This window comes from Triticum urartu, chromosome 6A, assembly GCF_056163025.1.
Source record: "Triticum urartu cultivar PI428250 chromosome 6A, HENAU_Tu73, whole genome shotgun sequence".
Taxonomy (NCBI): Eukaryota; Viridiplantae; Streptophyta; class Magnoliopsida; order Poales; family Poaceae; genus Triticum; species Triticum urartu.
In genome coordinates, this window is record NC_141878.1 from 428,326,264 (window position 1) to 428,398,352 (window position 72,089).

At 44.7% G+C, this 72,089-nt stretch overlaps 2 protein-coding genes across 3 annotated transcripts; one reads left to right on the forward strand and one right to left on the reverse strand.

Moving 5' to 3' along the window:
- Positions 1–13,247: 13,247 nt before the first annotated feature.
- ACR3 (ACT domain repeat 3) lies at positions 13,248–16,236 on the reverse strand. Of its 2 annotated transcripts, none has more exons than XM_048678951.2 (8): positions 15,819–16,236; positions 15,602–15,693; positions 15,351–15,444; positions 15,207–15,252; positions 14,955–15,069; positions 14,771–14,838; positions 13,872–14,612; positions 13,248–13,784 (listed from the first exon to the last, which is right to left on the reverse strand). In XM_048678951.2, exons 3-8 carry the CDS (start codon positions 15,407–15,409, stop codon positions 13,458–13,460), a joined length of 1,356 nt encoding a protein of 451 aa, XP_048534908.1. In that variant the 5' UTR covers positions 15,410–15,444; positions 15,602–15,693; positions 15,819–16,236; the 3' UTR covers positions 13,248–13,457. The 2 variants fall into 2 exon arrangements, with proteins under 2 accessions (XP_048534908.1, XP_048534907.1); XM_048678950.2 differs by having other exon boundaries at positions 15,351–15,450.
- Positions 16,237–34,922: 18,686 nt separating this feature from the next.
- LOC125513760 (C5orf35) lies at positions 34,923–38,737 on the forward strand. Its single transcript, XM_048678949.2, has 4 exons — positions 34,923–35,151; positions 35,561–35,655; positions 36,580–36,845; positions 37,513–38,737. Exons 1-4 carry the CDS (start codon positions 35,122–35,124, stop codon positions 38,325–38,327), a joined length of 1,206 nt encoding a protein of 401 aa, XP_048534906.2. The 5' UTR covers positions 34,923–35,121; the 3' UTR covers positions 38,328–38,737.
- Positions 38,738–72,089: the final 33,352 nt, after the last annotated feature.

Consider the following 72,089-nt stretch of genomic DNA (forward strand, 5'->3'; position numbering starts at 1 on the left):
GTGTGAAGAATCGGGCTTCGCTGTGGCCACCGCTCGCACCGGGTCGCCTTCGCTTCCGACTCTGGCATGTGCATCCGCACGCGAGCCGCGGGCACGAGCACCGACCGTTGCCCGGGTGATGCGCCCCACCGGGTCGCCTTCGCTTCCGACTCTGGCATGTGCATCCGCACGCGAGCCGCGGGCACGAGCACCGACCGTTGCCCGGGTGATGCTGGCGCGGGAGTGGAAGGGAAGATGCACGCGCTTCGGATCTGGAGCGGGACGGTCGGTCGCGCCCTGCATTTCGTCGGCGTGAGGTGGAGGGGCTTGCGGCGGATGCGATGGAGCTCGAGCTCCTGCCGGTGTCCACGCGCGAACGTTGGATGGCTATGCGGAGCGCGAGCTCGTCCTAGTCTGGCGCGCTGCTAGACCCGTCGTCCTTCTCCTTCATGAGTCCGTCCTAGTCCATGGGGATCGGGGGCGCTGTTGGAGTCTTGACCAAAATTGACAATGGAGGAGGGAAGAGGAAGGATTTGGGAGGAAGCAGAGAGGACAAGTGCGGACTGAGAAAGTGAGGGTTTGACTAGGGTTTGTCCAAGGTGGTGAGGTATTTGTGGGGCATTGGTGAGGGCGGCGCGGGCCCTAGCGGATCCGATGTGGCACCTGCATCCGGGCGTCCCCATATGTGCCCTAGATATGGGCACGATATGGGGACTATCGGCCAGTCCAGTCGTTTGTGTCGGATATGGGGGCCCGGTTGGGTGGTGTTGTTTCATTTGATCATTGAACGGGCAGCGCACCTGGACGTTTGGTGTGTGCATGGGTCCGGTTGTAGATGTTGTGAGAAACTTGTTTGCGGGCTTTGGTTAAGCCTTTGCATCTTAACTTCTACTTATAGCTAGACCATTCTAGAAAACATTACGTAAGATTTAACATTCTATTCATAGCTAGAAGACTATGGAAAACAATATCTAAAACTAAGAAGACAAACAATTTTTTTTTAGAACCGGAGAAGACAAACAAATACTGACTAGAATGGAAGTATGTTTAATTTCATTGAGTCTGGCCACTTAAAGAATATTTCTGCCACATGATGAGCATTTGTTGTCTTGCGGTATGAAATCAAATGAGGCATTTGAGAAAATCTGTCTGCGATAATGTAGGATCGAAAGTATGTCTAGAGGGGGGGGGGTGATTAGACTATTTGACCAAATAAAAATCTAGCCTTTTCCCAATTTTAGTTCTTGGCAGATTTTAGCTATCTTAGCACAAGTCAAGCAATCTCCACACAATTCAAGCAAGCATGCAAAAGAGTATATGAGCAGCGGAAAGTAAAGCATGCAACTTGCAAGAATGTAAAGGGAAGGGTTTGAAGGATTCAAACGCAATTGGAGACACGGATGTTTTTGTCGTGGTTCCGATAGGTGGTGCTATCGTACATCCACGTTGATGGAGACTTCAACCCACGGAGGGTAACGGTTGCACGAGTCCACGGAGGGCTCCACCCACGAAGGGTCCACGAAGAAGCAACCTTGTCTATTCCATCACAGTCGTCGCCCACGAAGGACTTGCCTCACTAGCGGTAGATCTTCACGAAGTAGGCGATCTCCTTGCCCTTACAAACTCCTTGGTTCAACTCCACAATCTTGTCGGAGGCTCCCAAGTGACACCTAGCCAATCTAGGAGACACCACTCTCCAAGAAGTAACAAATGGTGTGTTGATGATGAACTCCTTGCTCTTGTGCTTCAAATGATAGTCTCCCCAACACTCAACTCTCTCTCACAGGATTTGGATTTGGTGGAAAGAAGATTTGAGTGGAAAGCAACTTGGGGAAGGCTAGAGATCAAGATTCATATGGCTGGAATGGAATATCTTGACCTCAACACAAGTGTAGGTGGTTCTCTCTCAGAAAATGTGTATTGAAAGTGTAGGTATGTTCTGATGGCTCTCTCCACGAATGAAGAGTGGGTGGAGGGGTATATATAGCCTTCACACAAAATCTAACCGTTACACACAATTTGCCAAACTCGGTGGGACCTAATGGTTAAACTCGGTCGGACCGATTCAGCAAACCTAGTGACCGTTAGGATTTTCGGTGGGACTGAGATGCAACTCGGCAGGACCGCTATGGTTAGGCTTAGGGCATAACGTAATCTCGGTGTGACCGATTACACAAACTTGGTAGGACCGATTTTGGTAATAAGCTAACCAGAGAGTTGGTCAGGTAAACTCGGTGGGACCGATTCGCTCATCTCGGTGAGACCGATATGTTACAAAAGGAAAACAAAGAGTTTACATTGCAATCTCGGTGGGACCGATCGCTCATCTCGGTAAGACCGAAACGTTACGAAGGGAAACAGAGAGATTACAATCCCATCTCGGTGAGACCGAGATCCCTATTGGTGAGACCGATTTGCTAGGGTTTGTGGCAGTGGCTATGACATTTGAAACTTGGTGGCGCCGGATAGAAAGAATCGGTGGGGCCGAGTTTGACTTTTGGTTTAGGTCATATATAGATGTGGGAAGGTAGTTGAGGGTTCTTGGAGCATATCACTAAGCACTTTGAGTAAGCAAGCCATTAAGCAACACCTCATCCCTCCTTAATAGTATTGGCTTTTCCTATAGACTCAATGTGATCTTGGATCACTAAAATATAAAATATAGAGTCTTGAGCTTCAAGCTTGAGCCAAACTTTTTGTCCTTAGAATTTTGAGGGATCCACTTTCCTCATCCATGCCATACCATTCATTGAGCTTTTCCTGAAATATTAATATTGGAATAATGTTAGCTCAATGAGCTATATGTTGTTAGGATTACCAAAACCATCCAGGGATAGTTGCACTTTCAATCTCCCCTTTTTTGGTAATTGATGACAACATATAGATCAAAATTTCGACAAATGATAATAAGAGTGAAAGATATTGTCGCTTTGAGAAGTATGTGAAAAGCAAGAGCTTTTTCTAAATTTGTGCATATCTTAAGATTTGCTTTGGACTGCAAATGCACAATGAGTTAGGATCATGGGTTACTCTTTCATGTCACATACATCTTGGTGGAGCGCTCAAAATGATAAGAATTAAATACATGCACTCATCACCAAGCAAAGTGAATGATCATATAAGGATAAGTAAGATAATATTATCTAACAAGCATAAGTGTAGCTTATGATCAACCACATGATCATCAATGTCTCACAGATAATAGCATAATATCTCAAGCAATCAAAAGACAAACAAAGTTCAACCAAGAAGACAAGAGAGAATAAAAGCAAACTCTCTCTCTCTCGAAGCCTATGATCTATACATTTTTCTCCCCCTTTAGCAACAAGTTACGAAAAAGTTCATAGAAAATGCATAGCACTAAAACGTCTCTCAGGCTTGGTCTTCAGGTGGTGGTGTCCGGAGAACGCCAAGGATGAAGGCTTCAGTTGATGTGGATGGAGTTGATGGAGTTGGTGCTGGAGCTGATTGCGCTGAAGCTGTAGCTGGTGCAGATGAAGTGGCTCTAGTGTCTGGAACAGGCACTGCAGTTGATCTCTGAGCTCGAGGCACTCTGGCAAATGCATCAGTGATTGTTCTGCCCTTCCTCTCCTGCATATCATCTTGTAGCTGCTCCACAACTGACTGAATCTCAATTACTTTGACATCTAAATCATAGAATTTTTGCTCCACGATTCTTTCCAAGCTCTCCTGATTTTGAGTCAGGGTGGCCAACCCCTTCTCAATCCTCAGAGTTGATGCTATCAAATAACCAAGCTGGTCCTGCTTACTTTTCAAAAAGTACTCAGATGCCTCCTCTTGAGTTGGCATCTTGGCAGCCTTCTCTTTCTTTGCTTTCTCCTTCTTCTCTTGAGCTTGTACTGATGATGGTTCATTCTCATTCATCACAACTTGATTGTCCTCAAAGTCAGGATAGATAGGCAAGTGTTCCTTATCCAACAAGTATGTGCCTATGCCCATCTTTGAGTTTATCAACTCCTGGATCTGTGGGGCATATCCACAACTTCTTTTCTGGTCAGCTGCAGTCCTCTTGATAGTCTCAACTATAAGGCTCATGACCTTGAATTTCTGTGGCACATCAAATATATGTAGCAAGTTAATTGCATGGCCTCTGATCATTCTGTGATCACCAGACTTGGCCAAGAGAGTGTGCCTAAGAATCCAATTGATTGTAGGCAGCCCTGACAGGAAGTGTTTTACTGACCCAAACTGGTGAGTCTCAAGATCATCTTCAGGAATCTCCTTGTACATGTTTGCCATAGAGTTGTGATCCATCTTCTTCTTGGCATAGACATCCAAGTCATCTTCTTCTTCCTTAGGAGCATTGATCAGATTTGCCCATTCCTCAATAGTTGAGTGGTACCTTGTACCTTCAGACATCCATACTATCCTGCCATCTGGATAGAAGTGTGCTGTGGAGTAGAATTGCATTATGAGCTCCTCATTCCACTTTGTGAGCTTCTGCTCAACAAAGTCTGCGACTCCACAAGCACTGAAGTTGTCAAACACATCAGGATAGTGTTCCTCATTTTCCTTGATATACTTCCAGTCGACCCACCTCATTTCACACACTATAAGCTTCTTGTCCAACAACACTGTCTCATAGAAGTCCTGTTGTTCCTTTGTGTGGAACCTGTAATCAACAACAGTTCTTCTTCTTGTAGCATATGGATCTGTCTCTCTCCATAGCCTCAACCCTGAGTCTCTCCTGATCTTCATGTTCTTAACCACAGGATGAGCATCATTGTGGTCTGGAATCTTGGGTTTGAGCTTCCTCAGGACTTGTCCTTCATCATCTTCATCAGCAACAATTTCAGGCACTGGAGCCTTGTTCTTCTCAGCAGCTGGTATACTCCTGGTATTCCTCTTAGGTGCACTCTTGGGCTTGGAGGCTGCTTTGGGTGCTTCTTTGGGCTTTGATGAAGCAGTCCCTGTCCTGATAGCATCACCCATAAGCTTCTGGGCCTTAGGTGCTGGTGCAGCAACCTCTTCTTCCTCTTCCTCTTCAGAATCTCTCATGATTGAGGATCTCCCAAGCACTCTAGCAATGGTCTTTTTGATCCTCTCCTTCCTCTTCTTCCCTTCTGCAGCAGCCTCTTTGGGTTCAGATCCTAAAGGGACTTGAGTAAATGCTCTGGCCTTAGACCTTGGAATTCTCTTTGCAGGAACTTTTTGCTTCATGCCTGGCTTGGTGGCAGCAGCAGTGCTATATTCCTTCTTAACCACTTTCTTCTTGGAAGTGGCCTCATCCTCAACTGCCACATAGTCTTCATCCTCAGACTCTGAAGTTTTCTTCTTCCTTGTTCTGGTGGCAGCTTTGGGCAAGTTGCTGGGAGTGCTCCTGCTACCATCATTTGAACTGCTAGAGGGACTAGTGCCCTCACTCAGGTGAATCTGCTCCTCTGACCTGTTCTGGCTATCACTCTGATCAGACATATTGCAAACACTGACAGCAGACCCTGTGAATAGATATAGATGAGATAGAGTGGATGAACATCACAAAATGCCGAGGTTTTTGCAAAAGAATGAGTCAAAACTTAGTTTTAGTTTTCCACAGAAAGCATTTCGGATCAACCGATTTGTAAACTTGGTGATACCGAAGCAGCTGTTGGAACCTAAACTACTGAACTCGATCAGACCGAGACACAGTTCGGTGGCACCGAAACTGCTAGGGTTTCACAAAGTCCTGAACTCGGTCACACCGATTTGCAATTCTCGGTCAGACCGAAAATTACATGTGCAATGGCCTGAGCCGAATTGGTGGTACCTAGTTCCACAACTCGGATGGTCCGAGATGGTTTCGGCGGAAACCAAACCCTAAATTTTCAATTCAACTCTAATCTACGGAGTGTTTTGACTGGATAGAAGCGTTTCAATCGTGGTAAGAATCATAATGAACACAATGTGCTAGGAATCGGACGGGGATAGCACTGTGATCGAGTCCATACCCTAGTTCGGCGATGAACTCGCTATGGCGGCAACGGCGGGGAAGAATTCCGTTGACGGCGGCGGAGACCAGCGACAGGAGGCGGCTGGCGACGAGGAAGACGATCCGGAGACCCTGGAGGCAGAGCGAGCTATGCGTGGGCGAAGGGGTTTTGGAGAAATTTCTAAAATTTTGCCCGTGAGTATATATAGCCCGACCCTGTCGGTGTGACCGAGTGGAACAACTCGGTGGCACCGAGATTCATAACTGCAAGCAGTTACTGAAACTCGGTGTGACCAAAAGGTTCAAATCGGTTGCACCGAGATTGAAAATCTAGATCGACTTAGTGATCTCGGTATGACCGAAATGAAGGAATCGGTCAGACCGAAATGCACAAAGAAGTTTTGGAAGTTTAAGTCTATGACGAATCGGGGACTCCGAGTGCTCCTCACATAGAGTGGTTCGAATCTGACTTGATCAAATTTTGTGATGTAGCATGAATAGAGTTTGAGACGAGAAAAGTATAGATAGCTAGAGAGGGTTCTTAGCATTCTTGTCCATCCACTTGGCAAAAGAAAAGAAAACCAATCAATCAAAACAACAAGTGGATGTCCTCGAATGAGTAAAATATGCAATCAACATGCTCACACAATAAAATGGAAATTGAAATATGTGGCAAAGCATGCACAACCAATTCTAGTATCTATCAAACAACTGGCGATGACTAGGTCATCTATATATGAGTATATTGACTTAGGAGTCAACTGAGAACATTTGATCATAGGTCATACTCATTGTTTAAGCACAAGTGGGGTTACCACTTTTATATAAAGCATTTGTTGTGTTCACACCATTAGAGTTGCTTTAGCTCAATTCTTAGAGTAAAGCTCCCCCTAGATGTGAGATCCTCCCTAAGAGGGATGAACTAATCTTGGGTTTTGTCGATGATGACTTCATGTAGATATTGAAGATGTGGATGCTCAATGTTGATGTAGATCATTTGAAGCTATCCATTGGATTGAGTTGCACTTTCAATACCTACACGGGTTAGTCCCACAAGGAACAAACAAGGATATCCATAGACATAAAGTGATGCACACACAAGATGATGTCTATGAAAGCTTTTAGGTTATCTTGTCCCTTGTCTTACCAACAAGAGGGTTTGTGACTCCTTGAACTAGTGCAATATGTGGAAGTTGATTGCACTTGTTTTTGCCAAGATGATAAGAGTGAAGTATGTTGGCAGAGTCACCCTCAAGAACTCTCTAGTTCTTCTTCTTCGTGATCCACACCATCTTGATGGGAATCCTCGGTGTTGTAGTTGTACTTGATGAAGTGGAACTTGAAGTAGTCTTGGGAACCCACTTGACCAAGGCCTTAGGAGCTTTTTCAAATGCATCAATTTCCTCTTGAAGCTTGTCCTTGCCTTTTTGCTTGTGGTCTTGTGGTGGAAGATCATCTTGAGCTTGTGTCCCTTTGAGAGAAGTATGATCATACTTCTCTTGTTGAGGAACAAACTTCGTCTTGGGGTATTGATGTTTTTCCCACTCAACTCCATTGGCATTAAACTTTCGTTCAAAACCAACACCTTGATTTTTCCGGTGCCTTCCTTGCTTGCGTACAATTTCCTCGAATTGCTTACTTCCGGCAAGGCTCTTGTAACACCTTTCTCTATAATTCCCTTCAATAAGCTATTTTCTTGCTCAAGTGTAACTTGGCTAAGAGAATCATTAGTGGAATCAAGAGAACTACTAGAAGCAACAATATTGGATTTAGCATGATTATTGTTACTACTAGAGGAAGAATCTTTCTTGTTCTTGTTACTAGACTTGACTTGAGGCATGTAAGTGGATAAGAGTAAACGCTTGGCAATGTAAGAAGAACTTTTCTTACGAAGATCATCATTGATTGCTTTTAAGAACTCATGCTCTTGCTCAAGGTTGAGCTTTTCAAAGCGCAATTTCTCATGAGTCCTTGAAAGTTCTCGATGATCTCCTAAGATAGTTTCATGAGCTAACTTAAGAGTGTTTAGTTCTTTAGTTAGAGACTCAATCTTCTCCTTATCATTGTCATTCGTTTTATCTTGATTAGCATGATTAATTGATGTTTCATCATAGTATTCATCACTAGAGTTGTCAACAAGTAAATCATCATCACCTAACAAGTCATCTTCATCACTATTAAAATCAACATACTCGGGGTGTGATACCTTTGGGCCTTTAGCCATGAAGCATGTTCCAACTCCTTCATTTGGTGAGTCAAATATGTCGTAGGAGTTGGTTGTCACAAGTACTTGACCGGCAACACCTTCATCTTGAGTATATTCGGAGTCGGAGTGATAGCTTCTCTCGGAGTGGTTGTCGAAGTCGGAGCCGGATACCCATTCACCAACATGAGCTTGATGTCTTCGTTTTGTGTAGCTCCTTGATGACTTGTCCTTTCTTTCCGAATCCTTGCTTCTCCGTGAGGGTCTTCGTTCATAACGATCATCTCTACTCCTTTTTTCTCTAGATGGTGATTCTTCTCTTCTACTTCTTCTCTTGGGAGAATCTTCTCTTCTCTTGTAGGGGGCCGTACACTCATTGGAATAGTGTTCGGGCCTTCCACAATTGTAGCAATTTCGCTCTCGACTAGAAGATCTTTTGTCATTGTAGGACCTTGACTTGGAGCTTCTCTCTTTGCTTCTACTCTTGTAGAACTTGTTGAAGTTCTTCACCATTAAGCTCAATTCTTCATTGAAGGTTTGTTTCTCACTCGATGATGTGGGGGCTTCACATGAGGCTTTGTAAGCACCACTTGATTTGTTGTGTAGTTCCTCTTTATCCTTGAGTGACATCTCATGAGCAACAATTCTCCCGATGACTTCCGTTGGCTTGAGATCTTTGTAATTGGGCATCATTTGGATCAATGTGCACACGGTATCATATTTTCCATCTAAGGCTCTTAGGATCTTCTTGATGATGAATCTATCGGTCATCTCTTCACTCCCTAAGCCGGCAATCTCATTTGTGATAAGAGCAAGTCTAGAGTACATTTCAGCGACACCTTCACCATCCTTCATTTTGAACTTGTCAAGTTGACTTTGAAGCACATCCAATTTGGATTCCTTGACGGAGTCGGTACCTTCGTGCATATCAATCAAAGTATCCCAAATTTCCTTTGCATTCTCAAGACGGCTGATTTTGTTGAATTCTTCGGGGCACAATCCGTTGAAGAGGATATCACAAGCTTGAGCGTTGTATTCCAGCATTTTCAACTCTTCCGCGGTGGCTTCACGGTTAGGTTCTTTCCCATCAAAGAATTCACCTTGCAGGCCAATACACACAATAGCCCAAACGGCGGGGTTATGTCCAAGAATATGCATTTTCATCTTATGCTTCCAACTAGCAAAATTAGTGCCATCAAAGTAAGGACCTCTACGGTGATAATTTCCCTCGCTGGACGCCATACTCTCCTAGGTTGTGAAACCAAGGCTATGATCACCAAAAGCTATGGAAATCAAAGCAAATGGAGACCAAAACTCTGATACCACTTGTAGGATCGAAAGTATGTCTAGAGGGGGGGTGATTAGACTACTTGACCAAATAAAAATCTAGCCTTTTCCCAATTTTAGTTCTTGGCAGATTTTAGCTATCTTAGCACAAGTCAAGCAATCTCCACACAATTCAAGCAAGCATGCAAAAGAGTATATGAGCAGCGGAAAGTAAAACATGCAACTTGCAAGAATGTAAAGGGAAGGGTTTGGAGGATTCAAACGCAATTGGAGACACGGATGTTTTTGTCATGGTTCCGATAGGTGGTGCTATCGTACATCCACATTGATGGAGACTTCAACCCACGGAGGATAACGGTTGCGCGAGTCCACGGACCCACGAAGGGTCCACGAAGAAGCAACCTTGTCTATTCCATCACGGCTGTCGCCCACGAAGGACTTGCCTCACTAGCGGTAGATCTTCATGAAGTAGGCGATCTCCTTGCCCTTACAAACTCCTTGGTTCAACTCCACAATCTTGTCGGAGGCTCCCAAGTGACACCTAGCCAATCTAGGAGACACCACTCTCCAAGAAGTAACAAATGGTGTGTTGATGATGAACTCCTTGCTCTTGTGCTTCAAATGATAGTCTCCCCAACACTCAACTCTCTCTCACAGGATTTGGATTTGGTGGAAAGAAGATTTGAGTGGAAAGCAACTTGGGGAAGGCTAGAGATCAAGATTCATATGGTTGGAATGAAATATCTTGACCTCAACACAAGTGTAGGTGGTTCTCTCTCAGAAAATGTGTATTGAAAGTGTAGGTATGTTCTGATGGCTCTCTCCATGAATGAAGAGTGGGTGGAGGGGTATATATAGCCTCCACACAAAATCTAACCGTTACACACAATTTGCCAAACTCGGTGGGACCGAATGGTTAAACTCGGTCGGACCGATTCAGCAAACCTAGTGACCGTTAGGATTTTCGGTGGGACTGAGATGCAACTCGGTAGGACCGATATGGTTAGGGTTAGGGCATAACGTAATCTCGGTGTGACCGATTACACAAACTCGGTAGGACCGATTTTGGTAATAAGCTAACCAGAGAGTTGGTCAGGTAAACTCCGTGGGACCGATTCGCTCATCTCGGTGAGACCGAAATGTTACAAAAGGGAAACAGAGAGTTTACATTACAATCTCGCTGGGACCGATCGCTCATCTCGGTAAGACCGAAACGTTATGAAGGGAAATAGAGAGATTACAATCCCATCTCGATGAGACCGATTTGCCTAGGGTTTGTGGCAGTGGCTATGACATTTGAAACTCGGTGGCGCCGGATAGAAAGAATCGGTGGGGCCGAGTTTGACTTTTGGTTTAGGTCATATGTGGATATGGGAAGGTAGTTGAGGGTTTTTGGAGCATATCACTAAGCACTTTGAGCAAGCAAGCCATTAAGCAACACCTCATCCCTCCATGATAGTATTGGTTTTTCCTATAGACTCAATGTGATCTTGGATCACTAAAATATAAAATGTAGAGTCTTGAGCTTCAAGCTTGAGCCAAACGTTTTGTCCTTAGAATTTTGAGGGATCCACTTTCCTCATCCATGCCATGCCATTCATTGAGCTTTTCCTGAAATATTAATCTTGGAATAATGTTAGCTCAATGAGCTATATGTCGTTAGGAATTACCAAAACCACCCAGGAATAGTTGCACTTTCAGACAATAAACACAACATCACTCCCTTGTCGTGTTCTTTGCAAATCCAACACGAAATTCATAGAGATATCCTTCCATTGGGCAATAGGAATAAGTAAAGGCGTGTATAACCCCTTTGTTATGGACCTGCCTTTTGCAAATTTGACATATCGTTGAACAAATATTCTATCATTTCTATTTAGTTGTGGCCAATAATAATGCGCCTCCAAGTAGCAATAGTCTTGTTTCGTTTAACATGACCACTAAGATCATTTGAATGGAGCTAACTAATTAGCTTGTCACTTAGAGAACTTCTTGAGGTGCACAAACAATCACTTTTGAAGAAGCCAAGAGACATGCATGACGACTAAAAGCGTCTGCTACTCGATTGGTTGCTCAAGATTTACGCACAATGAGATAGTTAAACCTCTTTATGTTGCCCATCCTGCTAGCATGCGATCAACATGATTTCTAAAATGCTTCAAGAATTGATGGTCAGTATAAATGATGAGCTCTTTAGGTAGCAAATAGATTTCCAAAGGTTTAAAGCCAGAAAAACTGTATACATTTCTTGCTGGTAGATACTCCACTTCTGCTAGCTTCACTTAACTTCTCATTTAGGAAAACAATGTTTTTTTAATATAGAACAACTTCAATGCCTACTCCATTTGGACCACACACCGACTCAATAGTCTTGTTGAAATCGGGTAGCACCAAGACAGGTGCTTGTGATAATTTTGGCTTGATCCCATTGAAACTGGTTTCAACCACTTATGTCCATTGGGACCTTTCTTTCTTCAAACACTTGGGGATTGGTGTCATGATAGTGTTGAAATTCTTCACAAATCTCATACAGAAAGTTGCATGGCCATGAAAACTTCTTGCCCCAGAAATGGTCTTCGGAGTTGACCATTCTCTGATTGTTTCAACCTTAGAATCATCAACATGAATACCTTTGTGTGTTAGTCCTAGAAAAATAAGTTGCGTCTGCAGGAAAATACATTTCTTCAAGTTGATGTAGAGATCATTTTTTGTAGAACTCACAACACCTTCAAATGTGATCAAAGGGTTCGTCCTCATCTTTGCCGCGGATCAAGATGTCATCAAAATAAACCATAATAAAGTGGGCTAAGAAGGGTCAAAGAACTTGATTCATCAGGTGCATAAATGTACTTGATGCGTTCGAGAGTCCAAATGGCTTGATCATCCATTCAAACAACCCTTCCTTTGTCTTGAGGGTGGTTTTTCGTTCATCTCCAGGTTTGATGCAAATTTGGTGATATTTGCTTCTTAAATCTACCTTGGTGAACACTCTTGCCCCACTAAGTTGATTCAACACATCATCCAGGCGGGGAATAGGCAATCTATACATTATGGTGATCTTGTTGATGGCTCTACTTTGCACACACAAGTGCCAAAATCCATCTTTCTTTGGCGTGAGCATGGCTGGTATAACACATGGGCTAATATTTCCTCAAATGTGCATTTTTGCAACAAAATCCTTCAGTTTTTCTTTCAATACATCATGCTCTTTTGTACTCATTCAGTAGTGAGGAAGATTAGAAAGCGCTTGCTCATGAAGTTAAGTCAATTCTACGTTGAATTTCTTTCATCGGTGGCATCTTGCGGCTCTCGAAGTATGTTCTAAAATTCTTCTAATAAGACATGTGCATTTACTAGAATTTCGACATGTGGGTCTGCTTCTCCTTCCACGATAAGCCAATACACAAATTTACCTCCTCAAGTCTTCCATAAACTCAAAAGAGATGTGGGAAATAGTTAACATACTTTTCCCTGCCCCCTAGAGGGACGATCGGTTTTGTTTGGTTGAATAATGATTTTTCTCTTGCACTTCTCTTGTTCCAAATGGAAGAGTAGATATTTTTCTTGGCCTTGTGTTGCATCCCCATCAAATTGCCAATGTCTTCCAAGAAAAATATGGCCAACATCCATGTCAACTACATCACACAATACATTTGAGCGATAATACTTACTCAAAAAAAATGGCAGGTTGTCAAAATAACCGTGAGAAGGTCCACAGTGACCGTGAAAACTTACTAAATGTCCCCTAAATATAAAAAAAATGCTCAGATGCCCTTATATTCCATAGAAAATCATGAGGAAATAAGAAAAGGTAGAAAGTGCCAAAAAATAGAAGAAAAATACGCGGGGTTGAGAAAAATATAGGCATCATCATCGCACCTCCTCCCTCTTGGGAAAGGATCCTTTATCTCTCTCTTCGAAAGATTATCGGATGCTCGAAAAAATCGAGGAAATGGGGAAACTTGTTAGAGAAAAGTACACCAAGAGCTGCCATACGGACTACTCTAGCTGTGGCCATTTTACAACAATTTTCACGACGGTAAGGATCAGCGACGGAAATTATGCTCCGAGTTTGGCGAAGAGGCCGCCGAAGGAGAAGAAGCTGGTCTTGGCCATGCTGCCAGCAGCCCGCTCCGGCGCCTTGTCACCGGGCACCTTCTTGACGTTGAGCATGACGGTCTGGCCGACCTGTCCCCGGAGGCCCTCGATGGTCTTCATGTCCACCGGCTGCCCCGACGCGTCACGCACGTAGAAGACGTTCACGGCCTGCTCCCCCACCGTCGTCACGTCGGCCCTCGTCACCGTCAGGCCGTGCTCCCGGAGCACCCTCGTCACGTCCGACAGCAGCCCCACCCTGTCCCTGCCGCAGAGCTCAAGCGTGAATCCCTGCAATGTAACCCGCGCCGGCATCAGTCAGAAACAGCACGCCGTCGACCAGAGAACTGAAGCGAGTTCTGTTGCTGTGCCACCCACCTCGGAGACTCTTCTGGAGATCGCCGCTTCGAGGCACTTGGTCACCTTCTCCGCCTCGTCCTTCAGCAGCGTGCGCCCGTCCTTGCGGCGAATGTACAGCTCCTGGACGCCGTAGATGCCCTCGGAGGCGACGGCGGCGTGGAAGACGACGTACTGCATGTCCGTCAGCGTGCAGACGATGTCGAACAGCAGCTTGGGCCGATCCCTGCACCGCACGTTCACCACCGAGTAGTCCTTCTCCTCGCAGTGCTCCACGGTCACCGCCGTGCCGTCGTCGGCCGCGGGACGGCCCTGCGGCGCACCGTCGCCGCCCAAGTCCATGTCGGCGTGCATCAGCTGGTGCAGCCGGCGGTCCACGTGGGTGGAGCCGGCGGAGAAGTTGGTGTGCGCTCCCCGGCCGTCGCCGCCGTCGTCGTCTCCGCCGCCGTGCCCGCGGAGCACGTGCCGCAGCCGCTCCTCGATCCCGGCCAGGCGGCACGCGTCCTCGATCGCCTGCCCCGAGGACACGTCGTTGACGTACACCACGCAGGCCACCCTCGTCCTGTGCGTCCACACCTCGGCCGCCATCACGTTGCACTGGAGCTCCGCCAGGACGGCAAAGATCTCGGAGAGAAGGCCGGTTCTGTCGGGCCCCTTGAGCTCGATGGCGGTGTGGTCGCCGATCGAGTGCATCCCGACTGATCTCCCTGGCGAATTGCTGCCCTTCGCCGCTCCCGGTATGTTGCTGCCCGGACCTAAGGCCTGTCAACAAACAACAATAATTCAGCTATTCAGCTCCCACTCAGTTTCAGAGTAATAATCTCAGCTTCTTCATGGAAAACTAATTAACAGATTCCGAAATCAATCGAATGTCTCAAATTATTAAGAGTTAAAACGGATGGTGATTGGAATTTGCAAACCTTCTCTATGTACTGAATGGTCTTCTCATCGGTCACCTTGTGCCCTTGCTTATCCAGCACATGGAACACTGCATCGTTTTGTCGCAATATACAGCTCAATTGCAAGGCCGTGTGACAATTTAAGTTGGAGTAATGATGCTATATGGAATTGAATACTACTATTGCATAGCACAGGGCATCTTACCATCCATGAACCATCCGCCATCCGAGGTGATGTACGCTTTCAGGATGGTGAGGTCAAGATCGCTCAGGACCTGCACCACCTCCAGCAGAATGCCATTCTTGTTCATGCTGTCCACCTGAAACAGAGAAATTAACTGATCATAAGGCAGATAGAGTTGCGTGCACAAATTTGGATTTTGAAATGATCACTCAGAGTGAAATTTTGTCTGTCTGTCTCTTGCCTCGGAACAGGATGAATTCAGATGATCCTTACCTTCACCAGGGTGCAGTCGCGGCATGTGTTGTTGTCGATGCAGACCCTGCAAAGTTAACACCGTGTCAAGAGCAGAAATTAGCAGGATTTCTAGCAAGTGATGACATACAAACCGGATGATGAAAAGCTTAATTAGAGACCGACCGAGGAGGGTTGATCCGCTGATTGAAGTTCTCATACTCGGGATCAAAGTAAGGCCGCATCTTTCCCCGGCAGTGGAGTGGATCCTTCCTTCACCCTGCCGCTGAAAGAATCATTTGTGAGCAAACGTTACCAGTGTGATCCATGTATGTATGGCGGTCTCCAATCATGGGAGCAGGACCTCGATCCAAATTAACAAAGGAGAAGAGCATAAAGCAGACGTAATCACTTTGGGGGAAATGGAATAGACCGACCTTTCAGCCGATTCTTCCGCCAGGGTAGCTTCACAGCTCCTGCTTTCGCTGAATTTTCTTTTATATCTTGGATCGAAAGCGAAGCTGGTATCCTGAAAAGTCATCGGAGGTTTCGAATCAATTTCAGAAACAAGGATACCCACCTCATGAAACGGAAGATACTTGCTTAGAAATCTCCTGAATTCAGAGACGAAGGCGAGGATAAAGAAAGAAATACCTGGAATCGCGGGGCTGGTTCTTTCCTTTTCCAGGGAACAATGGTGTACGAAATCAACAACCATGGACGGGCAATATTTCCTTGAGGCCATCGTAGGGGCGTAGACTAAAGCACACAAGCAAGATACTATTTCGCCTCATGGTGGCCTGAACAATTCAGCAGAACGGCGAGTGGCTGTGGAAAATGGGTACTTTATGTGCTCCTGATGGCTTGATGCAGAATCAGCAACCACAAGCGAGCCATAGCCAAATTATTGCTGGAATCTGACTAGCTAGAGCTGCACCGCTGCTCGCATTAGAATAAGCTGTGAGGAATCAAGAACACGTCAGGTTCACTATAGGGACCACGCCTTTCTTTCCCCACTAGCCAGGCAATTGGACAAAGCCTTCTTCTGTCTGCTGCTGTGGTGGCCACTGGCCGAGGGAATCTTGGTGCCTCCACTCCGACTAGTAGACTAGTAGATATGTGCAGGGTGATGCTCTGCTTCTTTTTCGAGTTTGTCTTTTGAGCTCCGATCATTTGGTTTGTTTGTTGGGACGGATTAAAATGAGCTACTGCGCAAATTCCTGCCTTCCTTGGAGTGGTGATGTGGGTTTCTCATCGTACACAATGACAAACTTTGATGTGAGATTCTTGAGATCGATCTAAGGATTCAACAACGAAGACTGTGGCTGCGGGGTGTTTGTTCTCAAGAGCACGTGCATGAAAACTTCCCGCTTGTCATCCGCAAGGTTAGACGTCTCCTCTATGGAAGAAACGACATAGGGGCATTGGCGGCTCGTTCTGATGACGACAACTAGTTCCGTGGTATAGGGACCTTGATGTAATTTTTTTATTATGTTTTGAGGTGCTTTGTACTTCTGTTAAACTATTATGATATATCTTAGTCCTTTGTAGAAAAAAGGGGTTGACTCAATAGGAAAAACAAATTAAGGCCAATAGGGAGAGAATGTGTGTGTAGCACCCCAGGAATAATACCCTAGCTATTATTTGCCTATTATATTGCTTCTGACCGTGCGTATCTCATAAGTCATGTTGCATTAATCAAATAATTAATTTGAAAGTTTCATTTCGTCATTTTGTTAAATGGTGAATAACTCCTTTCGATGTTCTTGTGAGAGACTCACCCCCAAATTTTGGACACATTATTTTTGTGACATTTGAGGGCTATGCAAATTGTTATCCAATTTTAGCACAACCCTAGCTACCGTCCCCAATGCACCACCATTTATCCGATAAATGCAGACATTTTCTAATTAAATGTCAAACGACCTCCGAATGTGTTGAAATAATTTACATGGCCCTGTAATATTATAGAAAGGCTACGCTTAAAATTCCATTCGATTTAGAATTTGGTGTCCAACGATCGAATATGAAAACTCTATAAGCGGATGATCAATTGAATAAAATTTCACAAATAAAACTTGTTAAATGGGCCCCACACTTCCATCTCTCATCCTCACAACCCACCTAAATCTCTCTAAACCTAACCCCAAAAGGACATTGCCTATATAGGCACGTCATCCCCAAAACCTTAATTGGAGGGAGACAATAACGCGCCCCCCACCCACCAAGATTTCAGTGTGAGCCGCCACCTGGTCTCCGCCTTCCTTTGACTCCCGCCAACCAACTGTCATGACCGGATTTTCCGGACATTGATTTCCAGAAAATGGCCGTCGTGCTCACCAGCCCCAGGATTACTGTTAGCTGATGAGGCACCAACTTGATACAGAAATTCCAAGCAAAAATACAAAATATGTAGTACAAGACCATTCTGTCCTGTGAGTACAACAATTGGGTTTCTAATGGTCGATGGCGGAAGGTTTGTGAGTCGTCAGTGTCTATGGGACTCCATTTCCCACAGGAACAGCTGACCAGGTCAACTCCTATCTTCGCGAGGCTGCTATCACCGTTGCTTAGTTTCCGGGGCTGTCACCGCAACGCTCCTCTCCATGCAGAAATCTGGCCAAGACAATAGCCAGGGACAAGCCAGTGAGTACTTTGAATGTACTCGCAACCATTATGAACACTGGGATAATATAATTGATAATCATGCACTGAAGTATTCTATGATCACATCGTCAGTCACAAATAAAACATCTGTTATGCAAGCATGTTATTTATATGCAATATGAATAAGCAATAATGGAGTGGGAATAAAATGCCGCAGTCGGGCGTCTGTGCGACACCACATAAAGGGCTTATAAAGTAAATAAATAACAAGCAATGCCACAGTCGGGCGTCTCAGCGACACCACACAAAGGGCTTATAAATTAAATAAATAACAAGCAATGCCACAGTCGGGCGTCTCAGCGACACCACATAAAGGGCTCATAAAATAAATAATCACAATGAATATCCAGGAGGTAGAACCATCCCAGGGATACTCGATAATACAAATGATGCAACGGGTTAGTCCATCACAATATAGTAATCACGGTCCTCACAAGTCACCAGTCGGTATCCAAGTTTGGTTTAACAATTTCACCTCTGAAGACCGACACTAAGACCAACACTTGACCCATCCCAGACTGTAATCCTTAACCATGGACACGGCTATTCGAATAGGTTTAATCTCTGCAGAGGGTGTACTCTTTACCCACGAGTAACGGATTCCTTTAGTCCATCGGGACTAATTCCGTCTACGGCCTTTTAGTTGAAAACACGCCTAACTTGCACACACCAGCTTAACTCATCGGTGTCTGGAATCACCCACGACACTTGTTAAGCAAAACTCTAAGTGGGGAGGCTACGACCTCGCGTAGCATGGGATCAAATTTATATCGCGCGCTCTAAGGGGTGGCCTCCCCTCTCGGTCCCAACCGGAAACACCCATGCCCCCTGACCAGGTGGCATGCCTACCGGCTACAACCGACATCTTCCACCATGGCATCTCTGTACGGTGTGTGCTGGAAAGGGATTGACGACTTACTGAACCGTACCCTACCTGCGGCAGGGACGAGTGGTAGTACGAGGCAAATATGGGGGTTACTGGAACAAGACTCGATCTACGGCCGACTCTGGAGGCTTATAAGTTCCCTGCATGACATGTATATCAAATATATTTCAACCAACGAAATCACCACCCATTATACCTTACTATGCCATACCGGACATAACCGTCCCGACGGGGACCGGCGACAAGCTCACTCCTACCCAAGGCAGAGGCTTTCCCGGATTCCTTTCCGGCATGCATGCAAGGCACATGAGGATGATTACCATCACAAGTATATTCATTTCCAACAGCAAGGAAATCACTAATATGCCTTCATGCAAATGATCACATCGCCACATAAAATAACGAGTTCTCCGAAATGAGATGGTGTTATAAACGAGTCAACTAACACACCAAAAATATTATGCCGGGGTTCAGAATGCTTGCCTTCATGGTGTGGAAGGGCAGGGTGCACTCCAAATCTTTTGAAAAAGCTTTCTTCTCTTCCAAAATCCTATTTTCAAAAATATGCAAATAACACATATTTCAAAAACAGTACAAAAAAAGTTGCTTGGAAAATTTTCAAATAAATCTCAAAATAAACTAGACAGAATTTGAGGGATGTAGGAAAAAGAATCAACTCATTTGGAGTTGTATTTAAAAAGTTAAGCTCAGTCAAAGTTTTGGTCAAAATCTGTTATTTAAAATTAAAACAGAAAAAGAAAAACGTTTCGAATATACGTACACGTCGAAGGCGTATTCTGGAAACGCGCCTCCACTTATCCAGCGTGGACCGAGCGTGTGTCACTGACAGTGGGCCCGCCTGGCCCACTGGTCAGGTTTGACTAGTCCACCTTCCCTCCTCTTCCTCTGCCCGAGAGGGGGCGGAACTCCGGCGACGCTCGCCGGCGAACGGCGGCGCCGTTCGAGAAGCAGAGGTCACCCGCGGGCTCAGGGGGCCGAGGCGGTCACTCCGGTGGTCACTTTGGTCTCTGGGATGGACGGAGCTGCCGGCGGCGAGCTCCGCAGCGGACGGTGGCCGTCGGGCGAAGTGAGTTTGGGGCTACGGTGGTTCCCGATCAAAATCGAGTAGGGGGATGGGTTCACGGGAGGAAGAGAGAGCTCCTGGTGAAGAGAACGGAGAGGGGAAGGCTCTGGTAGCGCCGGAATGGCCGGGGCAGTGGCGGCGGCTGCGGTTGCCGGAGATGGGGAAGGAGACCTCCCCGGGTCGATTGGCTGCCAATGGGGGTCCTAGGGAGATGGCTTGGGACTGCCTGCGTGCGGAGACGAGCTCGGGGCTCTTTAAATAGGCGATCGGGGTCGGTTCCGACGGTGGTCGCGGATAAGGTCGCCGGCGACCGCCATTCTGTAGCTAGGGCGTCGTGGCGGCGACGAGCGCTAGTGGACACGCTTGTGGATGAGCTCGCGCTGTTCCAGGGGCCAGGTGGTGAGCGGGAGAGGCTTGGGCGGCGTTGAACTGAGCAGGGGCTGTCGGCGGCCGTGGCGGCTAGCTCCTGGCCTACCGGGGACGTGGCGAGGGCTCTTGGCGTGTTGTGGTGAGAAGGGAGCGAGTGGCGTGGCTCTGCAGTGGTGGCAAAGCCAGGGGTGCGACGCGTCGGCTCGGGCGCGGCACGTGCAAAACGTGTGCTCTGCTCGCGCCCAGAGCACGCACGGAACGTGCTCGACGGAATGCCATTGCATGATAGAGGTCTCCAAACTACAAGAGGGTTAGCAGGGTGTGGTTAAAGGCTAGGGAAAAACCATTGGACAAGCTGGTTTGGGCAGGGGATCAGGTTCACAGTGCAAACCAAAAACTCATGCCAAAACAGATCATGCCCATAAGGTGTTTGACAAAATGCCAAGGGCACTTAGGCAAGTCTTGGAGTGGTCAAAAACTCCAGATGGTGGTCTCTTTAGATGAAAGAGAGAGTGGTGAGGTCATTTGGACAAGAGGAGAAAATTGCTAGTGCAAATCTTACAAAACTTCAATTCTGGACAGGGAATAAATGGCATCATTTCATGAACCAAAAATGACCCAAAGGGTGCATGCTCCTGGACTTAAGGGTTTTGCAGGGAGGACTACAAGTAGGAAAAAGAATCAAGAGCCAAGGAGCAAGCAAAAGTATGGTTGCTGTACAAACCATCAAGTTGGTCCAGAATGAAAATGGGGTTGATACACTCATATATTTCAAATAACATCATTGGGTTTTTGCATAAAGTTGAATCATATGATACTACTAACATCCCATAATTTTGGTGGAGGTTAGAAACAGATATTTTAATGGGTTGTAGTGCAAATTTGCACTCTGGACCAGAGAAGAGAATTGGGTGTAGAGCTCAAAATATCTCATGAATAAAAGATATTTTTGTATAAAAGTGATTTAAAAATATCACATGACAACTCCAAATTTTGGTTGGAATTTTAAGTGAATTTATCAAATGGTTGTAGTTCAAATATGGCCATATAACCTTGAAAAACCATTTTTCAAGAAAATAAAGATCAAGCAAATTAATTATGTAATTAGTTATACTGATAAAAGAAAAGTTTTTCTTGAGAGGTTAAACAAGTCCAATAACATATTTGAAAGGTTTTCACTTTAGGGAACAACTCCATGATAATAAGAAAGGAAATGTTTCAAAAATTCAAAAGGGAGTCCAAAAAATCAAAGTTTTAATTCCTGGCAAAAATTTTAATTTAATAAAACAAGGCCAAAAAAATTTTTGGGGTGTCACAACACCACCCCCCTTAAGAAAAATCTCGTCCTCGAGATTTGTTCAAAGTTGTTTTAAGAAAAACTATACGCAATAAAAATGTGGCTACAGTGAGAGGGCAATAAGTGGTGAAAAACCACAGTGTGAATACTGGTGCTGCGTGGAAAAATCTACGGTTCGGGACAAAAACGTGAGATTTCTACGCTGGATATAAATTTAGAATAACTTCTAAATTTAAATATACGGTGGTCGTACCCGAGAGCACAGTGCTCTCTCTAGCCGACAGGTGGACCCGGGGCCCACTGTCAGCCTCTTATTCTCCCTCTGGTTCTCTCTTCTTCCTCTCTCCTGCGTGCTTTCCCGCGCTTTCTCCACCGGCGACGCGTAGGGCATCTAGGCCGTACCACGGTAGTGCGCGGCGTGCTAGGTGTCGGTGCAGCGTGCACTCACCTCGCGGGCCAGCGCGCTGTCGGCACTGCTCGCGGATTCGTCTCCGAACACCGGCGATCGGCGACGAGCGGCGTTGGTGGACTTCGCCCACCGTACACCGAGCTCGAGCTATAAAATGGCCGGGGTGCCCCTCTCTTCTTCCTCACACCTGGCCTCACTTCTCCTCCTCCTTCTTCCTCCATTACTGCTTACAAAAGCTCGGGTTAGGCTCTAATGGCGGAGGCAATGCCGGACTGGTTTGCGATCCTGATATGCGGAGGGCTGGCGACACTGCTGGGGCTCTCCGTGCTCCTGTGCGCGATGATCCTCGACGATCGTCGCGACGCTGCTGCTCGGGTGTTGGCTCTCCGCGATGGTGGTGATCACGAGGAGTAGATGGGGTGTGCCGGGTGCTAACTGTTGTTAGGGGGTGATTAGCTGGATGTAACACCGTTGCAAAGTTTTGCAAACAGTGTATGTGTTCGAATGATTATGGTTGTGAGTCTGCTGCCGTGGTGCTGTGTGAAATTAATTAATCCACGTCGTGAGAAGGTGCAGATGTAGCAACTCAGGGAAAAGAAATCTCACTCCAGGATTTTGCGAGGGAAAAACAGTTAATTTAAAGGAGCATAAACCACAACAAAAACTACACACATTAGTAGAAGCCAAATAATTGACTCGTCGTACAAACTCAGGGTATCACGCATAATTCACACACATAAATAAATGTTGCAATAATGAACACCGCAGCGACGTCTAAAATGGAAACGGTAACTAGACGGGGTCCCTAGAAAACGTCTCTGATACTGGGATACACTCCTCTTCTATCGGGGGAAGTGGATTGACCAGTCGATGCACGTGTCTCTCCTGGTCGGCCTTAGTGCTCTGCCGATGGCGATCTGAGGATTTAAATCTGCGAGGCTCTGGAGATAACCCATCACACGTTGGGTTAAACGCTCTTGAGCGATGACGTACTGGACAAGGTTGGCCAAGACTGGGTCTCTCTCAATTCGTCCACCGGGAAAAGATTTCACTCCTCCGGGTGCTGCACGGCTCGGGAAGTAATAATACCCTCGTTCGCTGGCATAGGGTACCGCGAATCGAAGGCGAGCAAGCGCTTCATATGCAACAGCTTCTATGGCCATATGTGGGGTTGGCATAGATTTCCCCACGAAGGAGACCTCTGTTGGATCTTGGTTTGAGTTTACGGGAGGGATGTGTACTGCTGCCCAATATCTCGAGGTGGAAGGGGTGATTCTCGATTTGAACAACTCGTAATGGGGTGGCTGGGTAGCGCCCATGGTACTGCAGGTAAAATCCCACAATATCTTGACAAAACTACCCTGGGTTGCATCTGGGGTTCTCAGGTAAATGCTGGGGGTCGACATGGCAAGAAATGGTTGTGAGGGTGGTGCACAAGGTGAGAGGTGCTTGGCAAGGTCACGCGGTGGCCTTTTTATAGCACCGGAGCTGGGTCATTTTACCGTGGTGAATGGTAAAGAAAATTTTCAGCTCTGTTCCAAGGGTCGGGGTCAAGCCACAGATTCACACATTTCACTATAGTGATGTGTTACTGTGGGGGTTGTCGGGGAGGTTTTTGGTAACTGTGTCTGGGATAGAAATCTTATACTGCATACTGGCGTATCCAGGCAAGGCTACTATTAAAACAGAGGCACGACAACAGGCGGCATTTAATTACAAGGCCACACGATTACAAAGCGAGGGTACACTGGGACTCGATACGACTCGGGTGACTTAGTCTACCTCGTTTACATCCAAGCGGGCGTGCCTTGTGGATGTTGAGGCTTCTCCACGGGTCTCGCCGTCGGAATTAGCTGGAGTGGGTTGAGGGGCTGCAGGCTCGGGGTAGCGATGAGGACCATCTCGGGGATTGTTGGCCACAACCCCGTTGGAGTGTGCTCCCAATATGCGACGAAGCACTTCTGGGGTTATCGCAGCACCTTGGCCGATGGCTGGGGCAGGCCTCAGGGACTCGATCGGGTGTCCAAACAGCACGACTGGGTTGTCGGCGTTGGGCTCGTTCTCTTCTCTCGCCGGGGCTCGACGAACCAGCTCTCCACGAGCTGCGATTAGATCAATAGTGATTTGATCGCACAGTTCCTCTAGTGCACTTACATAGCGCACTAGGTGCAACAATGCAGGATCTGTCTCGTGATCTCCGTTGGCAACTTGGGGTGGTCTACCATACCCTTCACGTCCGGGGTAGTAGTGGAAGGAGCGACAGTTAACTCTGGGCGACAAGTGCCGGAGATGAACTATAGCTTCTCGAGTAGCTAGTTGGATGGCTTGTGGCTCAAAGGAAGTCGTTCTTCCAGTGAACCTGTAGGGGCGTTCGGGTGCTAGACCCCTACCGTAGATGTGTACAGTGGCCCAGAATTGACGGTTCTCACCGCTCATGGGTCCTTGGTACACAACATATTCTGGGGGCTCTTCTAACGCATAGGCACGACGGGTGAGGTTTGCGAGTATGGTCACAAAGCCTCCAAGGTTGGTTGCCGTGGTCTCATTGTGCACGACAGGGCCAGGCATTATAGCTTGGTTTGGGGTAGAGGCTATGCTGTGCTGTGTTGGGGCTAGCGTGCCCCTTTTTATAGGAAAAGGGGACGGAGTCTTCCTTCGCACGTTTGCGAGAAAGGACTATTTAGGGGCCGGTTACTGGCGCGTGATCGACAGGCTTAGGTTGATAGGTTGGGCACCGACTGCCAAAAGGTGTCGGGTCACTGTGGGGCTATCTTGTATGAGAAGCTTGGTTCGGTTATGGCTTGATGGGTTGGTCTGCCTAAGTTTATTGACCTGGCTAAGATAGGATTAGCCAATGGTCAGCCTGGCTCTGATACCAAGCCTGTCACGACCGGATTTTCCGGACATTGATTTCCAGAAAATAGCCGTCGTGCTCACCAGCCCCAGGATTACTGTTAGCTGATGAGGCACCAACTTGATACAGAAATTCCAAGCAAAAATACAAAATATGTAGTACAAGACCATTCTGGCCTGTGAGTACAACAATTGGATTTCTAGTGGTCGATGGCGGAAGAGGTTTGTGAGTCGTCAGTGTCTATGGGACTCCATTTCCCACAGGAACAGCTGACCAGGTCAACTCCTATATTCGCGAGGCTGCTATCACCGTTGCTTAGTTTCCGGGGCTGTCACCGCAACGCTCCTCTCCATGCAGAAATCTGGCCAAGACAATAGCCAGGGACAAGCCAATGAGTACTTTGAATGTACTCGCAACCATTATGAACACTGGGATAATATAATTGATAATCATGCACTGAAGTATTCTATGATCACATCGTCAGTCACAAATAAAACATCTGTTATGCAAGCATGTTATTTATATGCAACATGAATAAGCAATAATGGAGTGGGAATAAAATGCCGCAGTCGGGCATCTGTGCGACACCACATAAAGGGCTTATAAAGTAAATAAATAACAAGCAATGCCACAGTCGGGCGTCTCAGCGACACCACACAAAGGGCTTATAAAGTAAATAAATAACAAGCAATGCCACAGTCGGGCGTCTCAGCGACACCACATAAATGGCTCATAAAATAAATAATCACAATGAATATCCAGGAGGTAGAACCATCCCAGGGATACTCGATAATACAAATGATGCAACGGGTTAGTCCATCACAAAATAGTAATCATGGTCCTCACAAGTCACCAGTCGGTATCCAAGTTTGGTTTAACAATTTCACCTCCGAAGACCGACACTAAGACCAACACTTGACCCATCCCAGACTGTAATCCTTAACCATGGACACGACTATTCGAATAGGTTTAATCTCTGCAGAGGGTGTACTCTTTACCCACGAGTAACGGATTCCTTTAGTCCATCGAGACTAATTCCGTCTACGGCCTTTTAGTTGAAAACACGCCTAACTTGCACACACCAGTTTAACTCATCGGTGTCTAGAATCACCCACGACACTTGTTAAGCAAAACTCTAAGTGGGGAGGCTACGACCTCGCGTAGCATGGGATCAAATTTATATCGCGCGCTCTAAGGGGTGGCCTCCCCTCTCGGTCCCAACCGGAAACACCCATGCCCCCTGACCAGGTGGCATGCCTACCGGCTACAACCGACATCTTCCACCATGGCCTCTCTGTACGATGTGTGCTGGAAAGGGGTTGGCGACTTACTGAACCGTACCCTACCTGCGGCAGGGACGAGTGGTAGTACGAGGCAAATATGGGGGTTACTGGAACAAGACTCGATCTACGGCCGACTCTGGAGGCTTATAAGTTCCCTGCATGATATGTATATCAAATATATTTCAACCGACGAAATCACCACCCATTATACCTTACTATGCCATACCGGACGTAACCGTCCCGACGGGGACCGGCGACAAGCTCACTCCTACCCAAGGCAGAGGCTTTCCCGGATTCCTTTCCGGCATGCATGCAAGGCACATGAGGATGATTACCATCACAAGTATATTCATTTCCAACAGCAAGGAAATCACTAATATGCCTTCATGCAAATGATCACATCGCCACATAAAATAACGAGTTCTCCGAAATGAGATGGTGTTATAAACGAGTCAACTAACACACCAAAAATATTATGCCGGGGTTCAGAATGCTTGCCTTAATGGTGTGGAAGGGCAGGGTGCACTCCAAATCTTTTGAAAGCTTTCTTCTCTTCCAAAATCCTATTTTCAAAAATATGCAAATAACACATATTTCAAAAACAGTACAAAAAAAGTTGTTTGGAAAATTTTCAAATAAATCTCAAAATAAACTAGACAGAATTTGAGGGATGTAGGAAAAAGAATTAACTCATTTGGAGTTGTATTTAAAAAGTTAAGCTCAGTCAAAGTTTTGGTCAAAATCTGTTATTTAAAATTAAAACAGAAAAAGAAAAACGTTTCGAATATACGTACATGTCGAAGGCGTATTCTGGAAACGCACCTCCACTTATCCAGCGTGGACCGAGCGTGTGTCACTGACAGTGGGCCCGCCTGGCCCACTGGTCAGGTTTGACTAGTCCACCTTCCCTCCTCTTCCTCTGCCCGAGAGGGGGCGGAACTCCGGCGACGCTCGCCGGCGAACGGCGGCGCCATTCGAGAAGCAGAGGTCACCCGCGGGCTCAGGGGGCCGAGGCGGTCACTCCGGTGGTCACTTTGGTCTCTGGGGTGGACGGAGCTGCCGGCGGCGAGCTCTGCAGCGGACGGTGGCCGTCGGGCGAAGTGAGTTTGGGGCTACGGTGGTTCCCGATCAAAATCGAGTAGGGGGGATGGGTTCACGGGAGGAAGAGAGAGCTCCTGGTGAAGAGAACGGAGAGGGGAAGGCTCTGGTAGCGCCGGAATGGCCGGGGAAGTGGCGGCGGCTGCGGTTGCCGGAGATGGGGAAGGAGACCTCCCCGGGTCGATTGGCTGCCAATGGGGGTCCTAGGGAGATGGCTTGGGACTGCCTGCGTGCGGAGACGAGCTCGGGGCTCCTTAAATAGGCGATCGGGGTCGGTTCCGACGGTGGCCGCGGATAAGGTCACCGGCGACCGCCATTCTATAGCTAGGGCGTCGTGGCGGCGACGAGCGCTAGTGGACACGTTTGTGGATGAGCTCGCGCTGTTCCAGGGGCCAGGTGGCGAGCGGGAGAGGCTTGGGCGGCGTTGAACTGAGCAGGGGCTGTCGGCGGCCGTGGCGGCTAGCTCCTGGCCTGCCGGGGACGTGGCGAGGGCTCTTGGCGTGTTGTGGTGAGATGGGAGCGAGTGGCGTGGCTCTGCAGTGGTGGAAAAGCCAGGGGCGCGACGCGTCGGCTCGGGCGCGGCACGTGCAAAACGCGTGCTCTGCTCGCGCCCAGAGCACGCACGGAACGTGCTCGACGGAATGCCATTGCATGATAGAGGTCTCCAAACTACAAGAGGGTTAGCAGGGTGTGGTTAAAGGCTAGGGCAAAACCATTGGACAAGCTGGTTTGGTCAGGGGATCAGGTTCACAGTGCAAACCAAAAACTCATGCCAAAACAGATCATGCCCATAAGGTGTTTGACAAAATGCCAAGGGCACTTAGGCAAGTCTTGGAGTGGTCAAAAACTCCAGATGGTGGTCTCTTTAGATAAAAGAGAGAGTGGTGAGGTCATTTGGACAAGAGGAGAAAATTGCTAGTGCAAATCTTACAAAACTTCAATTCTGGACAGGGAATAAATGGCATCATTTCATGAACCAAAAATGACCCAAAGGGTGCATGCTCCTGGACTTAAGGGTTTTGCAGGGAGGACTACAAGTAGGAAAAAGAACCAAGAGCCAAGGAGCAAGCAAAAGTATGGTTGCTGTACAAACCATCAAGTTGGTCCAGAATGAGAATGGGGTTGATACACTCATATATTTCAAATAACATCATTGGGTTTTTGCATAAAGTTGAATCATATGATACTACTAACATCCCATAATTTTGGTGGAGGTTAGAAAGAGATATTTTAATGGGTTGTAGTGCAAATTTGCACTCTGGACCAGAGAAGAGAATTGGGTGTAGAGCTCAAAATATCTCATGAATAAAAGATATTTTTGTATAAAAGTGATTTAAAAACATCACATGACAACTTCAAATTTTGGTTGGAATTTTAAGTGAATTTATCAAATGGTTGTAGTTCAAATATGGCCATATAACCTTGAAAAACCATTTTTCAAGAAAATAAAGATCAAGCAAATTAATTATGTAATTAGTTATACTGATAAAAAAAAGTTTTTCTTGAGAGGTTAAACAAGTCCAATAACATATTTGAAAGGTTTTCACTTTAGGGAACAACTCCATAATAATAAGAAAGGAAATGTTTCAAAAATTCAAAAGGGAGTCCAAAAAATCAAAGTTTTAATTCCTGGCAAAAATTTTAATTTAATAAAACAAGGCCAAAAAATTTTTTTGGGTGTCACACCAACCCGCCGCCACCAGCAGCCGCCGCGGTCTGGATCATCGGATCCAGATTGGACGACCTCCAATCGCGCCCTTGCGCACCTCCAACTGCATTCCCGCCTGAGCCCAACTTTCATCTCATTGTGGGCAGGCACAAGCTATTCTTCGCAATAAGTAAGATATAGCTTTTGCATTGATCGATGATGGACGCGTCTGTATCTCAAGACAGACTCTAGTTGGCCGTCACAATAGGATAAAGTTGGTTTGTTGCATTGGTGTGTTTCGCTCCCCCCCCCCCCCCCCCCATTACTTTTATTTATATTATATCCTGAGAAATCCCATGTATCTATATATTTCAAAAAGTTACTTCCTCAAATTTCAAACCGTGCATTAAAAATGTTCATCTCACATTTAAAAATAGTTTAACGTAATTTTAAAAAATGTTCATAACATTTGAATTTTTTTCCACACGTTTAAAACATGTATATGACATTTAAAAAATCATTATATGTTCAAAATTTGTTTGCATATTGCTAAAAATGTTCATGGTATTTGTATATGACATTTAAAGAATCATTATATGTTCAAAATTTGTTGGATATTACTAAAAATGTTGATGGTATTTGTATATGGCATTTAAAAAATCATTATATGTTGAAAATTTGTTTTCATATTACTAAAAATGTCATGGTATTTAAGAAATGTTCACACTTTAAATGTTTTTTTGTTTCATCTCATATTTAAAATATATTTACCATGTGTTTAAAAAAATTGCCCTGTGTAAAATATTCAATGTGCATTTACCAATGTACTTAGAACATGTTCAACTTGTATTTGAAAAATATTCAACTTGTATCTATAGAATTATATTAAAGAAATATTCAACCTATGTTTAAAAAATATCAGCGAGTATTTACAAAATGAAAAAGAAGAAGAAAAAACGTAAAAGGAAAAAAGGAAACAAACAAAAACAGATAAGGAAAACTGATAAACTAGTAGAAAAATACAATTTAATAATAAAAAGGAAAAATATTCAAAAAATCGAATGGAAGGTTCCAAAAACCAAACCCCATTATTCATAGAAACTTCCCAAAACCGTTTGTATGACTGTACATAGCTTCGATCAGGTGCTCTTGTAAGTGAGTTATAACTCTCAGGACCAAGACCTCCTAGCTGACGCCTTTTTTAGGGGATCCTAGCTGATGCCTATAAGCGTTCAGTTTTATTTATTTTAGACATAAGCGTTCAATTATTGAGCCTACGCTAAGGGAGCTCCTAATCAGCGCATTTGGCGCCCGTTATGCGGTCTGGCGCTCACATAAGACCATAATGGGCCGTGGCCCAAAAAAACTTCGATCTCACCGCGAGAAGGAAAAAAGTTCACCGCGATAAGCACATAAAAGGGAAAATCAGTGCTCATGCTTCCAAAAAAGTGAAAAATAACAACCATGCTTTTGGACCCTGATTTTTTCTTCTGTTTTTTCCGGTGTTTTTTTTTGCGTGAATTGTTTTTTTGGATTTTGTTTTTTCAGTATTAGTTTTTTCCAGGTTTTTTCGTGGAAAAAGTTCATCGAAACCTATGAATATGGTATCTAGTTTAGAAGATCACAACGTGAGAAATCCAATTGTGAAAACAGTCCGGTATTTGGACGCATGGTTCTGGAGGTAAAACATTTTGATAAAAAATGAATCTACAGAAAAAGGGAAAATCCCGTGTTGCGACATGGGGCGCACATGTAGTACGCCATTTCTCAAACAAGAGAAAGTGAGGGAGCGGCCTTTGCAAGAGGTACCCTTAACTAGTGCTTTCACCGTTTAGTACGTTTTCTTTCTTTTGATTGTTGCAGTCATGCAATGTTCTGTAGCAATTTTTTTTACTTTATTTGTTTTGCTTCGGCCTTCAATGGTTTATTCATTTTTATGGTTATTTGGTTTTTATGCTTACTTTAGTTTTTGTAGCCATGCAATGCTTTGTAGCATTTTTTTTGTTTTGCCTCTGGCTTTTATGGAATCTTGAAATGCACAAAATAGAACATGATTTTGAAAAATGTTTAGTGTGTACTAAAAATTCAACACGTATTTAAAAAGTATTTGAGGTATGTTAAAAAAGTTCATCATGTGTTTAAATAATGTTCACTATTAAAAGAGTTTATGACGTTTTTAAAAACATTCATTGCATTTAGCAGAAAAATTCACCGTGTTTAAGAAAATGTTCGCCATGTTTAAAAATTTGTTCAGCATGCACTGGAAAAATCTCTACCATGTTCAATGAAAATGTTCGCCATATATGTTAATAAGCGCTCAACATGTATTTGACGTGTATTTAAAAAATGCTCGCCATGTATAAAAAAACTGTTTACCGTGTATTGTAAAAAAGGTGTAATAAAAATAAAGACAGAAGGAACAAAAAGAGAAAACAAGAAAAAACCTGGAAGAAAATCCATAATAGAAAAACCCAAAATCGATGCAGTTGTGGAACAAACTGCTGAAGAAAACCAAAATTGAACAAAAATAGAGAGAGAAAAACACCATAGTACTGCAACAAGCTCAGCTACACAAAAGATTTATTTTTTTTGAGAAAAAGCAACACGAAAGGTTGGAACAAAAACAACACGGCAATCCAAAAGAAAACGTTTCAACAGGCTAGCGAATGAAATAGTGGAAAAACGTTAAAGTGGGCAACTCAATTTACCTGCATGTGGGTGTCGCCCCATTCCTTGCCTCCTTTAGAATCGATGTATTTTTATATTTATTTTACAGGTGTATCTCACTGGCTACGCTTTAATTTTCACCTGGAAAAAACCCAACGGATGGAGGTCTGTATATTTTACAGGTGTATCTCATTGGCTACGGTTTAATTTTCACTTGGAAAAAACCCGATGGATGGAGGTCTGTATATTTTACAGGGGTTGTTTTTTTGTTAGGTCTTTTATTTTTTCAGATCTTTGTGTTATGACTTTGCTCCGTCTGCGAGCTGTAAGACCTTTATAATGATACTTTCTGAATTTTTAATAAAAGGGCCGCATGCATCATCATGATGCAGAGGCCAGGGGTATACCTCCATTTCCAGAAAAATAGCTTTGCGACAATCCAAGGCCTTAGGACGCGACTATCTATCGTTTGTTGCGATATAGAGCATAGTGTTGCCTGCAGTACTACATAAATGGGCTGGCCCAGCGCGCGGGAGGAGCGCCGGCTCTCTAGCACACATTTTTCTATTTTTTATGAACTATATTTACATTTCTAAAATTGAAATAAATTTTGTTTAGATGTTACATTTTCACCACATGTTCCAAAAATGTTAACACTTTGTTCAAAGTATATTATCACAACTTTTAAAAAATGTTGATAGCATTAAAAAATGTTAGTTGCAATTTTTTTTGACGGTGCTACGGCGGGCTTACGCCGGCCTGAACCATTTCCATTATCATAGATGAGATTGAGATACAACACAACGGCTACAAAAGTAGCACCCGACACACGTCAGAGGATACAAAGAACAAAAGAGAAGGCACAAGGAATAACAGAACAGAGAAGAACAAGAAATGAGCTTTGGCAAGCAGCCAACACCAAAAGCTTAGCACTCATCACCACTAGTCGGACCAAGAAGAGCGGGAACAAGTATTTTTGGATAAGTCGAAAGGAGATACATCACCAAGAAGACGTAGAGAAGAAGTCGCATGCTGCCCTGCGATCACTCTGTACCTTGAAGAACTAGGAGAGTCGCAGCCACCGTCGAAGGGCTTCCCACTACCCAGCCACGACGAGACCGAGAGAGTCGCAGATCGTGCCGAAAGGCCATGTTCCACCGAGACAGCACCGCACCTCCTCTGGGCCACACCACGGCTACCATCACAAATAGAGGGAACCAGAACACTATGCAAGGCGACCAAACTCAGGCGTCGTCGAAGGGCACCGAACTCCGAGACCTTACCGCTGCTACGAGCCCCCAGGAGATAGGTCAACTAACAACACCAGAATGACCAAGGAATTGTCGCTGCCATAGATCACTTCCACCGCCACCATCCTACACTCCAACAACCCAACAAGCACTCCAACCCAGACATCAAGCTACCAACAACAGAATTGTGGCTCCAAAAACAACGCCCCCAAAGGGGATAAATGACATCAAGACGACATCGCTGTCTGATCCAGAGATGGATCTGAGGCTTTTGCCCGGGACACATAAATGAGCGGGCAAGGTAGCTTCCCGACGACGCCTTCATGAAGGGAAGCGGCGCCGAAGGCGTCGCCGTCATCGTTGCCGATGAGATCGACACAAGGCTTTCGCCTTAAGCAAACCATCCCAATCAACTCCACCGAAGTTGTCACTGAGTCCAGCAGCTCGAGACCTCCCCACCCTCCTACCAGTCCACGGCGAGTGTCCTCGCTATGACTAGCACGAGGCTTCGGTGACGCAGACATTCACCTCGAGCACCCGCACAGCCGAAGTCAGCTCGGTGTCAGCTGCAGCCCGCATCCAAGCCCTTGCCGCCGGCCACACCCCACCACCAGCACATACAGCCACCAGGACCCTCCCCATCCACAACCAAAGCAGAGCAGCCCCTGTAACCAAGCCAAATCTGAGCTCCACAAGAACCAACACCGCCGACCACCAGCCAAATCTCCTCCACGAGCCACACAACCACCGCCTCCAACACGCCCCCATCCACCCAGCCATGGCTAATGGCCAGAGCCGGCCGAGTCGAGCTGCTGCCTTTGAAGGATGCCAGATCCGAGTGGGCTCGACCTCGCGAACCAGGTCGAGGTCGCCAGAGAATGGGCCAGCAAGCACAGACGCCGACCGCCACCGCCGTCGTAGCCCAGACACTGACCGCCGAGCCACCGCAGCGGAAACCGCCGCCATCCGTGCGCTGGAGAGACAGCTCGCCCTGCCTCCACGCGCCAGCCGAAGAAGTGCCCCCCACCCCCCGCCGCCGTCCTCGGATCCAGCCGAGCTTCGCTGGCCAGAGCCTCTGGCGGCGGCGAAACGAGGGAGGGATGGGGTGGGTGAGTGGCGGCGCTAGGGTTCGCCCCCCGAGGGGGGGGGGGGGGGGGGGGGGGGGGGGCGAGAACTCCCCAACCACAGACCAAGAACATCAACAGCAGCCAAAAGGAATTGAGGCTCGATGGAAAAAGTTTGTGTTTATAATATAAAAATGTTCATGCGTTTCAAAAAAGCATACATGATTTTTTATAGAATTTTATACAATATAAAAAGTTTGCATAATTTAAAAAATATTTTCTTTCCATTTTAGAAAAATAAAATATTTCCACGTATGCAAATGACATTTTTAGGAAATGTTTATACAATATGGAAAAAGTTTGTGCGGTATTATGTTCTATACCAATCAAGATAGTTTACGTGATATAAAAATACGGTGTTTAGAAAATGTTCGTGACATTTATAAAAAAGTATGTACAACATAAAAAAATGTTCAAAAAATTTATTTAAAAAATTTCACATCATGTATTTGAAAAAGATTTAACATGTATAAAAATATTTCCACATGTATATGAAAATGTATAATGTGTTTTGGAAAAAGGTAGACATGTTGGGAAAAAATGAGAAAATAAAAAATCAAAAGGGAAAATATTTTTAAAGAAAACTTGTGAAGAAAAACAAAACAGAAACCTGAAGAAAATCAAAGGAACTGGTGGTGAAACACAAAAATGGAAAAGCAAGGAAAACCTTAGGAATCTAGTGAAGAAACGCAGAAAACAGACCAAAATTGAAAAAAGAAGAATAATTGAATAGAAAATGAAAGGTGTACATCCATTACAAGTCCATTGGCTACGCGCTGTTCGTGAACCAGAGTTAGATCAAAAAAAGGCGAGATATAGTTCTGGCGCTCATTTGACCGAAATCACTAATTAAAAAATACTCTTTACAAATGTTATTCCCACTTTCTCATATTACGAAAAATGACGCATTGCATGCGCGCACTTGTCACAACATGTAAAACCTACCGCCAAGTGACGTGCCCCAAATCCATAAAAAATGACCCTTGCGAAGGCTTTCCGAGAAGTACTTCTTAATTAGTTGCTCTCAACGCTGCGGGCATGAAATAGGATTAGCCGTCGCGGGAGTGGGAAACGCACAAAGAGAATGCTGATGTACATCAGGCCCAAATGTAAGGAGAAGGAAGGTGCCCCATGAGAATGTGGTACGGGCTTTCGGCCCAACCCTTTTCTACACTAGGACTAGACTGATCGCCCTCCTCCTGAAGTCTAAACCCTCACTCCCCTTCACCACTGCTCCGGCAGCCGTCGTTCAGCCTTGCCCCTCTCGCCGAACCAAGGAGTACCGGGCGCGGCGGCGGCGGCTGCCTCCCGCAGGGCCAGCATGGCGTTTCTCTTCAACAAATTCCAGGAGGTACGCTTCCCTTCCCTACGCATCTCGCAACCATCTCCGGATCTCGATCTGCTTGGCCCCCGTTGTGCGCGAGAGAACCAACATCGATTAGCCTCAGACACAGGAAATGGTTCTAAAATTATTTTACGAGGATTTGAGTGAATTCAGGTGTATGTGGGAGGGAGATGATGGTGTGTGTTGAAACACCCTGGAAGTCTTACTGTATAAATGTGCTTATGGCTTGCCTCAATGCTCTAAATCGTGCTTGATTTTCTGTCTAGGTTAGATGTTTTTATTTTGCTATTACATTTTCTATACGACTTCTCTGTTTCTTATGTAATGCCAATTCGAATGAGCAGACAATTGGTACTCTGGGCAGCATTATGGCTTTGTCAGCTGTTCCTGTAATCAATTTACCGGTTCATTTCAGGCAATCAAAACACTTGCTAAGAGTCCAAGCTTTGCTCGAGACCCACGGCATCTTCAGTTTGACGCTGACGTGAATCGTTTATTTCTCTATACCAGGTATATGGATATCTGAAGAAATTGCTATGTTCCTGTTCATTTGTTTTTCGCAGATGATGACGCTGTAGTTCTGCTATATGCAAAATTGCAAATATCTAGCATTTTTGGTCTTCATAGGCAATAGAGAATTGAGATCAACATTTGGAATTTAGTTTACTCTACAGGTCTATTAAGGTTGTTATTGGATTCTCACAGTTTAGATGCTACAAGATATTGATCTTATTATTATCCCTGTGATTAGATATTTTGCATATTTTACCGTCGACTGAAGGATCAAGCCTCTAAACCATGTGTTAACATGGTAGTTCTGCTACATGCAAAAATTTAGAACTTAGTTTACTCTACAAGTCTATTATGGTTGTTATTGGATTCTCATAGTTTAGATGTTACAAGGGATTGACCATATTATTATGATATTATCCTTTTGATTATATATTTTGCATATTTTAGTTTAAAATATTCTGTTACCGCCGATTGGAGGATCAAGCCTCTAAACCATGTGTTTGGTTATTTCTAGTTTCTTTGGAAATGCATACCAAATTTGCTTGCAACACTCGGTATGAAACTATGAATATGATCAGATTGCTACAAGGTCCATTAAAATTGCAAATATCTAGTAGCATTTTTTGTCTTTATATGCAATAGAGAATTGAGATCAACATTTGGAACTTAGTTTACTCTACAGGTCTATTAAGGTCTTTATTGGATTATCATAGTTTAGATGTTACAAGGTATTGATATTATTATTATCCCTGTGATTAGATATTTTGCATATTTTACCACCAACTGAAGGATCAAGCCTTGAAACCATGTGTTTAGTTATTTCTAGTTTCTTTGGAAATGCATTACCAAGTTTTCTTGCAACACTCGGTATGAATATGATTAGATTCCTAAGTTCTTGATTCTTTTCCATGTGCAACTTAGCTATAATCGTTTGGGAAAGCATTCTGAAGAAAAGGACGCCGAGGAGATTATTGAATTGGCTAGCAAAGCATCTGTTACTGACCAGCAGAAACAAGTGCAGCAAAATGTTCATTATCAACTTAAGCATATATGCAAATCAATGGATAGCATTCTTCGTCCTGATACAAAAGATCCATCACAATCTCCTTCTGATGCTTATAATAATTCTCGACGAAGTGGCTTGAGTTTGGCCGTTGGCACAGGAGTTGCAGCTGCAAACAAGCCAGGTAATATGTTTCAGCTAAGTGCATTGCATTGACACATTCACAGTTTTGCACCTGTATCATCCAAATTAGGCTCGTAAGCATATCTTGAGTAGCATGTCTTGCTGCACAATGCATACCTAATAAGTTATTTTAATTTCAGCGACCAAAGATACTTTAGAGCCTAAATATGATGATCAGCAAACATATACACGTGTTTCCATCTCAAATATCTACAATTATGGCTTAGGGTGTTATTAGTTCCAAAGACATTCATGGGCCCTTATGTCATAGGAATAACATTCCCTTTGTTATTTGCAATTTTCTGTGCACTTAACTTATGCCTCAATTTTGTTTACCATAATTTAACATGCTTAGCCAGTATCATACTTTCACGGTTTTTTTGAATTTCTGGGTTAAGCACACATAACTGTATGCACTGATCTTTTGCCGGTTGCTTCATATGCATCATGGCCTATGAACTGTTCAACTATAGATGGCAAGCTAACTCCATATCCTGAAATGCTTCTTTTTGTACTGGTTACTGCAATCTCTTTCTTACATTCACATACAGGAATTATGCTGCTACTGTGTTCATAGAGATATAGTTACATACATCAAGTTCTTCATAGTTGTTTTATTCGATGAATCATATGAAGCTATCATCTGATGCATTTGCTCTGCAGTGCAGCTGTTCCTGCTACGCGACCTTTAACTCGAACTGAATTGTCAAACAAATTCAGGGATCAGTTTGGCTACACCCTTGACATCAAGCCGTCACTAATACCTCACAAAGATGCAGGGCAAGGTCTGTTCTTATCTGGAGAAGCTAATGTTGGTGCTGTCCTAGCCATCTACCCTGGAGTTATATACTCACCTGCGTATTATCGATATATCCCTGGATACCCAAGAATCGATGCGTGCAACAGTTATCTTATCACAAGATATGACGGAACAATAATCAACGCGAAACCATGGCATTTAGGTGGTGAAACAAGAGAAGTATGGGATGGTTCAGATCCAGTGGATTACAATACAACGCCACCCATAAACCCAGAGAGCAACTCTGACCGGGCATGGAGGATGCTTAACAAGCCCCTGCAGAAGAGTGGCAGTGAAAACTTCGGGGATGTGCTTGAACGGCGAAATCCACTAGCCTTTGGTCATTTCGCGAACCATCCACCGGGAGGATCGACTCCTAATGTCATGATCTGCCCATATGATTTTCCACTGACAGAGAAGGACATGAGAGCATACATCCCGAACATTGCATTTGGTGGTGAAGAGCCGGTTACAATGAAGAGGTTTGGCTCCTTCTGGTTCAAGTCCAGAGCCCCTGGTAAACAGACCGGGGAGTCACCGGTTCTGAGGACGCTTGTGCTAGTGAGTACGAGGTCCGTATGTGACGAAGAGCTCTTCCTGAACTACCGGTACAGCAGCTCAAAGGGGCGGCCAGAGTGGTATACCCCAGTGGATGAAGAAGAGGATAAGAGGAGATGGAGCTAGGTCTGAACAGACCCGCCTGTAATGTTTTGTTCAAATGTTTCTGTGGCTCTTTCTTTCATCAGTCACCGGATTTAAACAGGGCACTGGTGAACTCCAGAAGCCGATTCGGCTATTCTTTCTAGTATGTTTCAGTCTTCCACCGCATAGGTAGTGTCTCTGCTGAACTCTTCTCGCAGGTCTTTTGTGGCAATAAAAAGAACACCAGTTACGTCTCATTTTCTCTGAGGCAGTATCTGTATTATCCATCCCGTTGTTGTAAGGGGATATTTATGAGCTTATCACTCAATCTGTGTCAGTAGTCCGATACGTATTTGCTTTCGGAATATTAACAAGCTATGCCATATTGCTAGCGAACTGCTTCTCGTCTAAATAAATACTACCTCTGTAACTTAATATAAGACGTTTTTTTACACCTTGTGTCAAAAACGTCTTACATTCTTGAGAGTTCCAATTGGTTGAGTAATCTTGTGATGTCCTGCCATGGAGTAGGTCCAATATATTGAGTGCTCCACGTTTCACGTTTGTCTGAAACTGAGGTGGCTGGTGTTGTGGCCATGCATACATCTGAAGCATTGGAGATGGGCGACTAACAAACAGCCTACGCCCAAGCTGACAGTAGCAGTATCTATAGCAGCGTGTGGACAGACTGTATCGTACTGGATGGCGATATCTTCCGTGCAGTTGGCTTCACTGAAGATCACGCGAGCTGACTGCTGACTGCTGACCAAAGGCCGTCTCTTCTCTTCTCTTGCTTTGCTCATCTCATCCCTAGAAGACACTGCTGTACGTGCTGCGCCGTATGGGTAGCATGTGTTGTCGTCCTTGGAACACGCATGCCTGGGTAAGTTATCTTGCGGACCTTCTTTGGTAAGATCATATTCTTTGGTAAGATCATAAGAAATCCATGCTATCCCCGGTCAAATCGTCGTCGCTCCGCAAATCCTGAACATTTTTGCGGCTGAATGCTGTATTCTAAGATCTCTCACCATGTGCTCTTCTTGCTCGGAGCTGGGAGAAACCCGCTGAATACTCAACTGATATTTGATGCCGACGAAGCATCCAACAAGGCAGGCGTATAACAGGCAGAGTGGCTATCTTGTCAGTCGAGATGCCAACTCATTTGGGAATGGAACGGATCACGGTATTATTGCGGGAACAAGCAGGCTTTGCTGTCAGCTTGTCACTACGTGCATGTTCGTGTCATGAAAATTAGTGAGCGGATAATGAGACACGTTATACGGTGGGTGGAGTGGACGGACGGTGTTTCCTTCTTGGGAGAAAGCTCCTCTTTCTGTTGATCAATAGTTTAGAAACAAAATTGACGAATAACTACTACTAACATGATATTTTTTCGGCAAAAAAAATTGATTTATTTTGCATGATAGCATGGAGCTTTCACGTCATTGCACTGAGAACGAAACGGTTACACAACTCTGTACAAGCACGGCGGGCGCAACCCACCTGATTACAGAATTACAACTCACACGCTGGTCTATGCAAGACGAGTTGTTGTCTTCTCTTCTTCTCATCCCCCATAATGAAAGCGAACCCACCAGTTATCTAATAAGTACTAGTAGGCATTATTGTCTCTCTTCACTCTTTTCTTCCATGTCCTTATAATTGAGTGGAGTATTTGACATCACCCCATCGCATACGTTTGTTTTTTCACCCTTGAAAACCGAAGAATGGTAGTACTACTATATCTTGTCACAGATTTACTGATGTTTCAAGCCATTACATCATCGAGGAATCGAGGATGATCCAACAGGAACATGGAATTCTGCAGTCCCGATCCTTTTGAATGGAAGAGTGTTTCTAGTGCCTGAAACATCTGGCCAGTCCATATCAGTCGCGGAGATTAAAACCCGTAGCGATGCGATGACCAAACCGGAATTTGCTTCGACGCCCGTCCATATCCGGCGGCGGCACTGTACCGCTTTTCTTCTCGACAGGCTTGTTATGTAGCCCTTGTAAAGACGGCACCTTCCCCTTCTTCAACGGGTCGTATGTATCCATCACCTTCGTGTACTCCTACTTGTGTCGCATGGAGAAGAGAAGAGAAACAGTACACTGCTGTATTCCACTATATGTTTGTTTCGGTGGCGGTGGTCAAACAGGTACTCCATCATTGGATCGATGGTGACCCTGGCTGGCCTGAGGGGATTAGTTATTTGTGTTCGTGCTTCCAGTGCAGACAAAACGATGGGTTACAGTAATGGCTGGGTCCAAGCTTAGGCTGGTAACGGGCCAAAGGCCGGACAAGTTCTCCGGCCGGCAGACGGCAGTGCTCGCTCCGGCCGGCGGAAGCGTCATCCTGATGTGGAAAAAAGGTCCACAAATTAACTACGCTGTTTTGTGCTGCTGTTCAGCGATATAGTGCGCATGCTAAATCCATCGTCCAGACGGCCAACTTCTATATCTAAATAGCTACTCTCTCCCATAATATAAGAACGTTTTTTATACTATATTAATGTTTAAAAACACTTTTATAACATATTTTTCTTAACATGAATGGAAAAATGCCGACCTTAACATGCACCCATGCATAAGTAAAAACTACCTGAACATGCAAACATGCATGATGATTTCCATTTTATTCATATTTAATAAATATTTGTAATTATAAAGTAATTTCACACAATAAATCATTTGTATTTTCAATTTTAGTTTCATATTATTCCAAATATACATGTTTCATACAACTAAATATTACAAAATATTTTCGCAGCAACGTGTGGGGTTTCATCCAATATTAAAGAAGTTCATCACGCCACTTGAAGCTACGCGGCCTACCTCTTGTGAGTTGTGAGCCTGTGATACATGGGGAAAGATATTCGAGTCATGAAGCAAAGTTGTCCGGACATTTGTGGGCGTTCTGAGGGTCCGTGTTGGAGATTCCCTTGCATTGCATATTTGCATTATCATCCAAAGAACTTTCCCCGTGTACGTACACGCCTCCCTGACCGGAGCAATTTCAGCCACCCTACTTTTACGTCGCTAAGCAGCTCAGCCGGCAACTGCAGTCCCCGGCTCCGCCGCTAGGTACGTGTCGTATTGCGTCAATGTCAATGCAGCACCGCTCCATTTCGCCGACTCGGCATCGCCACAGCTCGTTCGGTCACGGACGCCGGGCGTGGATCAACTTGGTGTCCGCTTTATGTTTGCAGGTATATCTCAATCAGGCGAGCCGTCATATGATGATATAGAGATGGAGTTGATGGAGATGATTCACAACAGAGATAGAGGCGGATGCAACTTCGAGGATGGACAAGTGGATGACTCGCAGCCGACGCTGTATGTCTAGTAGCCAGGCACGTACACCGGGCAACCGGGCACGTACACCCAGCAACCGGAGCAGGACACGTAAGACGACGAGGGCCTTGATCCGGACGATTGGCCGGCCGATCCAAAGAAAAGGGGTAGAGGAGATTCAACATGCGGGAGAACAAATTGTTATGATGCATGGTTGACCAGTAGCATTGATCGGATTCATGGCACAGAGCAAAAGGGCGCAACATTTGGTCCAATATTCATTCTTGGTTTCATGCGTTAGGGAACGTAGCATGCAATTTCAAAAAATTCTTACGATCACACAAGATCTATCTAGGAGATGCATAGCAACGAGAGGGGGAGAGTGTGTCCACGTATCCTCGTAGACCGAAAGCGGAAGCGTTTGACAACGCGGTTGATGTAGTCGAACTTCTTCTCGTTCTGACCGATCAAGCACCGAACGTACGGCTCCTCCGAGTTCTGCACACGTTCAGCTCGATGACGTCCCTCGAAATCTTGATCCAACAAAGTGTCGAGTGAGAGTTCCGTCAGCACGACGGCGTGGAGACGGTGATGGTGAAGTGATCCGCGCAGGGCTTCACCTAAGCACTATGTGAATATGACCGAAGGGGTAAACTGTGGAGGAGGGCGCTGCACACGCCTAACAATGTTTGTTGTGTGTTCTAGCAGTGCCCCCCAACATGTATATAGGTTGGAGGGGAGGAGAGGCAGCCAAGGGGGCGCCCCAAGTAGGAGGAATCCTACTTGGAGTCCTCCCAATTCGGCCTCCCCTTTCCTATTCCTATTCAGAGTAGGAAGGGGGAATCCTATTCCCTTTTACCTTTCCTTCTTCAATTTGGCCAGCCCATATGGGGGGGGGGGCGTACCAGCCCCTTAGTGGCTGGTGTGTTTCCCCTTTTGGCCCATTAGGCCCATATAGCTCGCCGGGGTTGCCCGGAACCCCTTCCAGTGACCCGATATGTATCTGGTACCCCCAGAACACTTCCGGTGTCCGAATACTATCGTCCTATATATGAATCTTTACATCTCGACCATTTCGAGACTCCTCGTAATGTCCGTGATATCATATGAAACTCCGACCAACATTCGGTCACCAAATCACATAACTCATATAATACAAAATCGTCATCGAACGCTAAGCGTGCGGACCCTACGGGTTCGAAAACTATGTAGACATGACCGAGACACCTCTCCGGTCAATAACCAACAGCGGAACCTGGATGCTCATATTGGTTCCTACATATTCTATGAAGATCTTTCTCGGTCAAACTGCAATGACAACATACATTATTCCCTTTGTCATCGGTATGTTACTTGCCCGAGAATCGATCGTCGGTATCTTCATACCTAGTTCAATCTCGTTACCAGCAAGTCTCTTTACTCATTCCGTAATGCATCATCCCGCAACTAACTCATTAGTCACATTGCTTGCAAGGCTTATTATGGTGTGCATTACCGAGAGGGACCAGAGATACCTCTCCGATACTTGGAGTGACCAATCCTAATCTCGATCTATGCCAACCCAAAAAACACCTTCGGAGATACCTGTAGATCATCTTTATAATCACCCAGTTACGTTGTGACATTTGATAGCACACAAGGTATTCCTATGGTATTCGGGAGTTGCATAATCTCATAGTCAAAGGAATATGTATAAGTCATGAAAAAAGCAATAGCAATAAAACTTAACGATCAACATGCTAAGCTAACGGATGGGTATTGTCCATCACATCATTCTACTAATGATGTGATCCCGTTCATCAAATGACAACACATGTCTATGGTTAGGAAACTTAACCATCTTTGACAAACGAGCTAGTCTAGTAGAGGCATACTAGGGACACGGTGTTTTGTCTATGTATCCACACATGTATCAAGTTTCCAGTCAATACAATTATAACATGAATAATAAACAATTATCATGATATAATGAAATATAAAATAACAACTTTATTATTACATCTATGGCATATTTCCTTCAGTCTCTCACTTGCACTAAGAGTCAATAATCTAGTTCACATCGCCATGTGATTTAACACCAATAGTTCACATCTTTATGTGATTAACACCCATGGTTCACATCGCCATGTGACCAACACCCAAAGGGTTTACTAAAGTCGATAATCTAGCTCACATCACTATGTGATTAACACCCAAAGAGTACTAAAGTGTGATCATGTTTTGCTTGTGAGAGAGTGTAACACCCACAATGCGGCTATATCTCCCATGTGTCGGGGCACGACTTAGAGGCATAGACGCATGGTAGGCTTGTCGCAAGAGGGCTAATCTTCACACATCCCATGTACCGAATAAGAAAGGGATAAAGAGTTGGCTTACAATCGCCACTTCACACAATACATGAATAATCCATACATCATCCAAGGTACAATCAAAGGTCCGAATACAAAACCAAAATAAAGGAAGACAACCCCAAATGCTAGATCCCCGATCGTCCCAACTGGGCTCCACTACTGATCATCAGGAAACGAAACGTAGTAACGAACCAAATCCTCGTTGAACTCCCACTTGAGTTCGGTAGCATCTCCTGCACTGGCATCATCGGCACCTGCAACTGTATGGAAGTATCCGCGAGTCACGAGGACTCAACAATCTCACACCCGCAAGATCAAGACTATTTAAGCTTATGGGTAGGAAAGGGTAGTGAGGTGGAGCTGTAGCAAGCACTAAGCATATATGGTGGCTAACATACGCAAATAAGAGCGAGAAGAGAAGCAACGCAACGGTCGAGAAGCTAGAAATGATCAAGAAGTGATCCTGAAACTACTTACGTTCAGGCATAACACAAGACCGTGTTCTCTTCCCGGACTCTGCCGAAAAGAGACCATCACGACTACACACGCGGTTGATTCATTTTAATTAAGTTAAGTGTCAAGTTCTCTACAACCGGATATTAACAAATTCCCATCTGCCACATAACCGCGGGCACGGCTCTCGAAATTTTATACCCTGCATGAGTGTCCCAACCTAGCCCATCACAAGCTCTCACGGTCAACGAAGGACATTCCTTCTCCCGGGAAGACCCGACCAGTCTCGGAATCCCGGTTACAAGACATTTCACAATGGTAAAACAAGACCAGCAAAGCCACCCGATGTGCCGACAAATCCCGATAGGAGTCGCACGTATCTCGTTCTCAGGGAACACCGGATGGGCAAGACGTCGAGTTGGCATAGACCCTGGTTGCCCAAGGGGCACCGGATCGCCCAGTTTGGACCAACACTCAGAGGAGCACTGTGTGACGCCCCGAGACCGATGTGCTAGGTGTCCTCCAGTTATTCGCTGTTGTTGCCTTGTCTTTGCTTGCATGTCATGCATTTCATATCATGTCATCATGTGCATTTCATTTTCATACATGTTCGTCTCATGCATCCGAGAATTTTCCCCGTTGTCCGTTTTGCAATCCGGCGCTCCTATGTCTTCCGGTGTCCCTTTCTACCTCTTTTCATGTGTGTGTGTTAAACATTTTCGGATTGGACCGAGACTTGTCATGCGGCCTTGGTTTACTACCGGTAGACTGCCTGTCAAGTTTCGTGCCATTTGGACTTCGTTTGATACTCCAACGGTTAACCGAGGGACCGAAAAGGCCTCATGTGTGTTGCAGCCCAACACACCTCCAAAGTGGCCCCAAACCCACCAAAACCCTCTCCATCATCTAGATCATTCGATCATGATTGCGTGGCCGCAAACCGCACCTCATTTGGACTCTCCTAGCTCCCTCTACCTATAAATATGTGCTCTCCTTCGAAATCTCGCGCAGATGAACCCTAAAAATCCCTCCCCTCGCGCCGCCGGACACGTCCTCACTGCACCGGACAATGTCCGCCCCGCCGGACACATCGCTCCAGCCAATCGCCGGACGACATGTCACCCCACCGCCGCTCTCCGCCAATCGAGCGCCGCCACGTCGCTCGGGTCAGCGCCCCACTTCGCCGCCTCCACACGCGGGCCCGCCGGGCCCGAACGCGGACCCCTCCGGCCCATCCATCCGCCGCCCGGGTCAACACGCGCCCCGCCGCCTGGCTCGACGACCGCGCCGCCCTTCCGCGCGCCGGCGCCGCCTGCCACCGCTCCGACGAGCCACCTGCTCGCCGGTGCCAACCACCGCGGTGCCCCGCTCCGGCTTCCGCGCCTCGCCGCGCCGCTCCGAGCCGGCGAGCTCCTCTGGCCGGCGAGCCTTCCTCTCCGGCGAGCTCCTCGACGAACGCGTCCCCGTCGACCGCCTCTTCTTCTCCGGCGGCTACAGTACCTCCGGCGCGGCCATCCTCGAAGTCCGTGCAGCTACAGTGCGAGATCCCGATCCGGATCTGAAACCGACTCGGTTGACTTTTGCCTATCTAACCCTAATTTTTATGCAATCTTCATCGCATCATAACTTCCTCACCGTTGCTCCTATTCGTGCGTGTAGCATATCAAAATGTTCGTCTCGACGAGTACATCATTTCATCTCATTGCATCATTTTCATTTGAGCTCATCTTGATGCCCGAAATGCTGTTGGAAGAGGGCTATGTGATGATAGTTTCAGATCTGTTTCAGCAAATGCACTTTTGTCATTTTTGCCATGATTAATGTGTGCATGCTATGAGCCTGAGCTCTACATGTGTTTTGATGTATGCCATGCCATCTTTACAGGGGTGTATGCCATGTATTTTTGTGTTCTTTGTGGTGACTAGCACAAGCATGCAAAGTAGCTTACTCAATGATGCTGATTTCAGGGACTTAGAATTTCACTAAGTCCTTGCCCTGTCATTATTTTTATGCCATAAGTTCATGTTGTTTCCTAGTGACCCGTGCCTCTTTTGAGCATGATCAGTAAGGATGTTTTGTAGATATTGTTGTGCTCTATCCATCCATGTCTTTGTTTGCAATTATAGAGCACCCTAGCTTGAGTCAATCGAGCTCTACTTTTGCTATAAAATGTTCCTGGCAGATTGTTAACATGTTTTGCAATTTTGCCAAGCTTGTTGTTGTTGATCCGTGCATGCCATGTTGTTGTTATTGCCATGTCTAGCTTCTATGCCATGTCTATTTGCTGGGTGTATGCTTAATTTGTCATGCAATGCCTCATAGTGAGTGCATCGAGCTCGTAAACATGCCTACTCGTTATCTGTTTTGCCATGCTCCAGTTTTTCACTATGTCTGAATCTGTTTATGTTTTTGCTATGTTCACATGCTTGCAATTGCATTTTCTGATCCCTTTTCGCTCATGGTCACTAAGGGACTTTTGTTATATGCTTTGAGTAGCTCCATGCCATGCCTTACTTTGCCATTATATGTTCCTGTAGCATATAGTTTTCGTGCTCTAAACATTACTTCCTGATGATAAATTCCCGACATGCTGTTAATTTCACTAAGTCTGAAACCTGTTATCTTTTGCACTTTTTCCATGCTTGTTTGAACCTATTAGTGAGTGAATAGCCGTAGCTCAGTGTTCTTATTTTGTCAAGCATCATAAGTGGATCTCTGCAATGTATTTTGTTGCTATGTTTGAGTGCTGTAGCATATTTATCTTGATGCATTTAGATGGTCACTTGCTGATTATCGCAGACCGGTGCCATATTTGTTTTGCTTGCCATTTCCAAACCGTGCATCCGATTCCGGTGATCTTTATATCGATTTTGACCGAAATCAACTCCTCTTTCCAGTGGCACTCTTGGATTTCCAAGTTGAGGCCAGGTTCAAGCATTCCTTTCCAAATCATGCATATGCACCGCATACCGCATCCCGCATATCATGCCATGTTCATGTGTTGGTTGTTTACTATGTTGTGTGCTTCTTTCCGGTGTTGCTTCTTCGGGTTGGTTCCGATAACGTCACGTTTGTGAGGACCCGTTCTACTACGTCCGTTTATCTTCTTCATGGACTCGTTCTTCTTCCTTGCAGGATTTCAGGCAAGATGACCATACGCTCGAAATCACTTCTATCTTTGCTTGCTAGATGCTCGCTCTTTTGCTATGCCTATGCTGCAATACCTACCACTTGCTTGTCATGCCTCCCATATTGCTAAGCCAAGCCTCTAACCCACCTTGTCCTAGCAAACTGTTGTTTGTCTATGTTACCGCTTTGCTTAGCCCCTCTTATAGAGTTTGTTCCTTGTTGGAACATGGATATTTGTTGGGATATCAAAATATCTCTTATTTAAATTAATGCATCTATATACTTGGTAAAGGGTGGAAGCCTCGGCCTTATGCCTGATGTTTTGTTCCACTCTTGCCGCCCTAGTTTCCGTCATATCAGTGTTATGTTCCCGGATTTTGCGTTCCTTACACGGTTGGGTTATAATGGGAACCCCTTGACAGTTCGCTTTGAATAAAACTCCTCCAGCAAGGCCCAACCTTGGTTTTACCATTTGCCTCACCACCACCTACTTTTCCCTTAGGAGTCGCGCTCCCGAGGGTCATCTTATTTTAACCCCCCCGGGTCAGTGCTCCTCTGAGTGTTGGTCCAAACTGAGCTGCCCGCGGGGCCACCTCGGGGAAACTTGAGGGTTGGTTTTACTCGTAGCTAGTCTCATCTGAGTGTGCCCTGAGAACGAGATATGTGCAGCTCCTATCGGGATTTGTCGGCACATTCGGGCGGCTTTGCTGGACTTGTTTTACCATTGTCGAGGATGTCTTGTAACCGGGATGCCAAGTCTGATCGGATTGTCTTGGGAGAAGGAATATCCTTCGTTGACCGTGAGATCTTGTGATGGGCTAAGTTGGGACACCCCTGCAGGGATTGAACTTTCGAAAGCCGTGCCCGCAGTTATGGGCAGATGGGAATTTGTTAATGTCCGGTTGTAGAAAACCTGAAGTTGATCTTAATTAAAATACATCAACCGCGTGTTTAACCATGATGGTCTCTTTCCGGCGGAGTCCGGGAAGTGAACACGGTGTTGGAGTAATGCTTGACGTAGGTTGTTTCTAGGATCACTTCTTGATCATAGTTTCTCGACCGTGCCTTTGCCTTCTCTTCTCGCTCTCACTTGCGTATGTTAGCCACCATATATGCTAGTCGCTTGCTGCAGCTCCACCTCATACCTTTACCTTACCCATAAGCTTAAATAGTCTTGATCGTGAGGGTGTGAGATTGCCGAGTCCCCGCGACTCACAGATACTTCCAAAACCAGTTTGCAGGTGCCGACGATACCCTGCAGATGACGCAACTGAGCTCAGGAGGAGCTCGATGAATATCGTGTTCGTTATGTTGTTCCGTTTCCAGTTGATCAGTAGTGGTGCCCAGTTGGGACGATCAGGGATCTGTGTAGCATTTGGGGTAGTCTTCTTTTATTTTGGTTCCGTAGTCGGACCTTGTGTGTATCTGGATGATGTAATGTTATATTCATGTCTTGTGTGAAGTGGCGATTGTAAGCCAACTATGTAACTCTTTCCCTTATGTATTACATGGGTTGTGTGAAGATTACCTCACTTGCGACATTGCTTACAATGCAGTTATGCCTCTAAGTCATGCTTTGACACGTGGGAGATATAGCCGCATCGTGGGCGTTACAAGTTGGTAATCAGAGCCTTCCCCGACCTTAGGAGCCCCCTGCTTGATCGAATCGCTGGCGTTGTTGAGTCTAGAAAAATGTTTTGAGTCTTTTAGGATTATATATATCGGAGAGTAGGATTCTTTTTACTGCTCAGTCCCTTCGTCGCTCTGGTGAGGCCTCCTGACGTAGAGTTTTGACTCTTCTTTTCTCAAATTTCACTAAATTCTTTTTAGGATCACGCGGGTATCTTGGAATCATTCCGATGGTTTTGTGACGAGAACATTGTTCTTGGTGCCTCCTGACATTTAGGGATTGTGGCAGTGTCCCGGGGAGTTGAGCTCCGAGGTGTTGTCGTCACAATTTTATCGTTGAGATTCTGGAATACCTGAGTTTCGCCGACATCGAATATCTCTTTTATGCAGTTGTTGGTGAGATAACCTCGACGCCACCCAGTACTGGGGCGGGAGTTCGGGAGTATTGCCATAACTCGTATAACAGATGCTTTTTGAAGGTTGAGGTAAACGATTTCCAAAGGTTTCTTGGTTATGTGTTGAAGCATGGATACAGCTGGATGTACGTATTGTTAGTTTGGGTGAGATATTATGCTTCCCCTGTATCCCCAACACCTGATTGCATAACCGGAAAGTTTCAGGAGTTTATAAGTGGGAATTCAAGTAGCTCTTAGGATATCTTTCCGACAGATGTATGATACGAAATTGGGGTTCGACGTCTAGTGGTCTGCCTATCCATGGTCAGTTTTACAGTGGTCTTGTTGTGTCTTAAAGAGTCCTTGGCTTTGCTGACTCAGGGACGCTTCGTATGTCATGTGCACTGCCTTGTACATGATGGTGCTATACGATCGAGCCCGTGTAGGCCCCACCACGAAAACTTCGGACGAAATCTCTATCATATGTTTGTTCCGGCTTATTCTGCAAGCCAATCCTTTGTTTTGTTTTTGAGTTATGGTATTCGAGTTGCTTCGAAGTCGAATGTGGATTTCATCCCTTGTCGAAGCGGTATTCTCATGTTCCTATGTGAACACCAATCCTTCTTCATAATCGAGATTGTCATGTAATTCCTTTTCAACCGGCGTTTTCTCTGCAGGTGGATCTGATCATTCCTACATTCGCGAGATCAATTATCAGTTCTTCTCATCGGTGTGCATTTCATCCGTCCCAAATTGTCTTTGTTTTCCCACCCTCCCACCCTTTTTCTTCGAGGACTGGGATTTCTTAATCAAGTATCCTTTTATTGATGGGAAGTCTCTCCATTCAGTTCCGTCAATGTTCTTATCCGGTGATTCTCAGGAAGATTCTAAGGAAGCCTCAAGTTCGTCATTCTTCATTCTTTTCTTCTCCGGTGGTTTCAAGTCAAGCTTTGTCGATCATATCCTTTCCTTGTTTCAAATGTTTTCTCGTGCCGGTGCACCTCTTAATCATTCCACTTCTCGCTATTCTTTTGTTCCGGAGTGCTGAAGATATCTCAGAAGATTCGTGTTTTCATTCCTAATCCGTTCAAGATATCTCGAGGTTGTTATCTCATTCAAGCCGTTTAATTCAACTGGTGCTATCTCCTTTTCAAGTAATCGTTCAACGGTGTTTTCTCTTGAGTGGGCCCTAACCCATAGGTCTTTTCCCAGGATCTTACCTGACTCTTCTAATTTTCCCGGAGCCTTTCAAATTCATTTCAAAGTTGACGTAAGAATGAATTTTTCATCAGTCAAATGTCTTTCTCCAAGATCTTTCAAATTCTTTTCATCATTGGTTCAACCTTTCTAATTTTCATCCCGGAGTATCTCAACAATTCATGGTGGTGTTTCTCATCGGTATTCTCAACATTTGAAGACCGAAGAAGATTTTTTCTCTCAATCTTGCTCTTTTCTCTTCAAGATTCGTCATTAGCTTGTTGCCATCCTCTCATAGTTGTTTTTGGATTGTGAGAATTCTTTTCACCCATCCAAAGAAATTCAAGAGTCTTCTCAGCTTGATTATCCAGAGTCCATCATTTCAGGTTTATTCATTCTCAGCTTTCAGTTATCATCCTCAAATCTTACCGATGCGTCGATCAAATATCCTCTAATCAGTTCATGATCTCTTCGTTATTTTGTATCTAAACTCTCTCATGTATCTTCGTTCATTTGCTAATTCTTACCAGTGATTCATCCCTTTACTTCGTTCATTTTCAATCCTTACGGTGGTTCGTTCAAGATTTCTCTTCCTTCTTTATCATATCAATTCATTCGTTGTTTCGATTCTACCGGTGGTTCGTTGAAGACCTTATCAAGTTATCGATATCTCTCTTAATCCTTTTCAACGAGAATAAGTAGTATGCCAAATCCGTTTGCTCGTCATCAATTTAAATTGATGAAGGATAAGCATAATGTAATTCTTATTCTTGTTTCATCCAAGTGATTTAATTCCTTATTCCGGAGGTTCATCAAATTCTTGATTTTCTTTTGCTCATCTTTTCTTTCTCGGAGTTCCAACCTCTCGCAATTATATCACCACGGAGATCCATCTAAATCATTACAAGGTTTCACTTTATGTTTTCAACTTCTCCTTCTTTTCGTTATTCTTTTTGTTACCGGAGTTCATCAAGGTTCTACATGATGGTTCATCGAGGATTTAATTTCCTTCTCGAAGTGTTCATCAACATTCTTTTCCAAGGAGCTCAAGTATTCTTTTTCGTGCAATCCGGAGTGCAATTCTTTCTACCATATTATTGGAGGTGGTATTATGTCATTCTTAATAATTTGAGTCCATGTTTCATGATTCACATGTTGTTAAGAATGAGATATTTTAAATCCATCAACCTCTTCATTGGAGTTATCCTGGGTTATATTTCACCTAAAGCCCTCCCTAAGGATTGTTGCTATTTATGGTGCTCATAAAGGACCCAAGTTCGTCTTTTATCCTCCCGGTGAAATAAGTTTCTCGTCTCCTTGTTCATATCAATCCAAGTCTTCTTCCCGTGAGTGGCAGGTTGTCACCTCATAATTTGAGATTTATTCCATAAGACCATATCAAGATTATTATTTTCGTTGCTGGTTTTCTGACAACTCCGTTCGACCCTTCTCCTAAAGATGCCTTTTCAAACTCTTTTGTGGCAGAAGTTGGCATTTTCTTCTCCATTCTCCTATTTCAATTATCTATCTTCTATTCTTTTGTTCCGGAGGCAGTGTGTTGTGATTTCTTCAAGTATCTTCTCATCTTATCAAGTTCTTATTCAATTCCTTTTCTTTTCAATCGGAGTGCTGCCCGAAGTTATTCTTCCTTGTTCCTCTTTTCTAACGGAGTGTGTTCAACTTCGTTCATATCCGTTGTATTCTTTTCCCGAAATGGCTTAACCTTTTCAAGGTTCTTTGGTTTCACTCGTTTGTCAAAGGAGCAACTTGGTTTTACCTCTTCTCTTTCTCTTCCGTTGTCCCTCCGGTGACATTCTAGATCTCGGGACGAGATCCTCTCGTAGTGGTGGAGTGTTGTGACGCCCCGAGACCGATGTTCCAGGTGTCCTCCAGTTATTCGCTGTTGTTGCCTTGTCTTTGCTTGCGTGTCATCCATTTCATATCATGTCATCATGTGCATTTCATTTGCATACATGTTCGTCTCATGCATCCGGGCATTTTCCCCGTTGTCCGTTTTGCAATCCGGCGCTCCTATGTCTTCCGGTGTCCCTTTCTACCTCTTTTCGTGTGTGTGTTAAATGTTTTTGGATTGGACCGAGACTAGTCATGCGGCCTTGGTTTACTACCGGTAGACCGCCTGTCAAGTTTCGTGCCATTTGGACTTCGTTCGATACTCCAACGGTTAACCGAGGGACCGAAAAGGCCTCATGTGTGTTGCAGCCCAACACCTCTCCAAAGTGGCCCAAAACCCACCTAAACCCTCTCCATCATCTAGATCGTTCGATCACGATCGCGTGGCCGCAAACCGCACCTCATTTGGATTCTCCTAGCTCCCTCTACCTATAAATATGTGCTCTCCTTCGAAATCTCGCGCAGATGAACCCTAAAAATCCCTCCCCTCGCGCCGCCGGACGCGTCCTCACCGCGCTGGACAATGTCCGCCCCGCCGGACATGTCGCTCCAGCCAATCGCCGGACGCCACGTCACCCCGCCGCCACTCTCCGCCAATCGAGCGCCGCCACGTCGCCCGGGTCAGCGCCCCACTTCGCCGCCTCCCCGCGCGGGCCCGCCGGGCCCGAACGCGGCCCCCACCGGCCCATCCATCCGCCGCCCGGGTCAACACGCGCCCCGCCGCCTGGCTCGACGACCGTGCCGCCCTTCCGCGCGCCGGCGCCGCCCGCCACCGCTCCCACGAGCCGCCTGCTCGCCGGTGCCAACCACCGCGGCGCCCCGCTCCGGCTTCCGCGCCTCGCCGCGCCGCTCCGAGCCGGCGAGCTCCTCCGGCCGGCGAGCCTTCCTCTCCGGCGAGCTCCTCGACGTACACGCCCCCGTCGGCCGCCTCTTCTTCTTCGGCGGCTACAGTACCTCCGGCGCGGCCATCCTCGAAGTCCGTGCAGCTACAGTGCGAGATCCCGATCTGGATCTGAAACCGACTCGGTTGACTTTTGCCTCTCTAACCCTAATTTTTATGCAATCTTCATCGCATCATAACTTCCTCACCATTGCTCCGATTCGTCTCGACGAGTACATCATTTCATCTCATTGCATCATTTTCATTTGAGCTCATCTTGATGCCTGAAATGATGTTGGAAGAGGGCTATGTGATGATAGTTTCAGATCTGTTTTAGCAAATGCACTTTTGTCATTTTTGCCATGATTAATGTGTGCATGCTATGATCCTGAGCTCTACATGTATTTTGATGTATGCCATGCCATCTTTACAGGGGTGTATGCCATGTATTTTTGTGTTCTTTGTGGTGACTAGCACAAGCATGCAAAGTAGCTTACTCAATGATGCTGATTTTAGGGACTTAGAATTTCACTAAGTCCTTGCCCTGTCATTACTTTTATGCCATAAGTTCATGTTGTTCCTAGTGACCCGTGCCTCTTTTGAGCATGATTAGTAAGGATGTTTTGTAGATATTGTTGTGCTCTATCCATCCATGTCTTTGTTTGCAATTATGGAGCACCCTAGCTTGAGTCAATCGAGCTCTACTTTTGCTATAAAATGTTCCTGGCAGATTGTTAACATGTTTTGCAATTTTGCCAAGCTTGTTGTTGTTGATCCGTGCATGCTATGTTGTTGTTATTGCCATGTCTAGCTTCTATGCCATGTCTATTTGCTGGGTGTATGCTTAATTTGTCATGCAATGCCTCGTAGTGAGTGCATCGAGTTCGTAAACATGCCTACTCGTTATCTGTTTTGCCATGCTCCAGTTTTTCACTAAGTCTGAATCTGTTTATGTTTTTGCTATGTTCACATTCTTGCAATTGTATTTTCTGATCCCTTTTCGCTCATGGTCACTAAGGGACTTTTGTTATATGCTTTGAATAGCTTCATGCCATGCCTTGCTTTGCCATTATATGTTCCTGTAACATATAGTTTTCGTGCTCTAAACATTACTTCCTGATGATAAATTCCTGACATGCTGTTAATTTCACTAAGTCTGAAACCTGTTATCTTTTGCACTTTTTCCATGCTTGTTTGAACCTGTTAGTGAGTGAATAGCCGTAGCTCAGTGTTCTTATTTTGTCAAGCATCATGAGTGGATCTCTGCAATGTATTTTGTTGCTATGTTTGAGTGCTGTAGCATATTTATCTTGATGCATTTAGATGGTCACTTGCTGATTATCGCAGACCGGTGCCATATTTGTTTTGCTTGCCATTTCCAAACCGTGCATCCGATTCCGGTGATCTTTATATCGATTTCGACCGAAATCAACTCCTCTTTCCAGTGGCACTCTTGGATTTCCAAGTTGAGGCCAGGTTCAAGCATTCCTTTCCAAATCATGCATATGCACCGCATACCGCATCCCGCATATCATGCCATGTTCATGTGTTGGTTGTTTACTATGTTGTGTGCTTCTTTCCGGTGTTGCTTCTTCGGGTTGGTTCCGATAACGTCGCGTTTGTGAGGACCCGTTCGACTACGTCCATTTGTCTTCTTCATGGACTCGTTCTTCTTCCTTGCGGGATTTCAGGCAAGATGACCATACCCTCGAAATCACTTCTATCTTTGCTTGCTAGATGCTCGCTCTTTTGCTATGCCTATGCTGCGATACCTACCACTTGCTTGTCATGCCTCCCATATTGCTAAGCCAAGCCTCTAACCCACCTTGTCCTAGCAAACCGTTGTTTGGCTATGTTACCACTTTGCTCAACCCCTCTTATAGCGTTGTTAGTTGCAGGTGAAGATTGGAGTTTGTTCCTTGTTGGAACATGGATATTTGTTGGGATATCACAATAAAACTCCTCCAGCAAGGCCCAACCTTGGTTTTACCATTTGTCTCACCACCACCTACTTTTCCCTTGGGAGTCGTGCTCCCGAGGGTCATCTTATTTTAACCCCCCCGGGGCCAGTGCTCCTCTGAGTGTTGGTCCGAACTGAGCTGCCCGCGGGGCCACCTCGGGGAAACTTGAGGTTTGGTTTTACTCGTAGCTAGTCTCATCTGAGTGTGCCCTGAGAACGAGATATGTGCAGCTCCTATCGGGATTTGTCGGCACATTTGGGTGGCTTTGCTGGACTTGTTTTACCATTGTCGAGGATGTCTTGTTACCGGGATGCCGAGTCTGATCGGATTGTCTTGGGAGAAGGAATATCCTTCGTTGACCGTGAGAGCTTGTGATGGGCTAAGTTGGGACACCCCTGTAGGGATTGAACTTTCGAAAGACGTGCCCACGGTTATGGGCAGATGGGAATTTGTTAATGTCTGGTTGTAGAAAACCTGAAGTTGATCTTAATTAAAATACATCAACCGCGTGTGTAACCGTGATGGTCTCTTTCCGGTGGAGTCCGGGAAGTGAACACGGTGTTGGAGTAATGCTTGACGTAGGTTGTTTCTAGGATCACTTCTTGATCATAGTTTCTTGACCGTGCCTTTGCCTTCTCTTCTCACTCTCATTTGCGTATGTTAGCCACCATATATGCTAGTCGCTTGCTGCAGCTCCACCTCATACCTTTATCTTACCCATAAGCTTAAATAGTCTTGATCATGAGGGTGTGAGATTGCTGAGTCCCCGCGACTCACAGATACTTCCAAAACCAGTTTGCAGGTGCCGACGATACCATGCAGATGACACAACTGAGCTCAGGAGGAGCTCGATGAAGATCGTGTTCGTTATGTTGTTCCGTTTCCAGTTGATCAGTAGTGGAGCCCAGTTGGGACGACCAGGGATCTGTGTAGCATTTGGGGTAGTCTTCTTTTATTTTGGTTCCGTTGTCGGACCTTGTGTGTATCTGGATGATGTAATGTTATATTCATGTCTTGTGTGAAGTGGCGATTGTAAGCCAACTATGTAACTCTTTCCCTTATGTATTACATGGGTTGTGTGAAGATTACCTCACTTGCGACATTTCTTACAATGCGGTTATGCCTCTAAGTCGTGCTTCGACACGTGGGAGATATAGCCGCATCGTTGGCGTTACACACTGGCCTGGGGGTTTAAAATAAAGATGACCCTTGAGTCCAAGGAACCCAAGGGAAAAAGGCTTCGGTGGAAAATGTTAAAACCAAGGTTGGGCCTTGCTGGAGGAGTTTTATTCAAAGCGAACCGTTAAGGGGTTCCCATAACACCCAACCACGTAAGGAGCTCAAAATCAAGGAACATAACACCGGTATGACGGAAACTAGGGCGGCAAGAGTGGAACAAAACACCAGGCATAAGGCCTAGCCTTCCACCCTTTACCAAGTATATAGATGCATTAAAGGAAATAAGATATAATAATGATATCCCAACAATAACCATGTTCCAACATGGAACAAACTTCAACTTCACCTGCAACTAGCAACGCTATAAGAGGGGCTGACCAAAAGCAGTAACATAGCCAAACAACGGTTTGCTAGGAAGGTGGGTTAGAGGCTTGACATGGCAATATGAGAGGCATGATATAACAAGTGGTAGGTAGCGCGACATAGCGATAGAGCGAACAACTAGCAAGCAAAGATAGAAGTGATTTCGAGGGTATGGTCATCTTGCCTGCAAAGTTCTCAGAGTTGTCGAAAGCTTGATCCTCGTTAGCGTACTCAACAGGTTCCTCGGTCACGTACTCGTCTCCTGGCTCTACCCAAGGCAAGAACACAAGAAAAGGAACAATAATCAATCACGGTGCAATGCACAAGCAATATGATGCAATACATGTTATGATATGCAATGTATATGCGTGCTCCAGAAGGGAAATAATGAACCAGGAATCAACTTGGCAAACCAAGTATGCCGTTGGAAAGATGAGGTGATTTCGGCCGATAACGATATAAAGATTACTGGAAATGGATCCATGGTTTGCAAATGGCAAGCAAAACAAGAATGACACAATTTTGCGATTAACAACACGATGCCACCTAGAATGCAACAAGAAACTAAGCTACTGCACTCCAACATAGCAACAAAGCATATGGCAGTGATGTACAAGAGATTTTTGAAAAAACATGAACACTGAGCTATGGCTAAATCACACTAGAACAGGTCCAAACAAGCATGGCAAAAGTGCAAAAGATATCAGCTTCACAGACTTAGTGAAAATACTAACATGTCAAAAACAACATCAGGAAGCAATGTTTAGAGCAAGCAAACAACATGCTACAGTAACATATCATGGCAAATAAAGGCATGTCATGATTCTAAAAAATGCATAGAACAAAAGTACCTTACTGATCATGAGCCAAAAGGGCACAGAAGATATGATGGCGCCCATGTAAACATAGCAAGTTTATTAACAATTTCAGACTTAGCAGAAAAATAGAGCATGACATAAATAGATTTACGATAGCAACTTTGCGAGCTCATGCCACTCACCACAAAGCATTGCATGACAATATAAGCATACCAATAGTCCGACGAAGTGTTCATGAAGCTAACCATGGCAAGAAAAAGTTCATAGAATGCATGGATCACTAGCAACAACCATGGCAATATTGATTAACATGTTAACATTATGCCAGGAACATTTTATAGCAAAAGTAGAGCAAGAATAAGACATGCTAGAGCACTCCATAATTTCAAACAGGGGCATGGATGGATATATAATAACCACATGTTCAAAACATACTTACTGAAGAATCTCAAAATAAGCATGGATCTCACTGTAGCATCAAGTTTACATGGCATCAAAATAACAGCAGGAAAAGGACTAAGCAAAATCCTAAGTCCCTGAAAACAGCGACATCACGGAGCCTAGTTTGCTTGCTTGTTCTAGTCACCACAAAGATCACAAAAATACAAGACAAGCACCTTTGTAAATATGGCATGTATTAGTTCAAAACACATGTAGACCTCATGCTCAAAGGATGCTCAGATCAAATGTAACAAAAAATGACAAATCACCATGATCTGATAAGTACCAGCAGTTAACATTTTATAGCACTCTTGCATCAATGAAAAATGCATCATAATGGACAGTACCATGCATGGAAATGCTACTAGCATGAAGAGCTCAATGAGACGAACAATTTGATATATCATATGCATGATTTGGAGCACCGAACACCGAGATGTCATGCAATGAACATGGCATAAAAATATTACAGAGATGAGGACTTAGACGAAAATCACCTCCCGAAAATGGATCTAGGGTTTCAGGGCACGCGGTTCAAAGTTCACCGGAAGGTCGCCGGAGTTGGGGGAAACGCCGGATCCGGGCGCGGGGTCGCCGGATCTCGACGGAGGGGCGGCGTCGGAGTCGGGAGGCGGAGCTCGCCGGAGTGGTCGTAGATGGGCGGTGGCCGGCGACGAGGGGCGGCGGCGGCGCGGGACTTGCGGGGCGGCGGGCGGCGACGAAGGGCGACGGCGGCACGGGACGTGCGGGGCAGCGGGCGCGCGGGGTCAGTCGCTGACCCGGGCGGCGGAGGCGCGGGCCGGGGAGGGCCGGCGTCGGGCTTCGCGGGCCCGCGTTGGAGGCGGCGAAGTGGGGCGCGGGCGCGGGCAACGTGGTGCGCAGCGATTGGAGGAGGGCGTCGGCGGCAGACGCGTCCGGCCGGAGCAGACAGGTCCGACGGAGCGGTGGAGGGTGGATCTAGGGTTTGGACGAAAAATTCGAGGAAGAGGACATTTATATAGGTAGAGAGAGGTGGGAGTGTCCAAATGGGGTGTAGTTTCACCCACACGATCGTGATCCGATGACGGAGGACATGGAGATGGTTTAGATGGGTTATTGGGCTATTTTGGAGGGGTGTTGGGCTGCAACACACAAGAGGCTTTTGCAGTCACCCGGTTAACTGTTGGAGTATCAAACGGACTCCAAATGGAACAAAAATTGACAGGAGGTCTACCGGTGGTGTACCAAGGCCACTTGACAAATCTCGGCCCATTCCGAGAACATTTTTCTCCCGCTCACGAAAAGAGACAAGAGGGGTGCACCGATGCATGTGGGGGTGTTGGATTGCGAAACGGACAACGGGGAAAATGCTCAGATGCATGAGACGGACCCAAATGCAAATGCGATGCACATGATGACATGATATGAAATGCATGACATGAACAAAAAGCAAAACGAAAGACAAAACCCAACCACGAAGGGAATCTCATAACTTAAAGCCGAAAATGGCAAGAGTCGGAGTTACAAATATGGCAAGTTACATCTGGGGTGTTACAGAGAGGTTTAGTCAACGGGTCTGCCACATTAAGATTCATATGTATTTTGCAAATTTCTATGTCCAATGCTCAGCATGGAGCTACTTTAGCTAATTGCTCCCACTTTCAATATGTATCCAGATTGAGACCCAGAGTCATCCAGATCAGTGTCAAAGTTTGCATCGACGTAACCCTCTATGACGAACTCTTTGTCACCTCCATAACCTGAGAAATATTTCCTTAGTCCTAAGGATAATTTTGACCGCTGTCCAGTGATCTACTCCTGGATCACTATTGTACCCCCTTGCCAAACTCATGGCAAGGTATACAATAGGTTTGGTATACAACACGGCATACTTTACAGAACCTATGGTTGGGGCATAGGGAATGACTTTCATTCTCTCTCTATCTCCTGCCATGGTCGGGTTTTGAGTCTTACTCAACTTCATAACTTACAACTCAGGCAAGAACTCCTTCTTTGACTGACCCATTTTGAACTCCTTCAAAATATTATCAAACGTCTTGATCTATCTCTATAGATCTTGATGCCCAATATGTAAGCAGCTTCACTGAGGTCTTTCTTTGGAAAACTCTTATTCAAGTATCCTTTTATGCTATCCAGAAATTCTATATCATTTTCAATCAACAATATGTCATCCACATATAATATCAGATATGCTACAGAGCTCCCACTCACTTTCTTGTAAATACATGCTTCATCGTGAGTCTGTATAAAACCATATGCTTTGATCACCTCATCAAAGCGTATATTCCAACTCCAAGATGTTTGCACCAGTCCATAGATGGATCGCTGGAGCTTGCACACTTTGTTAGCACCTTTAGGATCGACAAAACCTTCTGGTTGCATCATATACAACTCTTCTTTAAGAAATCCATTTAAGGAATGCAGTTTTGACATCCATTTGCCAGATTTCATAAAATGCGGCAATTGCTAACATGATCCGGACAGACTTAAGCATCGCTACGAGTGAGAAAATCTCATCGTTTATCAACACCTTGAACTTCTCGAAAACCTTTCGCAACAAGTCGAGCTTTGTAGATAGTAACATTACCATCAGCGTCAGTCTTCTTCTTATCAGCGTTAGTCTTCTTCTTGAAGATCCATTTATTCTCTATGGCTCGCAGATCATCGGGCAATTCAACCAAAGTCCATACTTTGTTCTGATACATGGATCTTATCTCAGATTTCATGTCCTCAAGTCATTTTGCAGAATCTAGGCTCATCATCGCTTCCTCATAGTTCATAGGTTCGTCATGGTCCAGTAACATGACTTCCAGAACAGAATTATCATACCACTCAGGTGCGGAACGTGCTCTGGTTAACCTATGAGGTTCGGTAGTAATTTGATCTGAAGTTTCATGATCATTATCGTTAGCTTCCTCTCTAGTTGGTGTAGATATCACTGGAACTGATTTCTGTGATGAGCTACTTTCCAATTCGAGAGAAGGTACAATTACCTCATAAATTTCTACTTTCCTCCCACTCACTTATTTAGAGATAAACTCCTTCTCTAGAAAGGATCCATTCTTAGCAACAAAAATCTTGCCTTCGGATTTGTGATAGAAGGTGTACCCAACAGTTTCTTTTGGGTATCCTATGAAGACGCACTTCTCCGATTTGGGTTTGAGCTTATTAGTTTGAAACTTTTTCACATAAGCATTGCAACCCCAAACTTTAAGAAACGACAGCTTTGGTTTCTTGCGAAACCATAGTTCATACGGTGTCGTCTCAACGGATTTAGACGGTGCCCTATTTAACGTGAATGCAGCCGTCTCTAATGCATAACCCTAAAACGATAGTGGTAAATTGGTAAGAGACATCATAGATCGCACCATATCTAATAATGTATGGTTACGACATTCATACAAACCATTACGTTGTGGTGTTCCAGGTGGCGTGAGTTGTGAAACTATTCCACATTGTTTTAAATAAAGGCCAAACTCGTAACTCAAATATTCGCCTCCTCGATCGGATCGTAGAAACTTTATTTTCTTGTTATGATGATTCTCCACTTCACTCTGAAATTCTTTGAACTTTTCAAATGTTTCAGACTTGAGTTTCATTAAGTAGATATAACCATATCTACTCAAATCATCTGTGAAGGTCAGAAAATAATGATAATCGCCGCGACCCTCAACACTCATCAGACCACATACATCGGTATGTATTATTTTCAATAAGTTAGTGGCTTGCTCCATTGTTCCGGAGAACGGAGTTTTATTCATCTTGCCCATGAGGCATGGTTCGCAAAGTATCAAATGCTTCATAATCAAGTGATTCCAAAAGTCCATCTGCATGGAGTTACTTCATGCGCTTTACACCAATATGACCTAAACGGCAGTGCCACAAATATGTTGCACTATCATTATCAACTTTGCGTCCTTTGGCATCAATATTATGAATATGTGTATCACTACGATCGAGATTCAATAAACCATTAACATTGGGTGTATGACCATAGAAGGTTTTATTCATGTAAATAGAACAACAATTATTCTCTGACTTAAATGAATAACTGTATTCCAATAAACATGATCTAATCATATTCATGCTCAACGCAAACACCAAATAACATTTATTTAGGTTCAACACCAATCCCGAAGGTAGAGGGAGTGTGCGATGGTGATCATATCAACCTGGAATTACTTCCAACACACATCGTCACCTCGTCCTTAACTAGTCTTTGTTTATCTTGCAACTCCCGTTTCGAGTTACTACTCTTAGCAACCGAACCAGTATCAAATACCGAGGGGTTGCTATAAACACTAGTAAAGTACACATCAATAACATGTATATCAAATATACCTTTGTTCACTTTACCATCCGTTTTATCCGCCAAATATCTAGGGCAGTTCCACTTCTAGTGACCATTTCCTTTGTAGTAGAAGCACTCAGTTTCAGGCTTGGGTCTAGCTTTGGGTTTCTTCATATAGGAGTGGCAACTTGCTTGCCATTCTTCTTGAAGTACCCTTTCTTTTCCTTGCCCTTTTTCTTGAAAATAGTGGTCTTGTTAACCATCAACACTTGATGTTATTTCTTGATTTCTACCTTCGCTGACTTCAGCAACGCGAAGAGCTTGGGAATCATTTTTGTCATCCCTTGCATATTATAGTTCATCACGAAGTTCTAGTAACTTGGTGATAGTGTCTAGAGAAATCTGTCAATCACTATCTTATCTGGAAGATTAACTCCCACTTGATTCAAGCGATTGTAATACCCAGACATTCTGAGAACATGCTCACTAGCTGAGCTATTCTCCTCCATCTTGTAGGCAAAGTACTTGTCAAAGGTCTAATACCTCTCGACACGGGCATGAGTCTGAAATACCAATTTCATATCTTGGAACATCTTACATGCTCCATGGCATTCAAAACGTTTTTGAAGTCCCGGTTCTAAGCCGTAAAGCATGGTTCACTAAACTATCAAATAGTCATCATACCGAGCTTGTCAAACGTTCATAACGTCTGCATCTGCTCCTGCAATAGGTCTGTCACCTAGCGGTGCATCAAGGACATAATTCTTCTGTGCAGAAACGAGGATAATCCTCAGATCACGGACCCAATCCGCATCATTGCTACTATCATCTTTCAACTTAGTTTTCTCTAGGAACATATCAAAAACATAGGGGAGCTACAATGCGAGTTATTGATCTACAACATAGATATGCAAATACTATCAGGACTAAGTTCATGATAAATTAAGTTCAATTAATCATATTACTTAAGAACTCCCACTTAGATAGACATCCCTCGAGTCATCTAAATGATCACGTGATCCATATCAACTAAACCATGTCCGATCATCATGTGAGATGAAGTAGTTTTCAATGGTGAACATCTCTATGTTGATCATATCTACTATATGATTCACGTTCGACTTTCGGTCTCCAGTGTTCCAAGGCCATGTCTGTACATGCTAGGCTCGTCAAGTTTGACCCGACTATTCCGCATGTGCAAAACTATCTTGCATCCGTTGTATGCGAACATAGAGCTTATCACACCCGATCATCACGTGGTGTCTCAGCACGATGAACTGTCGCAACGTTGCATACTTAGGGAGAACACTTATACCTTGAAATTTTAGTAAGGGATCATCTTATAATGTTGCCGCCGTACTAAGCAAAATAAGATGCATAAAAGATAAACATCACATGCAATCAAAATATGTGACATGATATGGCCATCATCATCTTGTGCCTTTGATCTCCATCTCCAGAGCACCGTCATGATCTCCATCATCACCGGCTTGACACCTTGATCTCCATCGTAGCGTCGTGGTCATTTCACCAACTATTGCTTCTACAACTATCGCTAACGCATAGTGATAAAGTAAAGCAATAACATGGCGTTTGCATTTCATACAATAAAACGACAACCATAAGGCTCCTGTCAGTTGCCGATAACTTTTGCAAAACATGATCATCTCATACAATAACATATATCACGTCATGTCTTGACCATATCACATCACAACATGCCCTGCAAAAACAAGTTATACGTCCTCTACTTTGTTGTTGCAAGTTTTACGTGGCTGCTACGAGCTTCTAGTAATAACCGTTCTTACCTACGCATCAAAACCACAATGGTGATTTATCAAGTTTGCTGTTTTAACCTTCAACAAGGACCGGCCATAGTCAAATTCGATTCAACTAAAGTTGGAGAAACAGACACCCGACAACCACCTTTATGCAAAACTAGTTGCATGTCTGTTGGTGGAACCGGTCTCATGAATGTGGTCATGTAAGGTTGGTCCGGGCCGCTTCATCCAACAATACCGCCGAATCAAAATAAGACATTGGTGGTAAGCAGTATGATGATCACCGTTGATGTCTACTGCACAATCTTCTTCTTGTAGACGTTGTTGGGCCTCCAAGTGCAGAGGTTTGTAGGACAGTAGCAAATTTCCCTCAAGTGGATGACCAAAGGTTTATCAATCCATGGGAGGCATAGGATGAAGATGGTTTCTCTCAAGCAACCCTGCAACCAAATAACAAAGAGTCTCTTGTGTCCCCAACACACCCAATACAATGGTAAATTGTATAGGTGCACTAGTTCGGCGAAGAGATGGTGATACAAGTGGTATATGGATGGTAGATAATGGTTTTTGTAATATGAAAAATATAAAAATAGCAAGGTAGCAAATGATAAAAGTGAGCACAAACGGTATTGCAATGCGTTGAAACAAGGCCTAGGGTTCATACTTTCACTAGTGCAAGTTCTCTCAACAATAAAAACATAATTGGATCACATAACTATCCCTCAACTGTTGGGGAACGTAGTAATTTCAAAAAATTTCCTACGCACATGCAAGATCATGGTGATGCATAGCAACGAGAGGGGGAGAGTGTGATCTACGTACCCTTGTAGATCGACAACGGAAGCGTTAACTTGGTTGATGTAGTCGTACGTATTCACGACCCGACCGATCAAGCACCGAAACTACGAAACCTCCGAGTTCTAGCACACGTTCAGCTCGATGACGATCCCCGGACTCTGATCCAGCAAAGTGTCGGGGAAGAGTTCTGTCAGCACGACAGCGTGGTGACGATCTTGATGCACTACCGTCACAGGGATTCGCCTAAGCACCGCTACAATATTATCGAGGACTATGGTGGAAGGGGGCACCGCACACGGCTAAGAATATGATCACGTGGATCAACTTGTGTGTCTAGGGGTGCCCCTTGCCTCCGTATATAAAGGATCCAAGGGGGGGGTGCGGCCGGCCCTAGTAGGAGGCGCGCAGGAGGAGTCCTACTCCTACCGGGAGTAGGACTCCCCTCCCTTTCCTTGTCCAAGTAGGAGAGGGGGAAGGAGAGAAGGAAAAGGGGGGGCGCCGCCCCTTCCTCCTTGTCCAATTCGGACTAGGGGGAGAGGGGGCGCACGGCCTGCCCTGGCAGCCCCTCCTCTTCTCCACTTTAGGCCCATGAGGCCCATTAACCCCCCGGGGGGTTCCGATAACCCCCCGGTGCTCCGGTTTTATCCGAAACTTCCCCGGAACACTTCCGGTGTCCGAATATAGCCGTCCAATATATCAATCTTTATGTCTCGACCATTTTGAGACTCCTCGTCATGTCTGTGATCACATCCGGGACTCCGAACTAACTTCGGTACATCAAAACTCATAAACTCATAAACTCATAATATAACTATCATCGAAACCTTAAGCGTGCGGACCCTACGGGTTCGAGAACAATGTAGACATGACCGAGACACGTCTCTGGTCAATAACCAATAGCGGAACCTGGATGCTCATATTGGCTCCTACATATTCTACGAAGATCTTTTATCGGTCAGACCGCATAACAACATATGTTGTTCCCTTTGTCATCGGTATGTTACTTGCCCGGGATTCGATCGTCGGTATCCCATACCTAGTTCAATCTCGTCACCGGCAAGTCTCTTTACTCATTCCGTAATACATCATCTCACAACTAACTCATTAATTTCAATGCTTGCAAGGCTTATGTGATGTGTATTACCGAGAGGGCCCAGAGATACCTCTCCGACAATCGGAGTGACAAATCATAATCTCGAAATACGCCAACCCAACATGTACCTTTGGAGACACCTGTAGAACACCTTTATAATCACCCATTTACGTTGTGATGTTTGGTAGCACACAAAGTGTTCCTCCGGCAAATGGGAGTTGCATAATCTCATAGTCATAGGAACATGTATAAGTCATGAAGAAAGCAATAGCAACATACTAAACGATCGGGTGCTAAGCTAATGGAATGGGTCATGTCAATCAGATCATTCACCTAATGATGTGATCCCGTTAATCAAATAACAACTCTTTGTTTATGGTTAGGAAACATAACCATCTTTGATTAACGAGCTAGTCAAGTAGAGGCATACTAGTGACACTCTGTTTGTCTATGTATTCACACATGTATTATGTTTCCGGTCAATACAATTCTAGCATGAATAATAAACATTTATCATGATATAAGGAAATAAATAATAACTTTATTATTGCCTCTAGGGCATATTTCCTTCATCAACATGAAACAAAGAGTCACTCCAAAGTCACTAATAGCGGAGAATAAACGAAGAGATTATGGTAGGGTACGAAACCACCTCAAAGTTATTCTTTCCAATCAATCCGTTGGGCTATTCCTATAAGTGTCACAAACAGCCCTAGAGTTCGTACTAGAATAACACCTTAAGACACAAATCAACCAAAACCCTAATGTCACCTAGATACTCCAATGTCACCTCAAGTATCCGTGGGTATGATTATACGATATGCATCACACAATCTCAGATTCATCTATTCAAACCAACACAAAGAACTTCAAAGAGTGCCCCAAAGATTCTACCGGAGAGTCAAGACGAAAACGTGTGCCAACCCCTATGCATAGGTTCATGGGCGGAACCCGCAAGTTGATCACCAAAACATACATCAAGTGGATCAATAGAATACCCCATTGTCACCACGGGTATCCCACGCAAGACACACATCAAGTGTTCTCAAATCTTTAAAGAATAAATCCGATAAGATAACTTCAAAGGGAAAACTCAATCCATTACAAGAGAGTAGAGGGGGAGAAACATCATAAGATCCAACTATAATAGCAAAGCTCACGATACATCAAGACCATATCACCTCAAGAACACGAGAGAGAGAGAGATCAAACACATACCTACTGGTACATACCCTCAACCCCGAGGGAGAACTACTCCCTCCTCGTCATGGAGAGCACCAGGATGATGAATATGGCCACCAGAGAGGGATTCCCCCTCCGGCAGGGTGCCGGACCGGGTCTAGATTGGTTTTCGGTGGCTACGGAGGCTTCTAGCGGCGGAACTCCTGATCTATTGTGCCCCCTGAAGTTTTTAGGGTATATGGGTATATATGGGAGGAAGAAGTACGTCGGTGGACCTTCGGGCTGTCCACGAGGCAGGGGGCGCGCCCAGGGGGCGCACCCCCACCCTCGTGGGCAGCCCGGGACTCTCCTGGTCCAACTCCGATACTCCGTGGGCTTCTTCTGGTCCAAAAATAAGTTCCGTGAAGTTTTAGGTCAATTGGACTCCGTTTGATTTTCCTTTTCTGCTATACTCTAAAACAAGGAAAAAACAGAAACTGGCACTAGGCCCTAGGTTAATAGGTTAGTCCCAAAAATCATATAAAATAGCATATAAATGCATATAAAACATCCAAGGTTGATAATGTAATAGCTTGTAACAATCAAAAATTATAGATACGTTGGAGACGAATCAACCGCCCACAACTCTTTGTGTTCTACTCGTGCATATCATCTACGCATAGACCTGGCTCGGATGCCACAGTTGAAGGATGTAGCATGCAATTTCAAAAATCTCCTATGATCACACAAGGTCTATCTAGGAGATGCATAGCAACGAGAGGGGGAGAGTGTGTCCACGTACCCTCATAGACCGAAAGCGGAAGCATTTGACAACACGGTTGATGTAGTTGAATTTCTTCTCCTTCCGACCGATCAAGCACCGAACATACGACACCTTCGAGTTCTGCACATGTTTAGCTCGATGACGTCTGATACTTCTCCATCGTATCTACTTTTCCAAACACTTTTGCCCTTGTTTTGGACTCTAACTTACATGATTTGAATGGAACTAACCCGGATGACGCTGTTTTCAGCAGAATTGCCATGGTGTTATTTTTGTGCAGAAATAATAGTTCTCGGAATGACCTGAAAATCAACAGAGAATATCTTTGAAACATATAAAAAATACTGGCAAAAGAATCAAGACCAGGGGGCCCACCCCCTGCCTCGTGGGCCCCCTGGTGCTCCACTGACCTCAACTCCAACTCTATATATTCACGTTCGGGGAGAAAAAAATCAGAGAGAAGGATTCATTGCGTTTTACTATACGGAGCCGCCGCCAAGCCCTAATCTCTCTTGGGAGGGCTGATCTGGAGTCCGTTCGGGGCTCCGGAGAGGGGAATCCATCGCCATCGTCATCATCAACCTTCCTACATCACCAATTTCATGATGCTCACCGACGTGCGTGAGTAATTCCATCATAGGCTTGCTGGACGGTGATGGGTTGGATGAGATTTATTGTGTAATCAAGTTAGTTTTGTTAGGGTTTGATCTCTAGTATCCATTATGTTCTGAGATTGATGTTGCTATGACTTTGCTATGCTTAATGCTTGTCACTAGGGCCCGAGTGCTATGATTTCAGATCTGAACCTATTATGTTTTCATGAAGATATGTGAGTTCTTGATCCTATCTTGCAAGTCTATAGTCACCTATTATGTGTTATGATCCATTAACCCCGAAGTGACAATAATCGAGATACTTACCGGTGATGACCGTAGTTTGAGGAGTTCATGTATTCACTAAGTGTTAATGCTTTGGTCCGGTACTCTATTAAAAGGAGGCCTTAATATCCCTTAGTTTCCAATAGGACCCCGCTACCACGGGAGGGTAGGACAAAAGATGTCATGCAAGTTCTTTTCCATAAGCACGTATGACTATATTCGGAATACATGCCTACATTACATTGATGAACTGGAGCTAGTTCTGTGTCACCCTATGTTATAGCTGTTGCATGAGGAATCGCATCCGACATAATTATCCATCACTCATCCATTTCCTACGAGCTTTTCACATATTGATCTTTGCTTAGTTACTTTACCGTTGGTACTGTTACAATCACTACAAAACCCATACTATTACTTTTGCCACTGCTACCGTTACTTCCATATTACTTCGCTACTAAATACTTTGCTGCAGATATTAAGTCTTTCAAGTGCGGTTGAATTGACAACTCAACTGTTAATACTTGAGAATATTCTTTGGCTCCCCTTGTGTAGAATCAATAAATTTGGGTTGAATAATCTACCCTCGAAAACTGTTGCGACCCCCTATACTTCTGGGTTATCAAGACTATTTTCTGGTGTTGTTTCCAGGGAGCATAGCTCTATTCTTTGAGTCACTTAGGATTTATATCTGTTGATCACTATGAAGAACTTGAAAGATAAAAGAACCAAGATTTTTCCCTCAACTACGAGGGGAGGTAAGGAACTGACATCTAGCTCTGCACTTGATTCACCTTCTATTTTGAGTAAACTTGCGACACGTACGCATGCTATTGATTCTGATAGGTCGTATGTTATTGATGATGCCACTTCTGCTTTGCATGATACTTATGATGAAACTACTTCTATGCTTGATAATAGTGTGCCACTAGGTGAATTTCTTGATGAACAACTTGCTAGGGTTAGAGAGAATTAAATTGTTGAAACTGATAATATTGATGAAAGTGATGATGAAGATTCTCCCCTAGATATGAATTGCCTATTGTGCCTGAGGGTTATGTTATGGATGAAGAAACTGCTAGAGACTTTTTAGCTTGCAATGATAGATACGATCTTTAAGATGAAAGAAAAGTCTTTGAATGCTAGAATGAAATATGACCCTGCTTTTGCTACTTCACCTATATGTATTTCTGATAAGGATTATGATTTCTCTGTTGATCCTAAGTTAATTACTTTGGTTAAATCTGATCCTTTTTATGGCTATGAATCTGAAACTTTTGTGGCACATCTTACTAAATTAAATGATATAGCCACCCTGTTCACTAATGATGAGAAAACTCATTATTACTTTATCCTTAAGTTGTTTCTGTTCTCATTAAAGGGTGATGCTAAAACATGGTTTAATTCTCTTGATCCTGGTTGTGTGCGTAGTCCCCAGGATATGATTTATTACTTCTCTGCTAAATATTTCCCCGCTCATAAGAAGCAAGCTGCCTTAAGGGAAATATATAATTTTGTGCAAATTGAAGAAGAGAGTCTCCCACAAGCTTGGGGGAGGCTTCTCCAATTACTTAATGCTTTGCCTGATCATCCTCTCAAGAAAAATGAAATACTTGATATCTTTTATAATGGACTAACCGATGCTTCCAGAGATTACCTGGATAGTTGTGCTGGTTGTGTTTTCAGGGAAAGAACTATTGATCAAGATGATTTGCTATTGAATAATATGTTGAGTAATCAAAATAATTGGACACTTCCTGAACCAACCCCTAAGCCAACTCCGAAGAAAAGGGGTATTCTATTTCTCAGTCCTGAAGATATGCAAGAGGCAAAGAAATCTATGAAAGAAAAAGGTATTAAATCCGAAGATGTTAAGAATTTACCACCTATTGAAGAAATACATGGTCTTGATAACCCGACACAGGTAGTAAAGGTAAATTCTCTCTATAGATTTGATGAAGGTGATATTCCTCGTTATAAGTCTGCTAGCCAATGCTTAGATGAGTTTGATAATTTTATTGTTAAGCAAGAAAGTTGCAATGCTTATGTTGGTAGACAATTGAAACACAATGCTTATACGATTGAACACTTGAGTGATTATATGTTTAGAGTTAAAGGTGAACTTAAACTTATTAGTAAACATGCTTCTATGGTTACCACTCAAGTAGAACAAGTACTTAAGGCTCAGAATGATTTGCTCAATGAATTAAATAATAAGAAAAATGATAATGCTGTTAGAGTTATGACTAGAGGGGGTAAAATGACTCAGGAACCTTTGTATCCTGAGGGCCACCCTAAGAGAATTGAGCAAGATTCTCAGAGAACTAATGTTGATGCACCTAGTTCTTCTAAGAGGAAGAAAAAGAAAAATGATAGGACTTTGCATGCTTCTAGTGAACCTGTTGTAGACACACCTGAGAATCCCAATGATATTTCTACTTCCGATGCTCAAACACAATCTGGTAATGAACATGAACCTAGTGATAATGTTAATGATGATGTTCATGTTGATGCTCAACCTAGCAATGACAATGATGTAGAGATTGAACCTGCTGTTGATCTTGATAACCCACAATCAAAGAATCAATGTTATGATAAGAGAGACTTCGTTGCTAGGAAGCACGGTAAAGAAAGAGAACTATGGGTTCAGAAACCCATGCCTTTTCCTCCCAAACCATCCAAGAAAAAGGATGATGAGGAGTTTGAGCGCTTTGCTGAAATGATTAGACCTATCTTTTTGCGTATGCGTTTGACTGATATGCTTAAGATGAACCCTTATGCTAAGTACATGAAGGATATTGTTACTAATAAAAGAAAGATACCGAAAGCTGAAATTTCCACCATGCTGGCTAATTACACTTTTAAAGGTGGAATACCAAAGAAACTAGGAGATCCAGGAGTACCAACTATACCATGCTCCATTAAGAGAAACTATGTTAAAACTGCTTTATGTGATCTTGGAGCCGGTGTTAGTGTTATGCCTCTCTCTTTATATCGCAGACTTGATTTGAATAAGT

Coding starts and splice junctions, on each gene's coding strand:
- ACR3 (XM_048678951.2), bottom strand. CDS start 15,409: ATGCGGCCTTACTTTGATCCCGAGTATGAGAACTTCAATCAGCGGATC. Junction 14,839..14,954: donor TGGCGGATGGTTCATGGATG/GTAAGATGCCCT, acceptor AAAACGATGCAG/TGTTCCATGTGCTGGATAAG. Junction 14,613..14,770: donor CCATTCAGTACATAGAGAAG/GTTTGCAAATTC, acceptor GTTTGTTGACAG/GCCTTAGGTCCGGGCAGCAA.
- LOC125513760 (XM_048678949.2), top strand. CDS start 35,122: ATGGCGTTTCTCTTCAACAAATTCCAGGAG. Junction 35,152..35,560: donor TCTTCAACAAATTCCAGGAG/GTACGCTTCCCT, acceptor GGTTCATTTCAG/GCAATCAAAACACTTGCTAA. Junction 35,656..36,579: donor CGTTTATTTCTCTATACCAG/GTATATGGATAT, acceptor TGTGCAACTTAG/CTATAATCGTTTGGGAAAGC.